Genomic DNA, 59,865 nt, shown 5'->3' with positions numbered 1-59,865 from the left:
TTGGAGTTGATAATAACGTCCAAAACATTGGACTTTCATTGGCTGCAAACTGGCTCCAATAGTCACTTGTTTCTGCCAGTTGAAAGCCTGAAGTTGAAGGATTGATGTGTTTGTTGATATAAATGTATCTGCACCATGAGGGCTCTCCGGAACAGGGACTCGGAAATCCCACTTTTTTGTTGTTGATTTTAAAGTTTGTGTAAACTAGAATCTATCTTTTATTCTTTGGTTTAAACATGTAAACAGAGGCCCCAGAGGAAGTTTATCTTTTTTTTTCTTCGTTCATGGGATGTGGGCGTCGCTGGCGAGGCCAGCATTTATTGCCCATCCCTAATTGCCCCTTGAGAAGGTGGTGGTGAGCCGCCTTGTTGAACCGCTGCAGTCCGTGTGGTGAAGGTTCTCCCACAGTGCTGTTAGGAAGGGAGTTCCAGGATTTTGACCCAGCGACGATGAAGGAACGGCGATATATTTCCAAGTTGGGATGGTGTGTGACTTGGAGGGGAACGTGCAGGTGGTGTTGTTCCTATGTGCCGGCTGCCCTTGTCTTTCTAGGTGGTAGAGGTCGCGGGTTTGGGAGGTGCATTCGAAGAAGCCTTGGCGAGTTGCTGCAGTGCATCCTGTGGATGGTGCACACTGCAGCCACTGTGTGCCGGTGGTGAAGGGAGTGAATGTTTAGGGTGGTGGATGGGGTGCCAATCAAGCGAGCTGCTTTGTCCTGGATGGTGTCGAGCTTCTTGAGTGTTGTTGGAGCTGCACTCATCCAGGCAAGTGGAGAGTATTCCATCACACTCCTGACTTGTGCCTTGTAGATGGTGGAAAGGCTTTGGGGAGTCAGGAGGTGAGTCACTCGCCGCAGAATACCCAGCCTCTGACCTGCTCTCGTAGCCACAGTATTTATATGGCTGGTTCAGTTAAGTTTCTGGTCAATGGTGACCCCCAGGATGTTGATGGTGGGGGATTCGGCGATGGTAATGCCGGTGAATGTCAAGGGGAGGTGGTTAGACTCTTGTTGGAGATGGTCATTGCCTGGCACTTGTCTGGGCGAATGTTACTTGCCACTTATGAGCCCAAGCCTGGATGTTGTCCAGGTCTTGCTGCATGCGGGCTCGGACTGCTTCATTATTTGAGGGGTTGTGAAGGGAACTGAACACTGTTCAATCATCAGCGAACATCCCCATTTCTGACCTTGTGATGGAGGGAAGGTCATTGATGAAGCAGCTGAAGATGGTTGGGCCTAGGACACTGCCCTGAGGAATTCCTGCGGCAATGCCCTGGGGCTGAGATGATTGGCCTCCAACAACCACTACCATCTTCCTTTGTGCTAGGTATGACTCCAGCCACTGGAGAGTTTTCCCCCCGATTCCCATTGACTTCAATTTTACTCGGGCTCCTTGGTGCCACACTCGGTCAAATGCTGCCTTGATGTTAAGGGCAGTCACTCTCACCTCACCTTTGGAATTCAGCTCTTTTGTCCATGTTTGGACCAAGGCTGTAATGAGGTCTGGAGCCGAGTGGTCCTGGCAGAACCCAAACTGAGCATTGGTGAGCAGGTTATTGGTGAGTAAGTGCCGCTTGATAGCACTGTCGACGACACCTTCTATCACTTTGCTGATGATTGAGAGTAGACTGATGGGGCGGTAATTGGCCGGATTGGATTTGTCCTGCTTTTTGTGGACAGGACATACCTGGGCAATTTTCCACATTGTCGGGTAGATGCCAGTGTTGTAGCTGCACTGGAACAGCTTGGAACACTCGCAGTCTCAGGGTATGTTCTGACTTATTCAGGTCTTCCACGAGCGTTATGCCTTTTAACCGTCTGTTTTCATCACGTTCCCCCCATTTTCAAGGTGTAGCTGCTAATTTATTCAAATTAAAAACTGAAGATGATGGAAATCTGAAATTAAAGCAAAATGCTGGAAATAAAGGTTCAGGTTTACAAAATCTGTAAACATTTTGGGTGTAACCCCTGTCAGAACTGAAATGAAAAGGTAACAAGTATTTCTGTTCAGATTGAACAGAGAGAGAAAAGGAGAAGGAAGAAATAACAGTTGGAATTAATGGGTCAAATGACCGACAAACTGTTTAATCGAAAACTAGCGCGACAGCAGAGAGACTTCGACAGGACAAAACAATGTGCATTTATGAACATTTCTTCTTGTGTTTTGCTGATTGATGTTGACCTTTAGAAAGGCCAGCCCTTGTTCATTTGCTGTGTAGTCCAGTCTCTCTGGTATTACCATTAGCAAAACAAAAGGATGAAGATTAGTTGATGTGCACCTAATTGTATCTTTTTTAATTGTAAACAATTTTACAACACCAAGTTATAGTCCAGCAATTTTATTTTAAATTCACAAGCTTTCGGAGGCTTCCTCCTTCCTCAGGTAAACATTTACCTGAGGAAGGAGGAAGCCTCCGAAAGCTTGTGAATTTAAAATAAAATTGCTGGACTATAACTTGGTGTTGTAAAATTGTTTACAATTGTCAACCCCAGTCCATCACCGGCATCTCCACATCATATCTTTTTTAAATTATAGAAAGTGTCAGACCAATGCCTGCAGACTCCGTTCTTGGCCCAGAATTTACTGTCAAAATGATGATGAGACTAATGGCCCTCAGCCGTTATTCATGCATAAATCGTACAGCAACTTCAGGCGAGGGGCCGACACGCAGTTAAACGCGGAAATCCAGAAGCTGCTGTCTGAGTTGCGTCACTTCCCCATTAGCTTCAAGCAAACGGCATCTCGTTGAACGTAAGAAATAGGAGCAGGAGTCGGCCATTCGGCCCCTCGAGCCTGCTCCGCCATTCAATCAGATCATGGCTGATCTTCAACCTCAACTCCACTTTCCCGCCCAATCCCCATATCCTTTCATTCTCTTAGAGTCCAAAATTCTATTGATCTCAGTCTTGAATATATTCAACGACTCAGCATCCACATCCCTCTGAGGTAAAGAATTCCAAAGATTCACAACCCTCTGAAGAAATTCCTCCTCATCTCAGTCCTAAATGTCTGACCCCTTATCCTGAGACTATGCCCCCTAGTTCTAGACTCTCCAGCCAGAGGAAACAGCCTCTCAGCATCTACCCTGTCAAGCCCCCTCAGAATCTTGTGTTTCAATGAGATCACCTCTCATTCTTCTAAACTCCAGAGAGTATTGGCCTATTCTACTCAATCTCTCCTCATAGGACAACCCACTCATCCCAGGAATCAATCTAGTGAACCTTCGTTGCACCACCTCTAAGGCAAGTATATCCTTGCTTAGATAAGGAGACCAAAACTGTACACAGTACTCCAGGTGTGGTCTCACCAGAGCCTACATAATTGCGGCAAGACCTCCTTACTCTTATATTCCAACCCCCTTGCAATAAAGGCCAACGTACCATTTGCCTTCCTAATTGCTTGCTGTACCTGCATGTTAACTTTCTGTGATTCGTGTACAAGGACATCTAAATCCCTCTGAATACCAACATTTACTAGCAAATATTCTTTTCATTAAAAGTTCATCTGATTCTCTTATTTCTCCCTTTAAAAACTATTCACCTTTTCTATTCTTCCTACCAAATTGGATAATTTTATGGCGAGACGTTGCTGTATTTGTGTGGTAGATATGAACTAAACTCGCCACAAAAAGTTCAGTCTTGTCCATTTCAGCCTAATACTCTTCTAACGACATGACAAGTGTTAATTACTGCCCGTCAACCTCTGAGACTGAAAATTAACCATTACAAGTATGGAGTCTCATTCCTTCAGGTTTTAATTGTTGGAGTTTTTTTAAAAATTAAACTTTTTTTTTACTTTTCCTTTCTGTCTCTTTTTTCGCTCTCTCTCTTAATCCAATCTTTCTTTCCCACTCTTTATGTCTCTATCTGATTTGACTCCAATTCAGTCTTCGGAACATAGGAACAGGAGTCGGCCATTCGGCCCCTCATGCCTGCTCCGCCATTTGATAAGATCATGGCTGATCTGTGATCTAACTCCATATACCTGCCTTTGGCCCATATCCCTTAATACCTTTGGTTGCCAAAAAGCTATCTATCTGTGATTTAAATTTAGCAATTGAGCTAGTATCAATTGCCGTTTGCGGAAGAGAGTTCCAAACTTCTACCACCCTTTGTGTGTAGAAATGTTTTCTAATCTCACTCCTGAAAGGTCTGGCTCTAATTTTTAGACTGTGCCCCCTACTCCTAGAATCCCCAACCAGCGGAAATAGTTTCTCTCTATCCACCCTATCTGTTCCCCTTAATATCTTATAAACTTCGATCAGATCACCCCTTAACCTTCGAAACTCTAGAGAATACAACCCCAATTTGTGTAATCACTCCTCGTAACTTAACCCTTGAAGTCCGGGTATCATTCTAGTAAACCTACGCTGCACTCCCTCCAAGGCCAATATGTCCTTCCGAAGGTGCGGTGCCCAGAACTGCTCACAGTATTCCAGGTGCTGTCTAACCAGGGTTTTGTATAGCTGCAGCATAACTTCTGCCCCCTTGTACTCTAGTCCTCTAGATATAAAGGCCAGCATTCCATTAGCCTTATTGATTATTTTCTGCACCGGTTCATGACACTTCAATGATCTATGTACCTGAACCCCTAAGTCCCTTTGGACATCCACTGTTTTTAACTTTTTACCATTTAGAAAGTACCCTGTTCTATCCTTTTTTGGTCCAAAGTGGATGACCTCACATTTGTCTACATTGAATTCTATTTGCCACAGTTTTGCCCATTCACCTAATCTGTCAATATCCCTTTGTAATTTTATGTTTCCATCTACACTGCTTACAATGCCACCAATCTTTGTGTCATCGGCAAACTTAGATATGGGACTTTCTATGCCTTCATCTGAGTCGTTAATAAATATTGTGAATAATTGAGGCCCCTGTGGGACTCCACTAGTCACATCCTGCCAATGTGAGTACCTACCCATTATCCCTACTCTCTGTCACCTTTCGCTCAGCCAACTTCCTAACCAAGTCCGTACTTTTCCCTCGATTCCATGGGCTTCTATCTTAGCTAACAGTCTCTTATGTGGGACTTTATCAAATGCCTTCTGGAAGTCCATATAAATAACATCCATTGACATTCCCCTGTCCACTACTTTAGTCACCTCTTCAAAAAATGCAATCAGGTTTGTCAGGCACGACCTACCTTTCACAAATCCATGCTGGCTCTCCCTGATTAACTGAAAATTCTCAAGGTGTTCAGTCACCCTATCCTTAATTATAGACTCCAGCATTTTCCCCACAACAGATGTTAGGCTAACTGGTCTATAATTCCCGGGTTTCCCTCTCTCTCCTTTCTTAAAAAGCAAAGTGACATGTGCAATTTTCCAGACTCTTCTAACTTACACTTCCTGGTTCAGACTCTGTGCTATCCATTTCTCAATCCTTCAATCTGATTGGTTGAGGAGATACCCAGATGCATACCCTGTTCACACAGGCCCCAGATGCCCTGTAGGGGACGCTTACTCTTTCCAGCTCCCACTTCAAGCAATTTGCAGCACAAAATATCATGGAGATTAAACGGGCAAGGAGCAAATCTAACTCTCTGTGGACACCGACCGTTCACTGGTGGCAGCAAATTCTGGGCCTTTTCTATCCCACGGTCAATAAACCCACTTGTATTGTTCCATTTCATCTAATAATACACCACAGGAGTGTGGAATCTCACAGCACAGATGAGGGCCGTGCTGCCTCTCTGTAAAAGCTCTCCACTTGGTCCCAATCCCCTGCCCTTTTCAATATTTATCCAGGTCCATTTTTTAAAGTTAATATGGATTCTGCTTCCACCCCTTTTTTTCTGGTCGGACATTCCACATGCTAACAATCCTCCGCTTAAACGGGGTTATGGTGGTGCAATAGTTACGGGGTACGGTGATGTCGTGCTTCTGTTACTGGACTAATAATCCAGAGAATGTGAGTTCAAATCCCACCATGGCAGTTTGAGTATTTGAATTCAGTTTTAAAAATAAATCTGGAAATAAAAAGCTGGTCTCAGTAAAAGTGACCGTGAAGCTGTTGGATTGTCGTAAAAAATCCAACTACTCTTTAGGGAAGGAAACCTGCCGTCCTTACCTGGCCTGGGCAGATGTGTCTCCAGTCCCCACACCAACCTGGTGGATTCTTTGAAGTGGCCTCGGAACTAAGACAAGATTCACAAGAAAACCAAAGTCCTCACCCTCCAGGAGCTGCGATGTTTCTCTCTTTGAACATTAAACAATAGCTCTGAGCAAATGAATCTCTGTACGTGCAGTTAAGCAAACGAGCAAAGGGACCTTTTCTGATACGGGAATATAACTGCAGTCTCACACTGTTTAGCATTTGGTATGATTCAGGCTTTAGTCTTTCATATTGAGAAAATTCACAAAAGAACCAGTAATGTCTTGTGATTTTGGGAAACATTTGCTAACAAGGATCTACTGTTGCTGTGGGCGTTTTGTGGCATGTTCGACAATGAGGGCCTTGTGCCAATTCAGGGTGTGTGTGGAATAATTTAAGTAAGAATTTTTGCGGTCAAATTGTGACAATTATAATATCTGTACACACGGATATAATGACTCTACAAATTGGGAGCGGTTAGATTGACAGAAATGTACAAATTGGGTTTAGGAATTTTACTGCTAATCTGCTTTACCCGACCAACTCCGACAATTATAAATTATCACAGCTGTCACTGGTGAAATAAACTCCATTAACTTTACTCCTTCTGTTACTGCAAGGTACTGAAATATTCCCTAATGGCTGCACTGGCAATGAAAAGGTGTCCAGCCCACTATAGATCTTGTCACTTAAACAAAGATCAACACACGAGGAAGGGAACTAAAGATAAACTTCCTGATTGCATGCTCCTGGCTTAACGCCTCACTCACCTGTAGCCCAAATCAGGAAAGTGGGAGCCTGCTGCTCACTTGGAAGGGAAACCCTCAATCTGTGAGCCCAGCTTCACCGTAAGCACTGGCAAAATACGAGGCTCCCCGCTGGCAGCGTGCAATCAGGAAGTTTATCTTTAGTTCCCTTCCTCGTGTGTAACGGGGCGGGTGTATAACGGGGCGGGTTTGTAACGGGGAGGATGTATAACGGGCAGGATTTATAACGGGCGGGTGTATAACGGGTGGGGTTTGTAATGGGGAGGGTGTATAACGGGGAGGGTTTATAACGGGCGGGTTTGTAACGGGGCGGGTGTATAACGGGTGGGGTTTATAACGGGGTGGGTTTGTAATGGGGAGGGTGTGTAACAGGGAGGGTGTATAACGGGCAGGATTTATAACGGGCGTGTTTGTAACGGGGAGGGTGTGTAACGGGGTGTGTAATGGGGAGGATGTATAACGGGCGGGTGTATAACGGGTGGGGTTTGTAATGGGGAGTGTGTATAATGGGGAGGGTTTATAACGGGCGGGTTTGTAACGGGGCGGGTGTATAACGGGTGGGGTTTGTAATGGGGAGTGTGTATAACGGGGAGGGTTTATAACGGGCGGGTTTGTAACGGGGCGGGTGTATAACGGGTGGGGTTTGTAACGGGGCGGGTTTACAACGGGCAGGTTTAGAACACACGGGGTGTAAAATGGGCGTGGGATTTAACAGGCGGGTTATAACGGGGGGGTGTATAATGGGTAGGGTGTATGTTGGGCAGGTTTATAACGGGGTGGGTTTATAACGGGGCGGGTGTGTAACAGGGCGGGTGTGTAACGGGGCGGGTGTGTAACGGGGCGGGTGTGTAACGGGCAGGATTTATAACGGGCGGGTTTGTAACGGGGCGGGTGTATAACGGGTGGGGTTTGTAACGGGGCGGGTTTAGAACACACGGGGTGTGAAATGGGCGTGGAGTTTAACAGGCGGGTGTATAACGGGGGGGTGTATAATGGGTAGGGTGTATGTTGGGCAGGTTTATAACGGGCGGGTGTAAAATGGGCGGGTGTGTGACGAGCAACAGAGTCATTATCACTGGCTGTCTGCCACTGGTAAACGTTATAATCAGCCCCAGATTTATAAAGTGCCATCTCATGGCCTCAGGACATCGTAAAGTGCTTCACATTATTTACTTTATAAGTTCAGTCACTGTCCTGCAGGCAACTTGTGGACAGCAAGGTCCAACAAAGAGTAACCTGGTTTTGGTGTTGTTTGAGGGAAAAATGTTGGCCCCGGTCACTGGGAGAACTCACCGCCCATCTTTTAATTGTGCGTTGGGACCTTTAACAGCCACCGATACAGGACGACCGGATCTCAGTTTATCGTCTGACCTGAGGAGCATGATCTTCGATGACGCAGAGTTGCCTCAGAGTCTCGGTCGAGATTCTGTGCTCAAATCCTGGAGTAAACATTGAATCCACAACCTTCTGACTCAGAAGCGAGAGTGCTGACATTGAACCAAGATGATGTTTAAATGTTTCAAAGCTCTCGCAAGTAACAAAACACTTCACTCAGTTATGAACTTGATAAATTTTATTTCATCAGAAGAGTAACAGCAGATTTATAATTTAGTTTTACCCATATTTACAGTATTGAAACAAATGGTACATCTTGTACTGCAGTCCAGTTTACGCAAACCAATAAAACACGTACTAATGCACACAAAACAAATAGCAAATGCTCCATTTAATCTGTTCTGATGAAGCACATTTCTCTGACACAGTCCTCTTTCACTAAGTTTTAAACTGGAAGGAGGGAAGAATCATAAGCAGCAAATTCCAAGACTAGCAATCGATCCCACTGAACTCGGAAATTACACTCAATATTTCTCTGAGGTTGAAACCGCTGATTAGAGTTAAAAACACAGGCCTGACTCTCTTGTTTTCACTTTAGTCCCGGTGGCACCCTGGCTCAGTGAGACTAGAACAGACTGCATCCGCGACACGTCTTTGGACTGTTTGCTGATCTTGGAGTTCAAATCGCACAGGTGTAACACGCGGCCCCACTCCGAGTCTGAACCCAGCTCCCGATCTTCACTCACATCTGGTTCTTCAGCTGCCCTAAAACAGGATGCAAAAGAACAACAATTTGATTCCTGTTTTGTTCTGTCTTTAAGGATTTCACAACCTATTAAAAAAATATATTTTTAGTGCTGTCTGATTTTTATTCTAATTTATATTAAACTATTTAAATAACATGAGCAGTGATGTCACAGATATTATATAGAATTACATAGAATTTTACAGCACAGAAACAGGCCATTCGGCCCAACAGGTCTGTGCCGGTGTTTATGCTCCACACGAGCCTCCTCCCTCCCTACTTCATCTCACCCTATCAGCATATCCTTCTATTCCTTTCTCCCTCATGTGTTTATCCAGCTTCCCCCTGTGGGAGCGAGTTCCACATTCTCACCACTCTTTGGGTAAAGAAGTTTCTCCTGAATTCCCGATTGGATTTATTAGTGACTATCTTATATTGATAGTCCCTAGTTTTGGACTCCCCCACAAGCAGCATTGCACGGGAAGTAGAGAGTAAAGTTCCTGATTGCACGCTCCCAGCTGGGGGCCTCGTATTTTGCCAGTGCTTACGGTGAAGCTGGGCTCACAGATTGAGGGTTTCCCTTCCAAGTGAGCAGCAGGCTCCCGCTTTCCTGATTTGGGCTACAGGTGAGTGAGGCGTTAAGCCAGGAGCATGCAATCAGGAAGTTTATCTTTAGTTCCCTTCCTCGTGTGTTGATCTTTGTTTAAGTGACAAGATCTATAGTGGGCTGGACACCTTTTCATTGCCAGTGCAGCCATTAGGGAATATTTCAGTACCTTGCAGTAACAGAAGGAGTAAAGTTAATGGAGTTTATTTCACCAGTGACAGCTGTGATAATTGGGGATTGTGGGAGTTGGTCGGGTAAAGCAGATTAACAGTAAAATTCCTAAACCCAATTTGTACATTTCTGTCAATCGAACCGCTCCCAATTTGTAGAGTCATTATATCCGTGTGTACAGATATTATAATTGTCACAATTTGACCTCAGAAAATTTTTGTAGTAAGTTCTATGAAATCCTCTGTAATGAGTTTATTATTAGAAACAACACAGGACATTTACAGTACGGACGGATTCTACAGGGGAAGAAAATGCTTAACCACAATTGACCATCGAGGCAGAGACTATAACAACATACGGGAATTGTGTAACTATTTGAAAAGGAAGAGCAGTAATAAGCAAGCACGGGGATAGGCATGATGGGCTGAATGGCTCATTCTGTAAATTTTATAATCCACAAACTTACAAATTTGCTGTTATTTCTGAACATAATCTATTTATTACACAAAGCAAAATACTGTGGATGCTGGAAATCTGAAATAAAAACAGAAAATGCTGGAACCACTCAGCAGGTCGGAGAGAGAAACAGATACCGTTTCAGGTCAATGACTTTTCATCAGAGATGGTTGTGATGAAATGTCATGACCTGAAATGATAAGCCTGCCATCCATTTATTACACTGATCTACACGAGCACCATTTATATTCTCTGTGTTACAGACAACATCATCAAACGCTGAAAGACATTTCAAACCGTTCAGCAGAGTTCACATTTTTCTTTTAGTAATAATTCTAATACACAGATTTCTGTACACAGGCACATCAACAGAACTACACTCGTGAGGGGTAACTTTGCAAATCTCCGCTCCCCATGCTGCCTCGCCAGACACGAGTGCAACTCAGAGAGGGGTCTATAAGACTAGAGGGTGGATTCTGTGACTTGCTACTGTTCCCTGTGCTAAATGACCCCTGTACAGTTTGTAGCAAGGAAGAGAGAAGAATAGTTTACTTAACTGTTGTAGGTTGTAGCAATGCTGCTTTATGTTTGTACTTCATGACGTGTTGGAAAGAAAAAAGCAAAATAGAAGTTACACAACAGGACTTCGGAAATAACGAGCTGAATTTACAGCAATGACACATTTATATCGGGGTAAATCTCGACTCTGTGACAGTGTAAAACAGGTGATTATTTCCATTGACTTCAGTGGAAATAAAAATGGGGAGAGATTTAAAACATTTGCCGATTCGCTTTTACACTTAAAACATTAACAGCAAAAATTGAGTTATCTAAAGTAGTTTATTTTTAAGCAATAACTGCACACCTCCACTGTCAGAGTGACATTAAAAAATCAACTTTTACACTTTGCAATATCAGGAGATTATATCGCAGAGACTAAGAGGTACCTAAGTCTCAGAGCAATATACAAGATTGTAATCGGATTGAGGCTGTAGATTATATCCTAAACCCTGGGTGAATTGAAAGGAATCATTGGCAGTCTGCTGATTTCTGAGATTAGACTCGAATGTATTCACTGATGTGTTTTGAGTGATGATAATCAGCCTGTCTTATCTGTTTGTGGGATTTCTAGGGGTCTAGTTTGCTGACACCAGCTGTTACTTGGCCCCATGTGTAACATCACAAAAAAAATTAATATCTATTTACATTAGTGAAATCACAAGCTGCTGAAATCAGCATTAATGGAGCGGAAATTGATTTGTGTCAGTCGATGTATTCCCCATTAACCCCGACATTCAGCCCACTGCCACTCTCACAGGGCTCTCCAGTGCCACCAGTTTCAGGCAATGACGCCCTTTTAAAATGTAAATCAGTGCCCTAGGATGTACATAATCGTCAGGAGTGGACTGGCAATCGTGACAGGTAAGACGCACGTTAGTTTTGTGGGGACAGGAGGAACAGGCAGACCTCTACAGGCCCCACAAAAACACTCCAGGGACCGCTGACAGCCTGGGCTCCACCCTCGGGCTATTCCCCCCCTCCCCCTCCAGTGTCCCAGGGCCCACCTGCTGCTATCAGAGGTCCAGTCGGCCGGCACTCGCATGGGACCAAATCAAGCCACCTGCCTCAGGACAATCGTCCGGCCTCCGCAGATCAAAGGTCAGACAGAAAGGAGGGAGTCTCACACTCACCGGGGGAGTCTCACACTCACCGGGGGAGACTCACCATCACCGGGCGAGACTCACACTCACCGGGGGAGACTCACAATCACCGGGGGAGACTCACCATCACCGTGGGAGACTCACCATCACCGGGGGAGTCTCACACTCACCGGGGGAGACTCACCATCACCGGGCGAGACTCACAATCACCGGGGGAGTCTCACCATCACCGGGAGAGACTCACCATCACCGGGCGAGACTCACAATCACCGGGGGAGACTCACTATCACCGGGGGAGACTCACTATCACCGGGGGAGTCTCACACTCACCGGGGGAGACTCACAATCACCGGGGGAGTCTCACCATCACCGGGAGAGACTCACCATCACCGGGCGAGACTCACAATCACCGGAGGAGACTCACAATCACCGGGGGAGTCTCACCATCACCGGGAGAGACTCACCATCACCGGGGGAGACTCACAATCACTGGGGGGAGACTCACAATCACCGGGGGAGTCTCACAATCACTGGGGGAGACTCACAATCACCGGGGGGAGACTCACAATCACCGGGGGAGTCTCACAATCACTGGGGGAGACTCACAATCACCGGGGGGAGACTCACAATCACCGGGGGGAGACTCACAATCACCGGGGGAGTCTCACAATCACCGGGGGGAGACTCACAATCAACGGGGGAGTCTCACAATCACCGGGGGGAGACTCACAATCACCGGGGGGAGTCTCACAATCATTGTGAACTGTGTTCCTGTGAAGCACCTTGGGATGTTTTTACTACATTAAAGGCGCTATATAAATACAAGTAGTTGTTGTTGAAACACAACTTGCATCTTTGATTTTGTAGCGATACCGTTAAATATTCGCTAATACTCGTGGGCTGGTTAAGATTTCTCAGCTGATATTTCGGCAGATCGGGAGGGGGTGGGAACAGAAAATTCAGTTTTTATAAATGTTCAAAATTATGACGGGTTTGGATACAGTAAATAAGGAGAAACTGTTTTCAATGGCAGAAGGATCGGTAACCAGAGGGACACGGATTTAAGGTAATCGGCAAAAGAACCAGAGGGGGAGATGAGGAAACATTTTTTTACGCAGCGAGTTGTTCTGATCTGGAATGCGCTGCCTGAAAGGATGGTGGAAGCAGATTCAATAATAACTTTCAAAAGGAAATTGGATAAATACTTGAAAAGGAAAAATTTGCAGGGCTACAGGAACTAATTGGATAGATCTTTCTAAGAGCCGGCACATGCACGATGGGCCGAATGGCCTCCTCCTATGAAATTTCTTTGGTTTCGCTTCCACCTTCGAAGGGGCCGTCGTGCCCCAACCCTATCTTGAGAAAAAAATAGGCTGACAGCACTTTAAGGGCAGGCGGCGGCTCTTTAGTCGCTGCTGGTCCCTGATATTCTAGCCCTAATCCTAGTGGCAATCCCAATGCAAAGTGCCATAAAAACATCTAACTGAGTGGGCCCTTGCTTTATTGAGCACAAGTGCAGGTCACAGCTGACCCAGGACCACATTTGCAATCTCTTTCCCTTTCAGGTGCTGACTGACTGACTTTGTACTTGCAGTGTTTTCTGGTTTTTGTTTTAGGTGTCAATCATTCCCAATTTTCCTTCAACATCTAAATTGGGAATTCTGTTGAGTGTGCACAGTAAATACAATGACTAATATTTAATTCCATAAGGCCTTGCTACAAGAGGGAAGGAAGGGAGGACTAATTTGCGTTTCCATAGCGTCTGCCATGACCTCAGGATGTCCCAAAGTGCTTTACAGCCAATCAAGTACTTTTGAAGTGTAGTCACTGTTGTAATGTAGGAAACGCAGCAGCCTGTTTACACACAGCAAGATCCCACGAACAGCAATGTGATAATGACCATCTGTTTTTAGTGATTTTGGTTGAGGGATAAACACAGGCCAGGACACTGGGGAGAACTCCCCTGCTCGTCTTCAAAATAGTGCCATGGGATCTTTTACATCCATCTGAGAGGGCAGACGGGGCCTCGGTTTAACATCTCATCCCAAAGACGGCACCTCTGACAGTGCAGCACTCCCTCAGTACTACACTGGGAGTGTCGGCCTGGATTTTGTGCTCCAGTCTCTGGAGTGGGCCTTGAACCCATGACCTTCTGACTCAGAGGCGAGAGAGCTGCCCACTGAGCCCCAGATAACATCCTCTTGTTCAGTCTCTCATCAATAAATTCAATCCAATACTTAAAAATATTGCAATTTAGTTAACAAAGCAGATTATTAACCTGAGTACTATTTACTCCCTATTTACTGAGCACTAAAATTGTATATTAAAAAAGCAGTAGAATGTAGCAGAAAGTTTACAAAACAAGAACACATAATTATCCTAAGAAATTGTAACAATAGAAAGTGGGAAATATTAATAAGGCAACATACACATAGCCAATCACATCGGCAAAGGGTTGTTTGTAGAAAGCCTCATCCAGAATCCTAGGAAGATCAGGATGTTGGTTGTATGTAAAGTCCATGGGACAGCAGCAGGCAGAGAGAGATAATGTGATTAAACATTGCACAAATAAACACATCCCAGAAAGGGCCTGAAATTCCTGCGGCCAGAAAAGGGGGCGAGTGGGAGCGCCGCCCACCGGGGGGGGGAGGGGGACCAGAATTTAGGGCGGGACCCGGTTCCGCTGGGTTCCACGTCAGCTAACATCTGCCCTGGAGGAGGGGGGAAGTGGGCGAGTCCTTCACTCACCACTGTACTTCAGGGGTGCTTGTCTCGGGGAATTCCAGGGCCCCCCGGGAATCGTCACCATTGGGTCCAATGGAACTCTCGCCAGCTGAAAATATTAATGTTCTTCCTGGGCAGCACTTTACTGTAACTGAGGTCCCTCTTTGCCTATTCCTAGGCCCCAGGCCTGCCCCTGGAGTGGCGCATTGCCGCTCTGATTCTTCAGGCTGCTGTCAGGGTGATCTTCATGTTTGGGCCCTTGCAGGCGTGGACTACCCGCCCCGTGTGTGGGACAGAGCCCGTGTGTGGGACAGACCCCGTGTGTGGGACAGAGTCCGTGTGTGGGACAGAGTCCGTGTGTGGGACAGACCCTGTGTGCGGGACAGACCCTGTGTGTGGGACAGAGCCCGTGTGCGGGACAGACCCCGTGTGTGGGACAGACCCTGTGTGTGGGACAGACCCTGTGTGCGGGACAGAGTCCGTGTGTGGGACAGAGTCCGTGTGTGGGACAGACCCTGTGTGTGGGACAGACCCTGTGTGCGGGACAGAGTCCGTGTGTGGGACAGAGTCCGTGTGTGGGACAGAGTCCGTGTGTGGGACAGACCCTGTCTGTGGGACAGAGCCCGTGTGTGGGACAGAGTCCGTGTGTGGGACAGACCCTGTGTGTGGGACAGAGCCCGTGTGCGGGACAGACCCTGTGTGTGGGACAGAGCCCGTGTGCGGGACAGAGCCCGTGTGTGGGACAGACCCTGTGTGTGGGACAGAGCCCGTGTGTGGGACAGACCCTGTGTGTGGGACAGAGCCCGTGTGTGGGACAGACCCTGTGTGTGGGACAGACCCTGTGTGTGGGACAGAGCCCGTGTGTGGGACAGACCCTGTGTGTGGGACAGAGTCCGTGTGTGGGACAGAGCCCGTGTGTGGGACAGAGCCCGTGTGTGGGACAGACCCTGTGTGGGACAGACCCTGTCTGTGGGACAGAGCCCGTGTGTGGGACAGACCCTGTGTGTGGGACAGAGCCCGTGTCCGTGTGCGGGACAGAGTCCGTGTGTGGGACAGACCCTGTGTGTGGGACAGACCCTGTGTGCGGGACAGAGCCCGTGTGTGGGACAGACCCTGTGTGTGGGACAGACCCTGTGTGTGGGACAGACCCTGTGTGTGGGACAGAGTCCGTGTGTGGGACAGACCCTGTGTGTGGGACAGAGCCCGTGTGTGGGACAGAGTCCGTGTGTGGGACAGACCCCGTGTGTGGGACAGACCCTGTGTGTGGGACAGAGTCCGTGTGTGGGACTGAGTCCGTGTGTGGGACAGAGTCCGTGTGTGGGACAGACCCTGTGTGTGGGACAGAGCCCGTGTGTGGGACAGAGCCCGTGTGTGGGACAGAGTCCGTGTGTGGGACAGAGCCCGTGTGTGGGACAGAGTCCGTGTGTGGGACAGACCCTGTGTGTGGGACAGAGTCCGTGTGGGGGACAGAGCCCGTGTGTGTGGGACAGAGTCCGTGTGGGGGACAGAGCCCGTGTGTGTGGGACAGAGCCCGTGTGTGTGGGACAGAGTCCGTGTGTGGGACAGACCCTGTGTGTGGGACAGAGCCCGTGTGCGGGACAGACCCCGTGTGTGGTACAGACCCCGTGTGTGGTACAGACCCTGTGTGTGGGACAGAGTCCGTGTGTGGGACAGACCCCGTGTGTGGGACAGACCCCGTGTGTGGGACAGACCCTGTGTGTGGGACAGAGCCCGTGTGTGGGACAGAGTCCGTGTGTGGGACAGACCCCGTGTGTGGGACAGAGCCCGTGTGTGGGACAGAGCCCGTGTGTGGGACAGAGTTCGTGTGTGGGACAGAGTCCGTGTGTGGGACAGACCCCGTGTGTGGGACAGAGCCCGTGTGTGGGACAGAGCCCGTGTGTGGGACAGAGTTCGTGTGTGGGACAGAGCCCGTGTGTGGGACAGAGTCCGTGTGTGGGACAGAGCCCGTGTGTGGGACAGAGCCCGTGTGTGGGACAGAGTCCGTGTGTGGGACAGAGCCCGTGTGTGGGACAGAGCCCGTGTGTGGGACAGACCCTGTGTGTGGGACAGAGTCCGTGTGTGGGACAGAGCCCGTGTGTGGTACAGACCCTGTGTGTGGGACAGAGTCCGTGTGTGGGACAGACCCCGTGTGTGGGACAGACCCTGTGTGTGGGACAGAGCCCGTGTGTGGGACAGAGCCCGTGTGCGGGACAGAGCCCGTGTGCGGGACAGAGCCCGTGTGCGGGACAGAGCCCGTGTGCGGGACAGAGTCCGTGTGTGGGACAGAGCCCGTGTGTGGGACAGAGCCCGTGTGTGGGACAGAGCCCGTGTGTGGGACAGAGTCCGTGTGTGGGACAGAGCCCGTGTCTCTTGGCAATGGGTGGCCAGGAGTTCTGCTCCACCACTATCAGAAAGAACCTTTCAGTGTTTTACCTGAATTGGCTGCAGGTTTATGAGTAAATACACATAAATACAGTGGGATGAGTACACGAGGGAGAGAGGAATAGAAGGTGAGGCTACGGTCCCGGGGATGCGGGAGTTCGATTATGTGGAGAGACCGGAGAAGCTGGGATTGTTCTCCTCAGAGCAGAGAAGGTTATGGGGAGATTTAATCGAGGTGTTCAAAATCATGAAGGGTTTTGATAGAGTAAATAAGGAGAAACTGTTTCCAGTGGGAGAAGGGTCAGTAACCAAAGGTAATTGGCAAAAGAGCCAGAGGAGAGATGAGGAAACATTTTTTTACGCAGGGAGTTGTTCTGATCTGGAATGCGCTGCCTGAAAGGGCGGTGGAAGCAGATTCAATAATAACTTTCAAAAGGAAATTGGATAAATACTTAAAGGGAAAAATTTGCAGGGCTCTGGGGAAAGAGCAGGGGAGTGGGACTAATTGGACAGCTCTCTCAAAGAGCCAGCACAGGCACGATGGGCTGAATGGACTCATTCTGTGCCGTATCATTCTGTGATTCTATGATAGGCTGAGATGAAGTGGGGAGGGAGGAGGCTCGTGTGGAGCATAAACACCAGCATGGACCAGTTGGGCCGAATGGCCTGTTTCTATGCTGTACATTCGATATAATTGCACGGTTGGGGAGAGGGGAGGATTCACTAAACTGTGTACATGGTCACCCCACGTCTGAATGGTACGATTTAATTCTTCTCCTGTCCTTTTCGTACGTTCATAAAATTTATACCTCAAGGACTGAACAAGTGAAGAAACACAACAACTACTTTCAGCAAGAGCCTGCCGCCGGGAATATCCTCGGGGCTAACTCCTGCTCCCTCGACGTATCTCCGGCTGAAGTTCGGCGCAAACCCCCTTTAAACGGGTAAATGACGTATCTGCTGAAGTTACGACGGCAAAGCAGAAGACGCCCCGAGGAAATTCGCAGCCATATCTGAGACTCCCTTGTTGGCCTACGGACCAATGGCCTGTGTACAAGTCTGTTTTATTAAAACAGCGCAATATTTACTGAGGAATCTTTGTTATTTCGTCCAGAGATGTCCCTGTTCGTTAAAATTCAGCGTTAATGCCTATAATTCCACAGTATATGAAGAAACTGAGAGTATCAGCTCGCACAGTGGAGCATCCCCCTAACGTATTATGGAATGGGATCCGATCCCTTCAATACAGTTCAGAAATGAAATAAAACAAACAAAAAAGTAGGAAAGAAGCCAAGGACCCACAGAGCCCGCGGAAACGGTGAGCTGTGTCCAGAGGCTCGCGGTTCGTGCACAGATATCTTTTCACTGGTGAAAAAAAATGGAAATAAAAAGAAAACCAAATGCAGGTGTTAAATAAATAATCTGGCTCCATTGCCTGACTCCACTTTCCCATAAATGCCCCTCCATTCTGGGAGGGGAGCGATGGATGTACCAGTCAGGAACACTCAGAGGTCTGATAAGCTGCTGCCATCTGTGGAACTGTGATCTGGGGGGGGCGGGTGAGTAATTGCTGGGACCAGAGAACCACATTCTAAGACGCTGGAGAGATTGATGTAATGAGAGGGCGAAGTCGACAATGACTTCATCCCAGGCGGAATCGGAACTGGGAACCGTCGTGAACTTGGCTTGAGTAGATTGTACTTTTAGGAAAATTCCGATTCACAAGTGAGTGATACAATCAATAAAATGCAGAGTTTATTCGGAATGTTTCCCTTCTGGTAACTTGGGACAGAAGGAAACAAACATCGTATTCAAATGCTAACGACTAGGTAGTTTGGTTAAGAAATCGTCACAGAAGTTTCCCTCAACACTTTGTCTAACAAAGAAGGCAAAGAATTGGCCCACCAGGTTGGAAGCATGTATTTTTTTTAATGGCTGACACAAGCAAAATCCCCAGTACTTCCCCATGGGAAAGGAGAAATTTGGACTGGGAGTCACCTGGCCCACTCCTGATCCACTCCTGATCCACTCCTGGTTCACTCCTGGGTACCTTGCAGTACATTGCCTCCATGTAGTACATGGCCCCTAATCCATGCCACTCCTCACTGGAGGGTGTCTGATTGTGGAATCAGCCCTCTGTTGGCAAATAGTTGAAATTTACTGTATTTCAAATTTGGCTGAGTTTATCTTTGAATGGACAAAGTAATATAACGGAAGTTACAAAGGGGAGAGGAAATCTGGAACTCTCTCCCCCAAAAAGCTGTTGGGGCTGGGGGTCAATTGGAAATTTCAAAACTGAGATTGATCGATTTTTGTTGGGTAAGGGGATTAAGGGTTACGGAACCAAGGCAGGTAGATGGAGTTAAGATACAGATCGGCCATGATCTAATTGGATGGCGGAACAGGCTGGAGGGGCTGAATGGCCTCCTCCTGGTCCTATGTTCCTTGCTGAATTATTTGCTTTTTTTTTTAACTGTGGGTTTTGGAATATTATTGGTTTGACATCATTCAAGAAAAGTTGAGCGTAATTCTCATACAAAAAGAAAAGGTTTGGGTAACTGTGACATAATTTGAAAACCGACCTGAAGGCGACAGAAAGGTGCAGGACACTCAATACAACGAGTTTACTGTTTGATTCATCACAACACTGAGCTCTAGGCAACACGTGACTACCTGTTAGTGGTTTTCATTTCTTTGAGGTGCTCCTCTTGTTGGACATGCCAATCCTCCAATTCTTTCTTGGCTTTCTCTCTCCACTTCAGTTCTGCTTCACGAGAGTTGGCATCTGAGGAGTTCAAAGGTGAGAATAACTCCATGTTTCAAACAGAGTTTATTGGGAGAAGGTTTCCCATCATTCCTGCAGAGGTCACCACATGGAGTCTCTGGGTAACACTATCGGCCTGATATTGGGGTCCCAGCACAGTCGCTGTGGGGGGTAACACTGTCGGCCTGATATTGGGGTCCCAGCACAGTCGCTGTGGGGGGTAACACTATCGGCCTGATATTGGGGTCCCAGCACAGTCGCTGTGGGGGGTAACACTATCGGCCTGATATTGGGGTCCCAGCACAGTCGCTGTGGGAACCACAAACAAGCCGACACTAGGAGGGGAAATTGAGAATTCTGGACCTACTAGCTCAAGATTGTGAATGGCCATAGAGACCACCTGAATTCACCCAGTCCCACCAGGCAAAGTGGACCTGAGTCAGAGAAGGACTGATGAGCTATAGTAGAGTTATACTGACCACTTTAACTGCTACATGGGAGGTTCAGCTATACCATTGCTGCTAAACAGCATGGCTCCTGCATGCTAATAAATAGAACATTAATTTTAAAACAAAATATAGTATCATGCATCACTCTCTATATTTTTATGTCATTCTACATCAGTCCTGTGATGTTATGTGACACTTTCAACTCTGATGTCACTACCAGCTGTATCACCCTGTCAACTGTGCCTCTTATAAACCTCACCTCCAGTCCCGGGTAAGCAACTCAAACAAACAAGCTTCACTAACAAACATGGGGGAAGCTGGAAAATTATGGGGAGCTCACCCCCGATTTCCCTACATCCACTCTCGGTGGTGAAGCTCCACAGATGTTAACCCTAGAAATGTTCCCTGGAATATTTGCTAAAGAAAACAATGTCTAGCAATGATGTAAGCAAATAGTTCACCCAATAATGAAGTTACTGCCTGTATCCGATGGTCAGTTATCCATTACACTCTGATTCATTGTCTCATATACACAAAAAACAAACTGACAGTACAGACTACTGAACAAATTATTTAACTGCCTCATTTGCAAAATGTATCAAATTATTGGCACCGGATCTAATTTTCTAAACTCTACTGAGTTATTGGAATGGCCTGAATTAGGGCTTCTCCTGAAACTAATCAGATCTCCAACTCCTTGACCCACCAGTAATGCGATCAGAAATCGATTTGGAAGTTGTGGAATGAACGGAAATGAGATGCATGCCCTTGTTATTGGCTGTTAACAGTAAGGTTTCATATAGGCACTGACTCCATTTTTTTGTACTAGTCAATCACTGTGACGTTTCACAGTGGGCGGCTTCGATAAGCTGCAATTTCCTCCAATTAAATATTGGAAAAGATCGAAGCCATCATCTTCAGCCTCCGCCACAAACTCAATTCCCCATCCACCAACTCCATCCCCCTCCCTGGCCACTGTCTGAGGCTGAACCAGATGTTCGCAATCAGCACCTCCCAAACCCACCACCTCTACCACCTAGAAGGACAAGGGCAGCAGGAGACTGGGAACAACACCACCTCTGTGCTCGCTGACCTACACTGGCTCCTCGTCCCCCACTGCCCATATGGGGAGCTGCAAAGTTCGATGTGTCTAACTATGTAAAGGCTGAGAGGCCCTTTGACGTTTTTGATCTGGGTTGGAGCTGCGACGGTCTGACTCTCTCCACTTCTCCTGCTGTCCCCCCCTCTTCACCACCCCCACCCCCCCCAGCTCTAGTGGGAAACAAAGAAGCTCATGGTGCCTGCTAGTGATACGTAGCTCAGGGAAACCCCCTCCACCCAACTACTGAACATCTGGTGGGGTCAGTGGCAGAGGCTTCCAATTCACCACAATTGGGTTTTCTGCCCTCAAGTCAATGACAGACAGACTACTCTACGCCGCAGACAGACTACTCTACGCCGCAGACAGACTACTCTACGCCGCAGACAGACTACTCTACACCGCAGACAGACTACTCTACGCCGCAGACAGACTACTCTACGCCGCAGACAGACTACTCCAAGCCGCAGACAGACTACTCTACGCCGCAGACAGACTACTCCAAGCCGCAGACAGACTACTCTACGCCGCAGACAGACTACTCTACGCCGCAGACAGACTACTCTACGCCGCAGACAGACTACTCTACGCCGCAGACAGACTACTCCAAGCCGCAGACAGACTACTCTACGCCACAGACAGACTACTCTACGCCGCAGACAGACTACTCGACGCCGCAGACAGACTACTCCAAGCCGCAGACAGACTACTCTACGCCGCAGACAGACTACTCTACGCCGCAGACAGACTACTCTACGCCGCAGACAGACTACTCCAAGCCGCAGACAGACTACTCTACGCCACAGACAGACTACTCCAAGCCGCAGACAGACTACTCTACGCCACAGACAGACTACTCTACGCCACAGACAGACTACTCTACGCCGCAGACAGACTACTCCAAGCCGCAGACAGACTACTCTACGCCGCAGACAGACTACTCCAAGCCGCAGACAGACTACACTACGCCGCAGACAGACTACTCCAAGCCGCAGACAGACTACTCTACGCCGCAGACAGACTACTCCAAGCCGCAGACAGACTACTCTACGCCGCAGACAGACTACTCTACGCCGCAGACAGACTACTCCAAGCCGCAGACAGACTACTCTACGCCGCAGACAGACTACTCTATGCCGCAGACAGACTACTCTACGCCGCAGACAGACTACTCTACGCCGCAGACAGACTACTCCAAGCCGCAGACAGACTACTCTACGCCGCAGACAGACTACTCCAAGCCGCAGACAGACTACTCTACGCCGCAGACAGACTACTCCAAGCCGCAGACAGACTACACTGCGCCGCAGACAGACTACTCCAAGCCGCAGACAGACTACTCTACGCCGCAGACAGACTACTCCAAGCCGCAGACAGACTACTCTACGCCGCAGACAGACTACTCTACGCCGCAGACAGACTACTCCAAGCCGCAGACAGACTACTCTACGCCGCAGACAGACTACTCCACGCCGCAGACAGACTACACTGCAGACAGAGTATACTGCAGACAGACTACTCTACACCACAGACAGAGTACACTGCAGACAGACTACACTGCAGACAGACTACACTGCAGACAGACTACTCTACACCGCAGACAGACTACTCGACGCCGCAGACAGACTACTCTACGCCGCAGACAGACTACTCTACGCCGCAGACAGACTACTCTACGCCGCAGACAGACTACTCCACGCCGCAGACAGACTACTCTACGCCGCAGACAGACTACTCTACGCCGCAGACAGACTACTCTACGCCGCAGACAGACTACTCCAAGCCGCAGACAGACTACTCTACGCCGCAGACAGACTACTCTACACCGCAGACAGAGTACACTGCAGACAGACTACACTGCAGACAGACTACACTGCAGACAGACTACTTTACACTGCAGACAGACTACTCTACAACGTAGACCGCTAACCTAACCATCTCTTGAAAGTAATTTACCAATTGATTATTGATTGCTCACCCAACTCTTCCAAATGCTTTATTTGTTCTTCTCTCCATTTCCGGATACTGTCTGGCTCCTGGTGCAGTCGATCAGCTTGTGAAATAGCTGCGTATGAATCAGCATCGTTCTCCTATCAAAAGAGGAATTAAAATAAACGGAGCAGTTGATCCCACCCGAATTATGTTATGAAGCAAACGGAATGGAATAGACCAACTGAAATTCCCGGGACTGGGAAGCAGGTGCCAGGACTAGATCCTGATGGAAAGGCACTCTGGCACTTTTCCAATGTCGATTGGCCTAAGGCAGCTGTGAGGGATAGCCGCAAATTTGAATTCGAGTCCTTCCAGCACTTGTTCTCACTTCAATTGCTGCCCCTGGTACACGGTGTCAAGGTGCTGCCCCTAGTACACGGTGTCAAGGTGCTGCCCCTGGTACACGGTGTCAAGGTGCTGCCCCTGGTACACGGTGTCAAGGTGCTGCCTCTGGTACACGGTGTCAAGGTGCTGCCCCTGGTACACGGTGTCAAGGTGCTGCCTCTGGTACACGGTGTCAAGGTGCTGCCCCTGGTACACGGTGTCAAGGTGCTGCCTCTGGTACACGGTGTCAAGGTGCTGCCCCTGGTACACGGTGTCAAGGTGCTGCCTCTGGTACACGGTGTCAAGGTGCTGCCCCTGGTACACGGTGTCAAGGTGCTGCCTCTGGTACACGGTGTCAAGGTGCTGCCCCTGGTACACGGTGTCAAGGTGCTGCCCCTAGTACACGGTGTCAAGGTGCTGCCCCTGGTACACGGTGTCAAGGTGCTGCCCCTGGTACACGGTGTCAAGGTGCTGCCCCTGGTACACGGTGTCAAGGTGCTGCCCCTGGTACACGGTGTCAAGGTGCTGCCCCTAGTACACGGTGTCAAGGTGCTGCCCCTAGTACACGGTGTCAAGGTGCTGCCCCTGGTACACGGTGTCAAGGTGCTGCCCCTGGTACACGGTGTCAAGGTGCTGCCCCTGGTACACGGTGTCAAGGTGCTGCCCCTGGTACACGGTGTCAAGGTGCTGCCCCTGGTACACGGTGTCAAGGTGCTGCCCCTGGTACACGGTGTCAAGGTGCTGCCCCTGGTACACGGTGTCAAGGTGCTGCCCTTGGTACACGGTGTCAAGGTGCTGCCTCTAGTACACGGTGTCAAGGTGCTGCCCTTGGTACACGGTGTCAAGCTGCTGCCTCGAGTACACGGTGTCAAGGTGCTGCCTCGAGTACACGGTGTCAAGGTGCTGCCCCTGGTACACGGTGTCAAGGTGCTGCCCCTGGTACACGGTGTCAAGGTGCTGCCTCTAGTACACGGTGTCAAGGTGCTGCCCCTGGTACACGGTGTCAAGGTGCTGCCTCTAGTACACGGTGTCAAGGTGCTGCCCCTGGTGCACGGTGTCAAGGTGCTGCCCCTGGTACACGGTGTCAAGGTGCTGCCCCTGGTACACGGTGTCAAGGTGCTGCCCCTGGTACACGGTGTCAAGGTGCTGCCCCTGGTACACGGTGTCAAGGTGCTGCCCCTGGTACACGGTGTCAAGGTGCTGCCCCTGGTACACGGTGTCAAGGTGCTGCCCCTGGTACACGGTGTCAAGGTGCTGCCCCTGGTACACGGTGTCAAGGTGCTGCCCCTGGTACACGGTGTCAAGGTGCTGCCTCTAGTACACGGTGTCAAGGTGCTGCCCCTGGTACACGGTGTCAAGGTGCTGCCTCTGGTACACAGTGTCAAGGTGCTGCCACTGGTACACGGTGTCAAGGTGCTGCCCCCGGTACACGGTGTCAAGGTGCTGCCCCCGGTACACGGTGTCAAGGTGCTGCCCCTGGTACACGGTGTCAAGGTGCTGCCCCTGGTACACGGTGTCAAGGTGCTGCCCCTGGTACACGGTGTCAAGGTGCTGCCCCTGGTACACGGTGTCAAGGTGCTGCCTCTGGTACACGGTGTCAAGGTGCTGCCCCTGGTACACGGTGACAAGGTGCTGCCCCTGGTACACGGTGTCAAGGTGCTGCCCCTGGTACACGGTGTCAAGGTGCTGCCCCTGGTACACGGTGTCAAGGTGCTGCCTCTGGTACACGGTGTCAAGGTGCTGCCCCTGGTACACGGTGTCAAGGTGCTGCCCCTAGTACACGGTGTCAAGGTGCTGCCTCTGGTACACGGTGTCAAGGTGCTGCCCCTGGTACACGGTGTCAAGGTGCTGCCCCTGGTACACGGTGTCAAGGTGCTGCCCCTGGTACACGGTGTCAAGGTGCTGCCTCTGGTACACGGTGTCAAGGTGCTGCCCCTGGTACACGGTGTCAAGGTGCTGCCTCTGGTACACGGCGTCAAGGTGCTGCCCCTGGTACACGGTGTCAAGGTGCTGCCTCTGGTACACGGTGTCAAGGTGCTGCCCCTAGTACACGGTGTCAAGGTGCTGCCCCTGGTACACGGTGTCAAGGTGCTGCCCCTGGTACACGGTGTCAAGGTGCTGTCCCTAGTATACGGTGTCAAGGTGCTGCCCCTGGTACACGGTGTCAAGGTGCTGTCCCTAGTACACGGTGTCAAGGTGCTGCCCCGAGTACACGGTGTCAAGGTGCTGCCCCTGGTACACGGTGTCAAGGTGCTGCCTCTAGTACACGGTGTCAAGGTGCTGCCCCTGGTACACGGTGTCAAGGTGCTGCCCCTGGTACACGGTGTCAAGGTGCTGCCTCTGGTACACGGTGTCAAGGTGCTGCCCCTGGTACACGGTGTCAAGGTGCTGCCCCTGGTACACGGTGTCAAGGTGCTGCCCCTAGTACACGGTGTCAAGGTGCTGCCCCTGGTACACGGTGTCAAGGTGCTGCCCCTGGTACACGGTGTCAAGGTGCTGCCCCTGGTACACGGTGTCAAGGTGCTGCCCCTGGTACACGGTGTCAAGGTGCTGCCCCTGGTACACGGTGTCAAGGTGCTGCCCCTGGTACACGGTGTCAAGGTGCTGCCCCTGGTACACGGTGTCAAGGTGCTGCCTCTGGTACACGGTGTCAAGGTGCTGCCCCTGGTACACGGTGTCAAGGTGCTGCCCCTAGTACACGGTGTCAAGGTGCTGCCTCTAGTACACGGTGTCAAGGTGCTGCCCCTGGTACACGGTGTCAAGGTGCTGCCCCTGGTACACGGTGTCAAGGTGCTGCCCCTGGTACACGGTGTCAAGGTGCTGCCCCTGGTACACGGCGTCAAGGTGCTGCCCCTGGTACACGGTGTCAAGGTGCTGCCTCTGGTACACGGTGTCAAGGTGCTGCCCCTGGTACACGGTGTCAAGGTGCTGCCCCTGGTACACGGTGTCAAGGTGCTGCCCCTGGTACACGGTGTCAAGGTGCTGCCCCTGGTACACGGTGTCAAGGTGCTGCCCCTGGTACACGGTGTCAAGGTGCTGCCCCTGGTACACGGTGTCAAGGTGCTGCCTCTGGTACACGGTGTCAAGGTGCTGCCCCTGGTACACGGTGTCAAGGTGCTGCCCCTAGTACACGATGTCAAGGTGCTGCCCCTGGTACACGGTGTCAAGGTGCTGTCTCGAGTACACGGTGTCAAGGTGCTGCCCCTGGTACACGGTGTCAAGGTGCTGCCCCTGGTACACGGTGTCAAGGTGCTGCCCCTGGTACACGGTGTCAAGGTGCTGCCTCTTGTACACGGTGTCAAGGTGCTGCCCCTAGTACACGGTGTCAAGGTGCTGCCTCTAGTACACGGTGTCAAGGTGCTGCCCCTGGTACACGGTGTCAAGGTGCTGCCTCTAGTACACGGTGTCAAGGTGCAGCCCCTGGTACACGGTGTCAAGGTGCTGTCTCGAGTACACGGTGTCAAGGTGCTGCCCCTGGTACACGGTGTCAAGGTGCTGCCCCTGGTACACGGTGTCAAGGTGCTGCCCCTAGTACACGGTGTCAAGGTGCTGCCCCTGGTACACGGTGTCAAGGTGCTGCCCCTGGTACACGGTGTCAAGGTGCTGTCCCTAGTACACGGTGTCAAGGTGCTGCCCCTGGTACACGGTGTCAAGGTGCTGCCCCTAGTACACGGTGTCAAGGTGCTGCCCCTGGTACACGGTGTCAAGGTGCTGCCCCTGGTACACGGTGTCAAGGTGCTACCTGTGGTACACGGTGTCAAGGTGCTGCCACTAGTACACGGTGTCAAGGTGCTACCTGTGGTACACGGTGTCAAGGTGCTGCCCCTGGTACACGGTGTCAAGGTGCTGTCCCTGGTACACGGTGTCAAGGTGCTGCCCCTGGTACACGGTGTCAAGGTGCTGCCCCTGGTACACGGTGTCAAGGTGCTGCCCCTGGTACACGGTGTCAAGGTGCTGCCCCTAGTACACGGTGTCAAGGTGCTGTCCCTGGTACACGGTGTCAAGGTGCTGCCCCTGGTACACGGTGTCAAGGTGCTGCCTCTGGTACACGGTGTCAAGGTGCTGCCCCTAGTACACGGTGTCAAGGTGCTGCCTCTGGTACATGGTGTCAAGGTGCTGCCCCTGGTACACGGTGTCAAGGTGCTGCCCCTGGTACACGGTGTCAAGGTGCTGCCCCTGGTACACGGTGTCAAGGTGCTGTCCCTAGTACACGGTGTCAAGGTGCTGCCCCTGGTACACGGTGTCAAGGTGCTGCCCCTGGTACACGGTGTCAAGGTGCTGCCCCTGGTACACGGTGTCAAGGTGCTGCCCCTGGTACACGATGTCAAGGTTCTGCCCCTGGTACACGGTGTCAAGGTGCTGCCCCTGGTACACGGTGTCAAGGTGCTGCCCCTGGTACACGGTGTCAAGTTGCTGTCCCTGGTACACGGTGTCAAGGTGCTGCCTCGAGTACACGGTGTCAAGGTGCTGCCCCTGGTACACGGTGTCAAGATGCTGCCCCTGGTACACGGTGTCAAGGTGCTGTCCCTGGTACACGGTGTCAAGGTGCTGCCTCGAGTACACGGTGTCAAGGTGCTGCCCCTGGTACACGGTGTCAAGGTGCTGTCCCTGGTACACGGTGTCAAGGTGCTGCCTCGAGTACACGGTGTCAAGGTGCTGCCCCTGGTACACGGTGTCAAGATGCTGCCCCTGGTACACGGTGTCAAGGTGCTGTCCCTGGTACACGGTGTCAAGGTGCTGCCTCGAGTACACGGTGTCAAGGTGCTGCCCCTGGTACACGGTGTCAAGGTGCTGCCCCTGGTACACGGTGTCAAGGTGCTGCCCCTGGTACACGGTGTCAAGGTGCTGTCCCTGGTACACGGTGTCAAGGTGCTGTCCCTGGTACACGGTGTCAAGGTGCTGCCCCTAGTACACGGTGTCAAGGTGCTGCCCCTAGTACACGGTGTCAAGGTGCTGCCCCTGGTACACGGTGTCAAGGTGCTGCCCCTGGTACACGGTGTCAAGGTGCTGCCTCTGGTACACGGTGTCAAGGTGCTGCCCCTAGTACACGGTGTCAAGGTGCTGCCCCTGGTACACGGTGTCAAGGTGCTGCCCCTAGTACACGGTGTCAAGGTGCTGCCCCTGGTACACGGTGTCAAGGTGCTGCCACTGGTACACGGTGTCAAGGTGCTGCCCCTGGTACACGGTGTCAAGGTGCTGCCCCTGGTACACGGTGTCAAGGTGCTGCCCCTGGTACACGGTGTCAAGGTGCTGCCCCTGGTACACGGTGTCAAGGTGCTGCCCCTGGTACACGGTGTCAAGGTGCTGCCTCTGGTACACGGTGTCAAGGTGCTGCCTCTGGTACACGGTGTCAAGGTGCTGCCTCTGGTACACGGTGTCAAGGTGCTGCCCCTGGTACACGGTGTCAAGGTGCTGCCCCTGGTACACGGTGTCAAGGTGCTGCCCCTGGTACACGGTGTCAAGGTGCTGCCCCTGGTACACGGTGTCAAGGTGCTGCCTCTGGTACACGGTGTCAAGGTGCTGCCCCTAGTGCACGGTGTCAAGGTGCTGCCCCTGGTACACGGTGTCAAGGTGCTGCCCCTGGTACACGGTGTCAAGGTGCTGCCCCTGGTACACGGTGTCAAGGTGCTGCCCCTGGTACATGGTGTCAAGGTGCTGCCTCTGGTACACGGTGTCAAGGTGCTGCCTCTGGTACACGGTGTCAAGGTGCTGCCCCTGGTACACGGTGTCAAGGTGCTGCCCCTAGTACACGGTGTCAAGGTGCTGCCCCTGGTACACGGTGTCAAGGTGCTGCCCCTGGTACACGGTGTCAAGGTGCTGCCCCTGGTACACGGTGTCAAGGTGCTGCCCCTGGTACACGGTGTCAAGGTGCTGTCCCTGGTACACGGTGTCAAGGTGCTGCCCCTAGTACACGGTGTCAAGGTGCTGCCCCTGGTACACGGTGTCAAGGTGCTGCCCCTGGTACACGGTGTCAAGGTGCTGCCCCTGGTACACGGTGTCAAGGTGCTGCCCCTGGTACACGGTGTCAAGGTGCTGCCCCTGGTACACGGTGTCAAGGTGCTGCCTCTGGTACACGGTGTCAAGGTGCTGCCTCTGGTACACGGTGTCAAGGTGCTGCCCCTGGTACACGGTGTCAAGGTGCTGCCCCTGGTACACGGTGTCAAGGTGCTGCCCCTGGTACACGGTGTCAAGGTGCTGCCTCTGGTACACGGTGTCAAGGTGCTGCCCCTGGTACACGGTGTCAAGGTGCTGCCCCTGGTACACGGTGTCAAGGTGCTGCCTCTGGTACACGGTGTCAAGGTGCTGCCTCTGGTACACGGTGTCAAGGTGCTGCCCCTGGTACACGGTGTCAAGGTGCTGCCTCTGGTACACGGTGTCAAGGTGCTGCCTCTGGTACACGGTGTCAAGGTGCTGCCCCTAGTACACGGTGTCAAGGTGCTGCCTCTGGTACACGGTGTCAAGGTGCTGCCCCTGGTACACGGTGTCAAGGTGCTGCCTCTGGTACACGGTGTCAAGGTGCTGCCCCTGGTACACGGTGTCAAGGTGCTGCCCCTGGTACACGGTGTCAAGGTGCTGCCCCTGGTACACGGTGTCAAGGTGCTGCCCCTAGTACACGGTGTCAAGGTGCTGCCCCTGGTACACGGTGTCAAGGTGCTGCCTCTGGTACACGGTGTCAAGGTGCTGCCCCTGGTACACGGTGTCAAGGTGCTGCCTCTGGTACACGGTGTCAAGGTGCTGCCTCTGGTACACGGTGTCAAGGTGCTGCCCCTAGTACACGGTGTCAAGGTGCTGCCCCTGGTACACGGTGTCAAGGTGCTGCCCCTGGTACACGGTGTCAAGGTGCTGCCTCTGGTACACGGTGTCAAGGTGCTGCCCCTGGTACACGGTGTCAAGGTGCTGCCCCTGGTACACGGTGTCAAGGTGCTGCCCCTGGTACACGGTGTCAAGGTGCTGCCTCTGGTACACGGTGTCAAGGTGCTGCCCCTGGTACACGGTGTCAAGGTGCTGCCCCTGGTACACGGTGTCAAGGTGCTGCCCCTGGTACACGGTGTCAAGGTGCTGCCCCTGGTACACGGTGTCAAGGTGCTGCCTCTGGTACACGGTGTCAAGGTGCTGCCCCTAGTACACGGTGTCAAGGTGCTGCCCCTGGTACACGGTGTCAAGGTGCTGCCCCTGGTACACGGTGTCAAGGTGCTGCCCCTGGTACACGGTGTCAAGGTGCTGCCCCTGGTACACGGTGTCAAGGTGCTGCCCCTGGTACACGGTGTCAAGGTGCTGCCTCTGGTACACGGTGTCAAGGTGCTGCCCCTGGTACACGGTGTCAAGGTGCTGCCCCTCGTACACGGTGTCAAGGTGCTGCCTCTGGTACACGGTGTCAAGGTGCTGCCCCTGGTACATGGTGTCAAGGTGCTGCCTCTGGTACACGGTGTCAAGGTGCTGCCCCTGGTACACGGTGTCAAGGTGCTGCCCCTGGTACATGGTGTCAAGGTGCTGCCCCTGGTACACGGTGTCAAGGTGCTGCCCCTGGTACACGGTGTCAAGGTGCTGCCTCTGGTACACGGTGTCAAGGTGCTGCCCCTGGTACACGGTGTCAAGGTGCTGCCCCTGGTACACGGTGTCAAGGTGCTGCCTCTGGTACACGGTGTCAAGGTGCTGCCCCTGGTACACGGTGTCAAGGTGCTGCCCCTGGTACACGGTGTCAAGGTGCTGCCCCTGGTACACGGTGTCAAGGTGCTGCCCCTAGTACACGGTGTCAAGGTGCTGCCTCTGGTACACGGTGTCAAGGTGCTGCCCCTGGTACACGGTGTCAAGGTGCTGCCCCTAGTACACGGTGTCAAGGTGCTGCCCCTAGTACACGGTGTCAAGGTGCTGCCCCTGGTACACGGTGTCAAGGTGCTGCCCCTGGTACACGGTGTCAAGGTGCTGCCCCTGGTACACGGTGTCAAGGTGCTGCCCCTGGTACACGGTGTCAAGGTGCTGCCCCTAGTACACGGTGTCAAGGTGCTGCCCCTGGTACACGGTGTCAAGGTGCTGCCCCTGGTACACGGTGTCAAGGTGCTCCTTCCACTGGGACATGTGCCCTTGTTGCATCACAAGGTGGAGTCACCTCCCCAAAATACTGGAGGATGAGAAGTCACTCTCGGTGCAGAGGCTGAGGGAGGACAGCAGCGAGGATATCTCGGTGAGAAACCTGGTGTGGGGTTCGGGTGGGCGGTAGAAAGTGAGGATTTTAAAGTGGAGGCGAGAGGGATGGAACAATGGGAGGTGTTTCAAGGAGCAAAAGGTTCCGGAGGAGTAAGGGGACAGACCAAGCTGAGATTTGGTGATAAGGACCACACTTGTTTATTTGTTTCAACCACTAACAGGTTAAATAATCGGTGCTATAAATACTCGTGATCAGGCACTTGGGGTATTGTGTAAGTTAAAACATTCTGGTCGTTGTGCAGATCAGGATAAGAAAAGGTGGAGCAGCCTCACTGCTACTGGCAGGCCCCCAAATCATTCGTGACCGAGCCTCATTTAAATACAGGATGCGAGTTGGTAAATTCCTGCTCTCCTGTGGCCAAACTGCCCTCTGCTCCACGATCATCCTGCAATGCAAAGATAATCCCGGGCTTCTTTTCTGCACTACAAACTGTCTTCTTAAACCCCTCTCCCCTGTCCCCTCAAACCCTCACCTCCAACAAGTGCGAGGAGCTCATGGACTTCTTTGTCATTAAGATTGAGACCATCTGTTGAGTTACCTCTGCCATATCTCACCCTTCCAGGCTTGTCTTCGGAAGGTTCTGGAGATCCTCGTGAATTGCTAAGTTCAGGTTGGCCATGCTTTAATTGTACTCATGAGCTGTATGTGTTTCCCTGGGTTTTTGGAGTGGGTATATGTGCCACAGCGGGAATCTATTAATCTATTGATTTTAATGTTCCAGTTATGATTCTCATTGCGGCATTAAATTGCGGAATGAGAGATTTGGTATGTGAGCTGTCCGCCCGGATAGTGCAAAATATTCAGCGGTTGATTATACCAGTGCGAGAGTGGCTGGGGTAGAAATTCATCAGTGCTTGGTTTCGGGAACAAAGTTGGTGACAGGACTTCAACCGGTGCCCGAACTGGGGCCGAAATTGGGCCTTGGGCCTCATCGAAATAATCATGATTTTGAACACCTCTATTAAATCTCCCCGTAACCTTCTCTGCTCTAAGGAGAACAACCCCAGCTTCTCCAGTCTCTCCACATAACTGAGGTCCCTCATCCCTGGTATAATTCTAGTAAATCTCCTCTGCAGCCTCTCCAATTGCAGCATCAATGTGAGGTAAAACTACCTGAAACCAGACACTGCAATTGTGGTATAGATTTTTTGCAAGGTGCAGATCTGATGAGTGAAATGGCCTTTGTTTGGTCCACATTTTCTTATATTCCTAAAAATCACTGGGGAAATTTCATCTGCTTGCTTTTGAAGCAAAATCATCAATTCATTCTTTATACTCGTGGTTCGGGTTCACTAATAAGCTTCTGCTCATCCTCAGTATGTTAAACTGCAGCACGTGTAATTACAATTAGTCTTTGACCAATCAAGGGCAGCGTGGGCGATTTGCAATCCCAACTGGGAAGCCATGCTCACCGTCAGAGAATTTACAGAGAATGACAGAGAAATACATAGAATTACAGAGAATGACAGTGAATGTACAGAAAATTACAGAGAATTACATAGAATGACAGAGAATTACAGGGAATATACAAAGAATTACAGCGATATACAGAGAATGTACATGGAATTACAGAGAATGGCAGAGAATGTACAGAGAATGACAGAGAATGTACTGAGAATGAACAGAGAATTACAGAAAATTACAGAGAATTACAGAGAATGTACAGAGAATGAACATAGGAACAGGAGTAGGCCATTCAGCCCCTCGTGCCTGCTCCGCCATTTGATAAGATCATGGCTGATCTGTGATCTAACTCCATATACCTGCCTTTGGCCCATAGCCCTTAATACCTTTGGTTGCCAAAAAGCTATCTATCTCCGATTTAAATTTAGCAATTGAGCTAGTATCAATTGCCGTTTGCGGAAGAGAGTTCCAAACTTCTACCACCCTTTGTGTGTAGAAATGTTTTCTAATCTCGCTCCTGAAAGGTCTGGCTCTAATTTTTAGACTGTGCCCCCTACTCCTAGAATCCTCAACCAGAGAATGTACAGAGAATTACAGAGAATGTTAGGAAAATTACAGAGAATTACAGAGAATTTGTAGAGAATGACAGAATGTACAGAGAATATACAGAGAATCACAGAGAATGTACAGAGAATGACAGAATGTACAGAGAATGTACAGAGAATCACGGAGAATTACAGATTTATCTAGCTTCCCCTTAAATGCACCTATGCTATTCACCTCAACTACTCCTTGTAGTAGCGAGTTCCACATTCTCACCACTCTCTGGGTAAAGAACTTTCTCCTGAATTCCCTATTAGATTTATTAAAAACATAAAAACATAAGAAATAGGAGCAAGAGTAGGCCATATGGCTCCTCGAGCCTGCTCCGCCATTCAATAAGATCATGGCTGACCTTCGACCTCAACTCCACTTTCCCGCCCAATCCCCATATCCCACAGGTGTAGAGCATTCCAAAGATTCTCAACCCTCTGAGTGAAGAAATTCCTCCTCATCTCAGTCTTGAATGGCTGACGCCTTATGCTGCGACTATGTCCCCTAGTTCTAAATTCTCCAGCCAGGGGAAACAGCCTCTCAGCATCTACCCTGTCAAGCTCCCTCAGAATCTTATATGTTTCAATGAGATCGCCTCTCATCCTTCTAAACTCCAAAGAGTATAGGTCCATTCTACTCAACCTCTCTTCATTGGACAATCCTCTCATCCGAGGAATTAATCTAGTGAACCTTTGTTGCACTGCCTCTAAGGCAAGTATATCCTTCCTTAGATAAGGTTAGACTGGTCAGAAAGGTAAAAGCCCGTGGGATACAGGGAAATGTGGTGAATTGGATCCAAAATTGGCTCAGTAACAGGAAACAAAGGGTAAAAGTCGATGGATGTCTTTGTGAATGGAAATCCGTTTCCAGTGGTGTGCCACAGGGCTCAGTGTTGGGTCCCTTGCTGTTTGTGGTATATATTAATGATTTGGACTTGAATGTAGGGGGCATGATTGGTAAATTTGCAGACGACACAAAAATTGGCCGTGTAGTTGATAGTGAAGAGGATAGCTGTAGACTCCAAGAAGATATCAATGGGTTAGTGGAGTGGGCGGAAAAGTGGCAAATGGAGTTCAACCCGGAGAAGTGTGAGGTAATGCACTTAGGGAGGGCAAACAGTAAAAGGGAATATGCAGTAAACGGGAATATATTGAGAGGGGTAGAGGAAGTGAGAGACCTTGGAGTGCATGTGCACAGGTCCCTGAAGGAGGCAGTACAGGTAGATAAGGTTGTGAAGAAGGCATACGGAGTGCTCTCCATTATTAGCCGAGGTATAGAATACAAAAGCAGGGATGTAATGACGGAACTGTATAAAACGCTGGTAAGGCCACAGCTGGAGTATTGTGCGCAGTTCTGGTCACCACATTACAGGAAGGACGTAATTGATCTGGAGAGAGTGCAGAGAAGATTTACAAGAATGTTGCCAGGGCTTGAAAATTGCAGCTACGAGGAGAGATTGGATAGGCTGGGGTTGTTTTCCTTGGAGCAGAGGAGGCTGAGGGGTGACTTGATTGAGGTGTACAAAATTATGAGGGACCCAGATAGAGTAGACAGGAAGTACCTGTTTCCCCTAGCGGAGGGTTCAAGAACTAGAGGACATAGATTTAAGCTGATTGGTGGAAGGATCAGAGGGGACATGAGTAAAAACTTTTTTACCCAGAGGGTGGTGGGTGTATAGAATTCGCTGCCCGAATTGGTGGTAGAGGCAGGGACCCTCAACTCTTTTAAAAAGTACCTGGACCTGCACCTAAAGTGCTGTAAGCTGCAGGGCTACGGACCAGGTGCTGGAAGGTGGGATTAGAATGGGCACCTGGTTGTTCTTTGAGCCGGTGTGGACACGATGGGCCGAATGGCCCCCTTCTGTGCTGTATCTTTTCTATGGTTCTATGAGGAAACCAAAACTGTACACAGTACTCCAGGTGAGGTCTCACTAAAGCCCTGTACAATTATAGTAAGACTCCCCTACTCTTGTACTCCAACCCCCTTGCAATAAAGGCCAACGTGCCATTTACTTTCCTAATTGCCTGCTGCTTAGATGGCGATTAGTGATTATCTTGTATTTGTGGCCCTAGTTCTGGTCTCCCCGCAAGTGGAAACATTTTCTCTACGTCTACCCTATCAAACCCTTTCATAATCTTAAAGACCTCTATCAGGTCACCCCTCAGTCTTCTCTTTTCTAGAGAAAAGAGCCCCAGACTGTTTAGTCTTTCCTGATAGATATAACCTCTGAGTTCTGGTATCATCCCAGTAAATCTTTTTTGCACTTTCTCCAGTGTCTCTATATCCTTTTTAGAATGAGGGTTACAATGTTGTAGTCCTACCTCCGACTCCCCCTCCCTGTGAACACAGTTTCCCTGTTGGGAGTGCAGATCATAGAACTACTACCTCGAGGGATAAACAATGCAAGGCACAGCAAACTGTAACTTACCTGACACGAGTCTCCATTAACAGCATCCTCATCACCAGTCATCTCTGAAAAGAACAACAGGGCCATGTGAAAGAAGCAGCAATGGTTAACAACCATAAAACACTGATTGATAAATGATACACAGTAGGCCTGCACTCTGCCTTCAGTGCTTTCTGTTTGTGAAGATGCATGAGAACAATTTCACCAAATCTAATCACCCAGGAGTAGTCCAGCTGGACTGGTGTCACAGACCCATACTGGTGAATCTCACCATTATTATCGCTGTACTAAACATAACTGGAGTCTAACAATTGAAACCAAATGCCATTTTGGTTTGAATGATATATAGTAAACATTTCTTCCTTTTACATAAGAACATAAGAAATAGGAGCAGGAGTAGGCCATTCGGCCCCTCGAGCCTGCTCCGCCATTCAATCAGATCATGGCTGATCTTTGACCTCAAATTCACTTTCTCACCCGATCCCCATATCCCTTGATTCCCCTAGAGTCCAAAAATCTATCGCTTTCAGCCTTGAATATACTCAATGACTCAGCATCCACAGCCCTCTGGGGTAGAGAATTTCAAAGATTCACAACCCTCTGAATGAAGAAATTCCTCCTCATCTCAGTCTTAAATGTCCGACCCCTTATCCTGAGACTATGCCCCCTAGTTATAGACTCTCCAGCCAGGGGAAACAATCTCTCAGCATCTAAACTGTCATAGAAACATAGAAACATAGAAAATAGGAGCAGGAGTAGGCCATTCGAGCCTGCTCCGCCATTCAATATGATCATGGCTGATCCTCTATCTCAATACCATATTCCCGCCCTCTCCCCATACCTCTTGATGCCTTTTGGGACTAGAAATAGGTTAGTAGATTCGATAATTGTCAGATAAAATTTAACACATTGAAATGTGAGGTGATACATTTTAGGAGGAAAGATGAGAGGATATATACACAAAATGGTAAAACTTTAAAAGGAATACAGAAGCAGAGCATTTAGCGGTACAGGTACACAAATCTTTAAAAGTGGGAAGACAAGTTGATAAAGCTGTAAAAGAAAAACAATGGAACCTAGTTTTATAAATGATGAGATTTATTGATGAGGCAACAGAGAGGGTCGATGAGGGCAATGTGGTTGATGTTGTGTATATGGACTTTCAAAAGGCGTTTGATAAAGTGCCACATAATAGGCTTGTCAATAAAATTGAAGCCCACGGAATAAAGGGGGCAGTGGCAACATGGATACAAAATTGGCTAAGTGACAGGAAACAGAGAGTAGTGGTGAACGGTTGTTTTTCAGATTGGAGGGGAGGTATGCAGTGGTGGTCCCCAGGGGTCGGTACTGGGACCACTGCTTTTCTTGATATATATTAATGACTTGGACTCAAATATACAGGGCACATTTTCCAAATTTGCAGATGACACAAAACTTGGAAGTGTAGTAAACAGTGAGGAAAATAGTGGTAGACTTCAAGATGACATAGACTGGTGGAATGGGCGGACACGTGGTATATGAAATTTAACGCTGAGAAATGTGAAGCGATACATTTTGGTAGGAAGAATGAGGAGAGGGAATATAAACTAAATGGTGCAACTCTAAAAGGGGTGCAGGAACAGAGAGACCTGGAGGTATATGTACACAGGTCGTTGAAGGTGACAGGACAGGTTGAGAAAGTGGTTAAGAAAGCACACGGGATCCTGGGCTTTATAAATAGAGGCATAGAGTACAAAAGCGAGAATGTTATGTTGAACCTTTATAAAACACTGGTTCGGCCACAATTGGAGTATTGTGTCCAATTCTGGGCACCGCACTTTAGGAAGGATGTGAAGGCCTTAGAGAGGGTGCAGAAAAGATTTACTAGAATGGTTCCAGGGATGAGGGACCTCAGTAACGTGGATAGACTGGAAAAGCTGGGATTGTTCTCCTTAGAGCAGAGAAGGTTGAGTGGAGATTTGATAGAGGTGTCCAAAATAATGAAGGTTCTAGACAAAATAAATAAAGAAAAACTGTTCCGACTGGCGGAAGAGTCGAGAACCAGAGGACGTGGGTTTAAGGTGATTGGCAAAAGGACCGAAGGTGATGAGGGAAAAATTTTTTACGCAGCGAGTGGTGAGGATCTGGAATGCACTGCCCAAGGGGGTAGTGAAAGCAGGGTCAATTGTAGCTTTCAAAAAGGAATTAGATAGGTACCTGTAGGAGAAAACGTTGTAGGGCTACTGGGAAAGAGGGGGAGAGTGGGACTAGCTGGATTGCTTTTGCAGAGAACAAGCGCAGGCTCGACGGGCCGAGTGGCCTCCTTCTGTGCCATAACCATTCTATGATTCTTTGATTCTAAATCTATCTAGCTCCTTCTTAAATATATTCAGTGACTTGGCCTCCACAGCCTCCTGTGGTAGAGAATTCCACAGGTTCACCACCCTCTGAGTGAAGAAATTTCTCCTCATCTCAGTTCTAAATGTCCTAACCCGTATCCTGAGACTGTGACCCCCTCGTTCTAGACTCCCCAGCCAGGGGAAACATCCTCCCTGCATCCAGTCTGTCTAGCCCTGTCAGAATTTTATACGTTTCAATGAGATCCCCTCTCATTCTTCTAAACTCAAGTGAATACAGGCCTAGTCGACCCAATCTCTCCTCATACAACAGTGCTGCCATCCCAGGAATCAGTCTTGTGAACCTTCGCTGCACTCCCTCTACGGCAAGTATATCCTTTCTTAGGTAAGGAGACCAAAACTGCACACAATACTCCAGGTGTGGTCTCACCAAAGCCCTGTATAACTGCAGTAAGACATCCCTGCTCCTGTACACCATTTGCCTTCCTAACTGCTTGCTGCACCTGTATGTTTGTTTTCAGTGACTGGTGTACAAGGACACCCTGGTCCCTTTGTACATCAACATTCCCCAATCTATCACCATTTAAATAATACTCTGCCTTTCTGTTTTTCCTTCCAAAGTGGATAACTTCACATTTATCCACATTATGCTGCATCTGCCATGTATTTGCCCACTCACTCAACTTGTCTAAATCGCCTTAAAGCCTCTTTGCATCCTCCCCACAACTCACAATCACACCTCGGTTTCTGTCCTCAGCAAACTTGGAAATATTACATTTGGTTCCCTCATCCAAATCATTGATATATATTGTGAATAGCTGGAGCCCAAGCACTGATCCCTGCGGTACCCCACTAGTCACTGCCTGCCACCCCAAAAAAGACCCATTGATTCCTACTCTCTGTTTCCTGTGTTAACCAATTTTCAATCCATGCCAGTATATTCCCCCCAATCCCATGTGCTTTAATTTTGCACACTAACCTCTTATGTGGGCCTTTATCAAAGGCCTTCTGAAAATCCAAATACACCACATCCACTGGTTCTCCCATATCTATTTTACCAGTTACATCCTCAAAAAACTCCAGGTTTATCAAACACGATTTCCCTTTCATAATTCCATGTTGACTTTGCCTAATCCTGTTGATATTTTCTAAGTATCCTGTTATCACATCATTTATAATAGACTCTAGCCCCCTCAGAATCTTATATGCTTCAATGAGATCACCTCTCATTCTTCTAAACTCCAGAGAGTAGAGGCCCATTCTATTCAATCTCTCCTCATAGGACAGCCCTCTCATCGCAGGCATCAATCTACTGAATCTTCGGTCTACCGCCTCTGAGACGAGTATAACCTTCCTTAGATAAGGAGACCAAAGCTGTACACAGTACTCCAGGTGTGGTCTCACCAAGGCCCCATACAATTGTAGTAAGACTTCCTTACTCCTGTACTCTAACCCTCTTGCAATAAAGGCCAACATACCATTTGCCTTCCTAATTGCTTGCTGTACCTGCACTTTCTGTGTTTCTTGTACGAGGACACCCAAATCTCTCTGAACACCAACATTTAATAGTTCCTCATCATTTAAAAAAAAGATTCTGTTTTTCCATTCTTCCTACCAAAGTGAATAACCTCACATTTCCCCACATTATACTCCATCTGCCACCTTCTCACCCACTCACTTAATCTGTCTATATCCCTCTTCAGACTCCTTGTGTCCTCACAGCTTACTTTCCCACCTAGCTTTGTATCGTCAGCAAATTTGGATCATTACACTCGGTCCCTTACATTCTACTTTTGTTTTGAAACACACAGACCTCATAGGAGGGGAGGGATTACAGTGGCAGGGAGCTCACCGAGGCATCGGACACCACTAACAAATGAGGGATTAATGCTGCCTACCTGAAATTTCAAGCTCAACTTTATTGAAATTTCACTGAAAGGAATTGGAAGCTTTTATGATAAAAAAAACCCACTGGAGGCTGTAAATCTGACAAATACATGGGGTTCTGTGAGCAAGGGGCAATGCCTGGAGTTATCAAATTTAACAGGAATATAATTCCAGCTAAAGTCTCTTCAAGGGGCTGTCATCCTTGTGATTGTCTCTGTCCCAACCTGGGCAGGTAACAGTGGTGTATGAAGTATAATGAATAAAGAGGAATAGGCAGATAGTACGACAATACTACTGAGTTTAGGCAAAAGCAGATTTGTTCCCTTTAATTCCAACTCAGATGGATCAGGAAATCATGTAACAAAAACAATGTGGTTATAATGGGAGATTTTAATTTAATAGACTGGGAGAAGCAGAACAGCTCAAATAGCAAAGGCAATGAATTTCTAGAATGTATCAGGGACAGTTTTCTAGAATAATGGGGGTCACTTTAACCCAATCCGTCTGGCAAGAAACTAACGGAATTCTGTCCAATTTTACTCTTCATTGACTTCAACCGTGTAAACCCAGGAATCGACCCCATCCCACCGGGTGGGTTAGGTTAAAATCGCCCCAATATGTTTTAGAACCAACAAGGGAACAACCCATACTAGATTCAACGATGGGTAAACAAAGCAGAATTAGTTAACAATCTGACAGTAAGAGAACATCTTGCAATTAGTGACCATAATATGATTTGATATTAGTGTGGGAGAGAGAAGGGAGAGTCACAAACCAAGGTTTTAAATTCAAGTAAGGCAAACGTCATAAGAATGAGAAATGAACTGATCTCAGTAAACGGGGCTGAACTTTTAATGGATAAACTTACAAACAGTGGGAAGTATTCAAAGAAGCATTTGGCACGATACAAATCCAGTACATACCTCTAAAAGGCAGTGTAGTTAAGCAACCGGGGTCAACAAATGAGATAAGACACAGTATCAAGCTAAATAAAAACCTTACACAAATGCAAGGAAAAGTGTAAATCCAGGAGACTGGGAGGAACACAAAGAAAGTAATTAGAGGTGCAAAAAGGAATATGAAAAAAATACTTGCAAGGGATATCAAAGCTAACAGCAAAAGTTTTTATAAAACTATTAAGATAAAGAGAGTGGTAAATGGGGAATGTGGGCCCACTGACGACGGGTGCAGGTGGAAGTATATCGGCAATAAGGAAATGACATAAAAACAGAAAATGCTGTAAAAGCTCTTCTAGTGAGGCAGAATCTGTGGAGAAAGAAACTGAGTTAACGAGACCTCAGTGGCAGACTGTTAAATGAGGACTTTGTATCCGTTCTCACAGTGGAGGGAGAGGACAAAATACCAGTGGTACAAAGAAGCCTAAATGAGTCAAAGGGAGGAACTTAGTGGGTTTAATATAAGTTTAAAAGATGACAATGAAGGAAATAATGGACTTAAGATAGACAAATCTCCAGGACCTGATGGTTTCCATCCTAGAGTATTAAAAAAATAGATGAGGAAATTGCAGGTGTGTTGGTCATAATTTTCAAAAGCTCTCTACAGGAATTGTGCCTTTGGATTGGAAAATTGCAAATGTCGCTCCATTATTTAAGAAAGGAGGAAGAAACCAGGTAACTACAGGCCTATCAATTTGACATCAGTTGTGGGGAAGTTACTGACATCTATCATCAGGGACACTGACTGAGCACTTGGACAGGTATCAGCTGATCAAAGAGAGACAGCATGGATTTGTCACAGGTTGATCATGTCTGACTAATCTAGTTGAACTTTTTGAGGAAGTCACTAACATGGTGGACAAGGGGGTATTAATAGATATTTGTGTTTATGGACTTCCAGAAGGCATTGGTCTGGGGGAGGGCAGACCGCAGAAGGTGAGTAACTCACTAAAAGTCCCAATCAACTTGTTCCACAAATCCCTCCGTCTATCCAAGCCGTACATCTGTCTATCCGAGGGGGACGTCTGTCTATCCGAGGGGGATGTCTGTCTATCCAAGCTGGACGTCTGTCTATCCAAGCCGTACGTCTGTCTATCCGAGGGGGACGTCTGTCTATCCGAGGGGGACGTCTGTCTATCCGAGCTGGACGTCTGTCTATCCGAGGGGGACGTCTGTCTATCCGAGCTGGACGTCTGTCTATCCGAGGGGGACGTCTGTCTATCCGAGGGGGACGTCTGTCTATCCGAGGGGGACGTCTGTCTATCCGAGCTGGACGTCTGTCTATCCGAGGGGGACGTCTGTCTATCCGAGGGGGACGTCTGTCTATCCGAGGGGGACGTCTGTCTATCCGAGGGGGACGTCTGTCTATCCGAGGGGGACGTCTGTCTATCCGAGGGGGACGTCTGTCTATCCGAGGGGGACGTCTGTCTATCCGAGGGGGACGTCTGTCTATCTGAGGGAGAGTACAGGTTTGAGCCCAGGATTTACATGGCAGCCGATTCAGCTTCCACAAAAGCCAATTTGATTCACTCCACATGATATTAAGTGATGGCTGAGTGCACTGGATACAGCAGAGGCTATGGGCCCCGACAACATCCCAGCTGTAGTGCTGAAGACTTGTGCTCCAGAACTATCTGCGCCTCCAGCCAAGCTGTTCCAGTACAGCTACAACACTGGCATCTACCCGACAATGTGGAAAATTGCACAGGTATGTCCTGTCCACAAAAAGCAGGACAAATAAAAGGATCAGTAAAGAGCACGGAGAGAGAGTGGACCTGAACAGTCAAGAAAAGGAGCGGAGAGAGAGTTGGACCCGAGCGACGAAATAAAAAAAATCAATAAAATCAAAAACGAGACAAAAAGTGAGGTCGCAGAGGAGCGCCGAGAGTAAATCAGTGTATTTAGTTTCTTGGTTAGTGTCTTTAGTGGGGGTTAGTGTCTTTAGTGGGGGTTAGTGTCTTTAGTGGGGGTTAGTGTCTTTAGTGGGGGTTAGTGTCTTTAGTGGGGGTTAGTGTTTTTAGTGAGGGTTAGTGTCTTTAGTGAGGGTTAGTGTCTTTAGTGAGGGTTAGTGTCTTTAGTGGGGGTTAGTGTCTTTAGTGGGGGTTAGTGTTTTTAGTGGGGGTTAGTGTTTTTAGTGGGGGTTAGTGTTTTTAGTGGGGGTTAGTGTTTTTAGTGGGGGTTAGTGTTTTTAGTGGGGGATAGTGTCTTTAGTGGGGGTTAGTGTCTTTAGTGGGGGATAGTGTCTTTAGTGGGGGTTAGTGTCTTTAGTGGGGGTTAGTGTTTTTAGTGGTTAGTCTGTTAGTGTTAGTTAAAAAGCCTAAAAACTAAAGTTAAAAAGAGCGGGAAACTAGATTAAAGTAGATAAATTAATTAGTTTAAAAAAGACTGAAAATAAACCAAGTCCATTAATTACATAAAAATTTATATTAATAAAATATATAAAACGAAGGTTAGATAGGGATGGCAGGGCAGGTGGTGTGTTCTAACTGCAGCATGTGGGAGTTGGTGGAGACCAGCGAGATCCCAAACAACCACATCTGCAGTAAGTGTCGATGCATCAGGGAGGGGGAGAGTTATCAGGACACTTTGATCCAGGAGGCAGTCACACTCCTTAGGTTAGGTAGAGGTTTAGATTTATTCAGTGGTAAGGTACAGGAGGACGCGACTGTGAGTCAGGCAGGTATGGGGATCCAGGATGCTGTGATGGAGGAGGCTCAGCCTTTGCCCATGTTCAGCAGGTACGAGGCATTTGGTGCCTGTGTGGATGAGAGCAAAGACTGCAGGGAGGATGGGCAAACTGACCACGGCACTGTGGTAACGGAGGCCATTCAAGTGGGGGGAGCAAAAAGGAATGTGGTGGTGGTAGGGGATAGTATAGTCAGGGGGATAGATACTGTTCACTGCAGACTCGACCAGGAGTCCCGAAGGCTAGAACTAGGAATGAGGTTCAGCTGAGGGAGTTTGAGGAGCTGGGGTCCAAATTTAAAAGCAGAACCTCAAAGGTAATAATTTCTGGATTACTAACTGAGCCATGGGTAAATTGGCACAGGGACAGACAGATTAGATGGTTAAACACTTGGCTCAAAGAGTGGTGTGGGAGACAGGGGTTTCGATTCATGGGGCACTGGCCCAGTACTGGGGAAAGAGGGAGCTGTTCCGTTGGGACGGGCTCCACTTAAACTGGGCTGGGACCAGTGTCCTGGCGAATCGAATAACTAGGGCAGTAGATAGGGCTTTAAACTAGTAAGAGGGGGGAGGGTTCATGTAAGGATAAATTTACCAGTCTAAAGAGAAAAGTCAAGGCTGTGGAGCAGAGTAGCGATTTGGGTAAAAACAAGCCGAGTGTGTCAGGAAGGGGCAGACAGTTTAACAAAGGTAATAGGGCATCAGTGAATAAAATCACATCAGGGAAAAATAGTAAAAGGTTAAAATTAAAGGGGCTGTATCTGAATGCACGAAGCATTTGTAACAAGATAGATTAATTAATGGCACAAATAGAGATAAATGGGTTTAGAGTCATAGAGTCATAGAGTCATAGAGTTATACAGCACGGATAGAGGCCCTTCGGCCCATCGTGTCCGCGCCGGCCATCAAGCCCTGTCTACTCTAATCCCATATTCCAGCATTTGGTCCGTAGCCTTGTATGCTATGGCATTTCAAGTGCTCATCCAAATGCTTCTTGAATGTTGTGAGGGTTCCTGCCTCCACAACCCTTTCAGGCAGTGAGTTCCAGACTCCAACCACCCTCTGGGTGAAAAAGTTCTTTCTCAAATCCCCTCTAAACCTCCCGCCTTTTACCTTGAATCTATGTCCCCTTGTTATAGAACCCTCAACGAAGGGAAAAAGCTCCTTAGTATCCATCCTATCTGTGCCCCTCATAATTTTGTACACAATCTTTTGATCTAGTGGCTATTACTGAGATGTAGTTGCAGGGTGACCAAGGTTGGGAACTAAATATTCCAGGGTACTTGACTTTCAGAAAAGAAAGGCAAAATGGAAAAGGGGGGGGGGAGTGGGGGAGGGAGGTGGGGTGTAGCCCTGATAATAAAGGATGCGATAAAGACAATAATGAGAAAGGATCTTAGTTGAGAAAATCAGGATGTAGAATCAGTCTGGGTGGAGCTAAGAAATAACAAGGGGCAGAAAACACTGGTGGGAGTAGTTTACAGGCCCCCTAACAATAGTTATAGTGTTGGACAGAATATAAATCAGGAAATTAGACAAGCATGTAACAGGGTAATGCAATAATCATAGGGGACTCTAATCTCCATATAGACTGGGCAAATCAAATTGGCAAAAGTAGTTTGGAGGACGAGTTCCTGGAATGTATTCAAGACAGTTTTCTAGAACAATATGTCGAGGAACTAACTAGGGAACAGGCTATTTTAGATCTAGTATTGTGTAGTGAGACAGGATTAATTATTAATCTTATAATAAAGGATCCTCTGGAGAAGAGTGATCATAATATGATAGAATTTCATATTGAGTTAAATCCGTAGTTAAATCCGAAACTAGAGTCTTAAATTTAAACAAAGCCAATTATGTAGGTATGAGGGGCGAGTTGGCTAAGGTAGATTGGGAAATTAGATTAAAAGATATGATGATAGATAAGCAATGGCGAACATTTAGAGAAATGATTCACAATTCTCAATGAATATACATACCCTTGAGGAATAAAAACTCCACGGGAAAAGTGATCCAACCATGACTAACTAGAGAAATTAAGGATAGTATTAGATTAAAAGAAGAGGCCTATAATGTTGCCAAGAACAGTAGTAAGCCTGATAATTGGGAGGGCTTTAGAAACCAGCAAAGGATGACCAAGAAATTGATAAAGAGGGAGAAAATTGAATATGAGAGTAAACTAGCAAGAAATATAAAAACAGATTGTAAGAGCTTCTACAAGTATATAAAATGGAAGAGAGTAGCAAAAGTAAACGTTGGTCCCTTAGAGGCTGAGACAGGAGAAATTATAATGGGGAATAAGGAAATGGCAAAAATGTTAAATATTTTGTATCTCTCTTCACAGTAGAAGACACAAAAAACATACCAGAAATAGTGGGGAACCAAGGGGCTAATGAGAGGGAGGAACTTAAAGTAATTAATATCAGTAGAGAAAAAGTACTGGAGAAATTAATGGGACTAAAAGCCAACAAATCCCCTGGATCTGATGGCCCACATCCTAAGGTTTTAAAAGAGATGGCTGCAGAGATAGTGGATGCATTGGTTTTGATCTTCTAGAATTCCCTAGATTCTAGAACGGTCCCCGTGGATTGGAAGGTAGCAAATGTAACCCTGCTATTCAAGAAAGGATGGAGAGAGAAAACAGGGAACTACAGGCCAGTTCGCCTGACATCAGTCATTGGGAAAATGCTGGAATCCATTATTAAGGAAGTGGTAAAAGGGCATTTAGAAAATCATAATATGATTAGGCAGAGTCAACACAGTTTTTTCAAAGGGAAATCGTGTTTGACAAATCTATTAGAGTTTTTTGAGGATGTAACTAGCAGGGTAGATAAAGGGGAACCAGCAGATGTAGTATATTTGAATTTTCAAAAGGCATTCGATAAAGTGCCACATTAAAGGTTGTTTTACAAGATTGGGGCTCATGGAATTGGGGGAATATATTAGCATGGATAGAGGATTGGTTAATGGCCAGAAAACAGAGAGTAGGAATAAATCATTTTCAGGTTGGCAGGCTGTAACTAGTGGGGTGCCGCAAGGATCAGTGCTTGGGCCTCAGCTATTTACAATCTATATTAGTGACTTAGATGAAGGGACCGAGTGTAATGTATCCAAGTTTGCTGACGAGACAAAGCTAGGTGGGAAAGTAAGCTGTGAGGAGGACACAAGGAGTCTGCAAAGGGAGAGAGACAGGTTAAGTGAGTGGGCAAGAATGCGGCAGATGGAGTATAATGTGGGGAAATGTGAGGTTATTCACTTTGGTAGGAAAAATAGAAAAACGGAACATTGTTTAAATGGTGAGAAACTATTAAATATTGGTGTTCAGAGAGATTTGGGTGTCCTTGTACACGAAACACAGAAAGTTAGCATGCAGGTACAGCAAGCAATTAGGAAGGCAAATGGTATGTTGGCCTTTATTGCAAGGGGGTTGGAGTACAAGATTAAGGAAGTCTTACTACAATTGTACAGGACTTTGGTGAGACCTCAAGTGGAGTGCAGTGTACAGTTTTGGTCTCCTTACCTAAGGAAGGATATACTTGTCTTAGAGACCGTGCAACGAAGGTTCACCAGGTTGATACCTGGGATGAGAGGCTTGTCCTTTGAGGAAAGATTGAGTAGAATAGGCCTATACTCTCTGGAGTTTAGAAGAATGAGAGGTGATCTCATTGAAACACATAAGATTCTAAGAGGGCTTGACAGGGTAGATGCTGAGAGGAAGTTTCCCCTGGCAAGAGATTCTAGAACTAGGGGACATGGTCTCAGGATAAGTGGTCGGCCATTTAGGACTGAGATGAGGAGGAATTTCTTCACTCAGAGGGTTGTGAATATTTGGAATTCTCTACCCCAGAGGGCTGTGGATGCTGAGTCATTGAGTATATTCAAGACTGAGATCGATAGATTTTTGGACTCTAAGGGAACCAAGGGATATGGGGATCGGGTGGGAAAATGGAGTTGAGGTCGAAGATCAGCCAAGATCTGATTGAACAGTGGAGCAGGCTCGAGGGGCAAATGGCCTATTCCTGCTCCTATTTCTTATGTTCTTATGTTCAAATCCAACCTAGCCAATTACAGCCCCATCAGCCTACTGTCAATAATCAGCAAAATGATGGAAGGTGTCATTGACAGTGCTATCCAGCTGCACTTACTCACCAATAACTGATCCTCAGTTTGGGTTCTGTCAAAACCACTCGGCTCCAGACCTCATTACAGCCTTGGTCCAAACCTGTAGGTCACATTATAACGAGATCCAGGAATCAAAACACCAGTTCTCAGATGCAGTGGCTGGGTTAAAACTCAGCCTCACCACTGACCAATCCAGAACCTGCCCGGAGTTTAAATCAGAGCCCCTATGTTTCAGTCTGCCTGCAGTAATGGAATAAGATATAGTTCAGCCATGATCTAATTGAATGGTGGAATAGGCTTGAGGGGCTGAATGGCCTCCTCCTATTCCTATGTTCCTATGACTGCAGTCAATAGCTTTATCGAGGTTTTGCAATAAGATAGAAAATCACATTGTAAGTACAAATGATATAAATTATTAACATTTATTTTCAGGAGGTTGCAATTCGGAATTAGAAAGGATAATCCTGCTTAACATGTCAAACAATGCAAAAAATAAACCGATTAAACTGAACTCCAACGGCTGTGTCCACAACACACGGGTAATCTTCATTTTATCAATTACTGTCTCTTCACGACAACAGGAAAGAAAAGCACAAACTGCTCATTAAACTCCATGAGAGGTTACTGCAAATGTCAGACTTCCGTCTCGGTTGAACATATGTTAACGATTTACACTAACGGGTCATGGCTTGAGCCCACATTTATTGGCCAGGTTTGTGACACACAGTCACCCTCGTTACTTATTCTCTAAATAATCAGCAAATTCGGGCATGTATCAATTTGGAAAATGAGTTAATAAACTAGCACAAAATGGCTGCTTTTGTCAACACTGTGCTGACAAAATGAAACATCAGATTTTATTACATAAAATGTACAGCACAGAATCAGGCCAATCAGCCCATCTGGTCGGTGCCCGCTCCACATGAGCCTCCTCCCACCCTTCTTCATCTCACCCTATCTGCATATCCTTCTATTCCTTTCTCCCTCATGTGTTTATTTGGCATCCCCTTAAATGCATCGATGCTGTTCGCCTCAACTACTCCTTGTGGGAGCGAGTTCCACATTCTCACCACTCTCTGGGTAAAGAAGTTTCTCCTGAATTCCCGATTGGATTTATTAGTGACTATCTTATATTTATGGCCCCCTAGTTTTGGCCTCCCCCACAAGTGGAAACATCTTCTCTACGTCGACCCTATCAAACCTTTTCATAATCTTTAAGACCTCTATCAGGTCACCCCTCGGTCTTCTCTTTTCTAGAGGAAAGAGCCCCAAACTGTTCAATCTTTCCTGATAAGGATATCCTCTCAGTTCTGGTATCATTCATGTGAATCTTTTTTGCACCTTCTCCAGTGCCTCTATATCCTATTTATAATGTGGAGATCAGAACTGTGCACAGTGCTCCAAGTGTGGTCTAATCAGGGTTCTATACAAGTTTAACGTAATTTCTCTGCTTTTCAATTCTATTCCTCTATTCCCAGTGCTTTGTTTGCTTCTTAATGGCCTTATTAACCTGCGTCGCTACTTTTAGTGACATTACAGGATTTGCGAGGTTGTGCTGCCAGTAAACATATTAACATAAGAAATAGGAGCAGGAGTAGGCCATACGGCCCCTCGAGCCTGCTCCACCATTCAATACAATCATGGCTGATCTTCGACCTCAACTCCACTTACCCGCCCAATCCCCATATCCCTTGATTCCCCTAGAGTCCAAAAATCTATCGGTCTCAGCCTTGGATATATTCAATTACTCAGCATCCACAGCCCTCTGGGGTAGAGAATTCCAAAGATTCACAACCCTCTGAGTGAAGAAATTCCTCCTTATCTCAGTCTTGAATTGCCGGCCCTGTATCCTGCAATTATGCCCCCTAGTTCTAGACTCTCCAGTCAGGTGAAACAATCTCTCAGCATCTACCCTGTCAAGCCCCCTCATAATCTTATATGTTTCAATGAGATCACCTCTCATTCTTCTAAACTCCAGAGAGCATAGGCCCATTCTACTCAATCTCTCCTCATAGGACAACCCTCTCATCCCAGGAAGTAATCTAGTGAACCTTCGTTGCACTGCCTCCAAGGCGAGTATATCCTTCCTTAGATAAGGAGACCAAAACTGTACACAGAACTCAATCTCAGGATTACTCCCAGTGCCACGTGCCAGTGAGAGCAGAAATAGGAGAATGGACCAGATGAATGCGTGGCTTGAGAGACGGTGTAGGAGGGAGGGGTTTAAATTCCTGAGGCATTGGCACCGATTCTGGGAAAGGCGGGACCTGTACAAGCTGGTCGGGTTGCACCCAAGCAGAACTGGGACCAATATCCTCGCGGGGGCATTTGCTGGTTCTGTGGGGAAGGGTTTAAACTAGTATGGCAGGGGGATTGGAACAAAAGGGCAGGTACAGATAGGACAAATTCAGACCAGGAAACGGGAAGTAGAAAAGCAGTTAGTGAAGTAGTTAGCGACTCAGAAAGGCAAAAGAAGCAAAGGTTAAATAGTGTTTAGCACAGGAATTTGACGGGGTTAAAGGGTATATACTGCAATGCAAGGAGTATCACAAACAAAGCAGATGAGCTAAGGGCACAGATAGACACAAGGCAGCATGATATCATTGCTATAACGGAAACCTGGCTTAAAGAGGGGGATAATTGGCAGCTCAATATCCCTGGATATAGAGTTTTCAGGCAGGATAGAGTGGGTGATAAAAAAGGAGGGGGGTAGCATTATTGGTTAAAGAATCAATTACAGTTGGAGAAGGGATGATATGCTAAATGGATCATCAATTGAGGCCATATGAGTTGAGTTAAGAAATAAAAAAGGGGCAGTCACAGGGACTTCAATTACCCGAACATCAACTGGGATTCAAACAGTGGGAGGGGCACAGAGGATGCAAAATTCCTGATTGGGAGAACTTTTTTAGCCAGTACGTGACAAGCCCAGCAAGAGGGGATGTGATTCTAGATTTAGTCCTGGGAAATGAAGATGGGCAAGTGGGTGAAGTGACAGTGGGTGACCATATTGGGGAGAGTGACCACAATTCAGTTAGTTTTAGCATTATTATGGAAAAGGACAGAGTTAAATCAGGAGTAAACGTTTTAAATTGGGGGAAGGCAAATTTTACAGAACTAAGAGGTGATTTGGCAGAAGTGGACTGGACACAACTACTTGAAGAGAAATCAGTGGCAAGCCAGTGGGAGGCACTAAAAAGTGAAATTCTACAGGTACAATGCAGACACGTCCCCTCAAAGAAAAAGGGTGGCACTGCCAAATTTAGAGCCCCCTGCTTGTCTAGAAGTATACGGGGCAAGATAAAGCAGAAAAAGAAAGCTTATGACTGTCACAGAAAACTAAACACTGCAGAAAGCCTCGAGGAGTATAGAAAGTACAGGGATGACGTAAAAAAGGAAATAAAGAAACCAAAGAGAGGGCATGAAAAATATTAGCTAGTAAGATTAAAGAAAACCTAAAGATGTTTTATCAGTACATTAAGAACAAGGGGATAGCTAAGGAAAAGGTGGGACCTATCAGGGATGATAAGGGTAACTTGTGTGTAGAAGCAGAGGAAGTGGGTAGGGTTTTAAATGAATATTTTGTCTCCGTATTCACAAAGGAAAGGGATGATCCGGACGTAGTAGTTAAAGAGGAGAGGTGTGAAATATTGGATAAGGTAAACATAATGAGAGAGGAAGTACTAGAGGGACTGGAATCCTTGAAAGTTGATAAGTCACCAGAGCCTGATGGATTGTTTCCTAGGCTATTGAAGGAAGCCAGGGAGGAAATAGCGGATGCTCTAAGGATCATTTTCCAATCCTCACTAGATACAGGGGAGGTACCAGAGGACTGGAAGACTGCAAACGTAGTACCATTGTTTAAAAAGGGTACGAGGGAAAGGCCGAACAATTATAGGCCGGTCAGTCTTACCTCAGTGGTGGGCAAACTGTTAGAATCAATACTGAGAGATAGGATAAACTGTCACTTGGAAAGGCATGGTTTAATCAGGGATAGTCGGCATGGATTTGTTCAGGGAAGGTCATGCCTTACAAATCTGATTGAATTCTTTGAGGAAGTGACAAGGAGGATTGATGAGGGTAGTGCAGTGGATGTTGTCTACATGGATTTTAGTAAGGCATTTGACAAGGTCCCACAAGGCAGACTGGTCAGAAAGGTAAAAGCCCATGGGATACAGGGAAATGTGGCAAATTGGATCCAAAATTGGCTCAGTAACAGGAAACAAAGGGTAAAAGTCGATGGATGTCTTTGCGAATGGAAATCCGTTTCCAGTGGTGTGCCACAGGGCTCAGTGTTGGGTCCCTTGCTGTTTGTGGTATAATGATTTGGACTTGAATGTAGGGGGCATGATTGGCAAATTTGCAGACGACACAAAAATTGGCCGTGTAGTTGATGGTGAAGAGGATAGCTGTAGACTCCAAGAAGATATCAATGGGTTGGTGGAGTGGGCGGAAAAGTGGCAAATGGAGTTCAACCCGGAGAAGTGTGAGGTAATGCACTTAGGGAGGGCAAACAGTAAAAGGGAATATGCAGTAAACGGGAATATATTGAGAGGGATAGAGGAAGTGAGAGACCTTGGAGTGCATGTGCACAGGTCCCTGAAGGTGGCAGTACAGGTAGATAAGGTTGTGAAGAAGGCATACGGAATGCTCTCCGTTATTAGCCGAGGTATAGAATACAAAAGCAGGGATGTAATGATGGAACTGTATAAAACGCTGGTAAGGCCACAGCTGGAGTATTGTGCGCAGTTCTGGTCACCACATTACAGGAAGGACGTAATTGCTCTGGAGAGAGTGCAGAGAAGATTTACAAGAATGTTGCCAGGGCTTGAAAATTGCAGCTACGAGGAGAGATTGGATAGGCTGGGGTTGTTTTCCTTGGAGCAGAGGAGGCTGAGGGGAGACTTGATTGAAGTGTACAAAATTATGAGGGGCCCAGATGGAGTAGACAGGAAGTACCTGTTTCCCCTAGCGGAGAGTTCAAGAACTAGAGGACATAGATTTAAGCTGATTGGCGGAAGGATTAGAGGGGACATGAGGGAAAACTTTTTTACCCAGAGGGTGGTGGGTGTGTGGAATTCGCTGCCTGAATTGGTGGTAGAGGCAGAGACCCTCAACTCTTTTAAAAAGTACCTGGACCTGCACCTAAAGTGCTGTAAGCTGCAGGGCTACGGACCGGGTGCTGGAAGGTGGGATTAGAATGGGCACCTGGTTGTTCTTTGAGCCGGCGCGGACACGATGGGCCGAATGGCCCCCTTCTGTGCTGTATCTTTTCTATGGTTCTATGGTTGTCGTACTACGGGTGAGGTCTCACTACAGCCCTGTACAATTATTGTACGATTCCCTTACTCTTGTACTCCAACCCCTTTGCAATAAAGGCCAACATGCCATTTGTCTTCCTAATTGCTTGCTGTACCTGCATGCTAACCTTTTGCATTTATATAGCGCCTTTAACATAATAAAACGTCCCAAGGCTCTTCACAGGAGTGCAATCAGACAAAAATTGACACCGAGCCAAAGGAGACATTAGGACAGGTGACCAAAAGCTTGGTCAAAGAGGTAGGTTTTAAGGAGGTTCTTAAAGGAGGAGAATGAGGTAGAGAGGTTTAGGGAGGGAATTCCAGAGCTTAGGGCCCTGTGAGCTGAAGGCACGGCCGCCAATGGTGGAGCAATTAAAATCAAGGATGCGCAAGAGGCCTGAATTGGAGGAGCGCAGAGATCTCGGAGGATTGTAGGGTGGAGGAGGTTACAGAAATAGGGAGGGGTGAGGCCATGGAGGAATTTGAAAACAAGGATGAGAATTTTAAAAACGAGGCGTTTCCAGACCAGCAGCCAATGTTGCTCAGTGAGCACAGGGGGTGATGGGTGAACGGGACTTGGTGCAAGTTAGGGTGTGGGTAGCAGAGTTTTGTTTGAGCTTAAGTTTATTGAGGGTGGAAGGTGGGAGGCCGACCAGGAGAGCATTGAAATAGTCGAGTCCAGAGGTAACAAAGGCATGATTGAGGGTTTCAGCAGCAGATGAGTTCAGCCAGGGGCAGAGACGGGCGATGTTACGGAGCTGGACTAGGCGGTCTTGGTGATAGTGAGGATATGTGGTCAGAAGCACATCTCGGGGTCAAATAGGACGCCAAGGTTGCACACAGTTTTGTTCAGCCTCAGACAGTGGCCGGGGAGGGGGATGGAGTCGGTGGCTCGGGAATGGAGTTTGTGGCGGGAGCCGAACACAATTGCTTTGGTCTTCCCGATGTTTAATTGGAGGCAATTTATGCTCATCCAATACTGGGTGTCGGACAAGCAGCTGAAGACATGGAGACCAATGGTGCAGTTAATGGTGGGAAGGGGGTGCACACGAGGCCAGAGACAGTGGAACAGAGCTTGGGAGGCTTCTAGGGCAGGAGGAGATAGGGAGGGGAGGGGTGAGGCCATGAAAGGATTTAATCATGGGGATAAGAACTTTCAATTTGAGGTGTTAGGACACTAGGAGCCAATTTGGGTTTGTGAGGACACGTGTGTCCAGCTTTCAAATGACATGATAAACCAAGGCCTGTCTGCCCTCTCAGGTGGTTGTAAAAGATCCAATGGCACTATTTTAAAAAGAGCAGGGGAGTTCTACCATTGTACTGGTCAATGAAAGGAAGGGGACGAATGTAGATTGTTGATGGACCCTGCAGGTAACAGAATGAGGGCTGAGAGAGAAGCCCTTGATGGAGATGCTCTGGCTGTGATCAAATAGGTAGGAATGAAATCAAGTGATCTCAGTCCCACTGAGCTGGACAACAGAGGAGAGGCGTTGAAAGAGGAGGGCGTGTACAACCGTGTCGAAGACTGCAGAGAGGATGAGGAGGCTTAATGCACTCTGATCACAATCACAGAAAATTTCATTTTGGTGCTACAGCAGTGACTGGACAGATTCAACAGGGAGTCGTCACGGTGACAACGCCTTCAAGGAGTTTGGAGACGAAAAGGAGGTTGAAGATGGGGCAGTAGTTTGCAAGGACGGAGGGGTCAAGAGTGGGTTTTTTGAGGAGGAGGTGATGATAGGAACAGTGCCTGAGGAGAAGGAACCATTTACAATGTCAGTAGGCATCATGGCCAGGAAGGGGGATTGGGCGATCAGCAATTTAGTGGGAATGGGGTCAAGGGAGAAGGAGGTCTTTCTCATGGATGAGATGAGCTTAGAGAAGATACAGAGGGAGATAGAAATCAGAAATTTAATATAGACAAGAAAAATACAGTTTTGTCACAAGGCAAATGGGGCAACCATTTTTTCACGAGATCCACAAACAGTAAATGAGATGAATGACCAATTAATGGTTTCTGTGATAGTCATAGAGTCATAGAGTTATACAGCACGGATAGAGGCCCTTCGGCCCATCGCGTCCGCGCCGGCCATCAGCCCTGTCTACTCTAATCCCATATTCCAGCATTTGGTCCGTAGCCTTGTATGCTATGGCATTTCAAGTGCTCGTCCAAATGCTTCTTGAATGTTGTGAGGGTTCCTGCCTCCACAACCCTTTCAGACAGTGAGTTCCAGACTCCAACCACACTCTGGGTGAAAAAGTTCTTTCTCAAATCCCCTCTAAACCTCCCACCTTTTACCTTGAATCTATGTCCCCTTGTTATAGAACCCTCAACGAAGGGAAAAAGCTCCTTAGTATCCATCCTATCTGTGCCCCTCATAATTTTGTACACCTCAATCATGTCCCCCCTTAGCCTCCTCTGCTCCAAGGAAAACAAACCCAATCTTCCCAGTCTCTCTTCATAGCTGAAGCGCTCCAGCCCTGGTAACATCCTGGTGAATCTCCTCTGCACCCTCTCCAAAGCGATCACATCCTTCCTGTAGTGTGGCGACCAGAACTGCACACAGTACTCCAGCTGTGGCCTAACCAGTGTTTTATACAGCTCCATCATAACCTCCTTGCTCTTATATTCTATGCCTCGGCTAATAAAGGCAAGTATCCCATATGCCTTCTTTACCACCTTATCTACCTGTTCCGCCGCCTTCAGGGATCTGTGAACTTGCACACCAAGATCCCTCTGACCCTCTGTCTTGCCTAGGGTCCTCCCATTCATTGTGTATTCCCTTGCCTTGTTAGTCCCTCCAAAGTGCATCACCTCGCACTTTTCCGGGTTAAATTCCATTTGCCACTGTTCCGCCCATCTGACCAACCCATCTATATCGTCCTGCAGACTGAGGCTATCCTCCTCGCTATTTACCACCCTACCAATCTTTGTATCATCAGCGAACTTACTGATCATACCTTTTACATTCATATCCAAGTCATTAATGTAGACCACAAACAGCAAGGGACCCAGCACCGATCCCTGTGGTACCCCACTGGCCACAGGCTTCCAGTCACAAAAACAACTGATGTTGGCTGAAGTAAAAATGTTGGCCAGAGCACAGGGGGAGCTCCCTGCTTTTTGTCGAATTTTGCCTGAGGACTATTTACATCCACCAGAATCACTGAAACAAGTAGATAGGGTGTTGGTTTTACACCAAATCCACACAATAACCTCTAGGAATGCAGCACACCCTCAGCACAACCTCAGTACCCCCACAGCACAACCTCAGCACCCCCTCAGTACCCCCTCAGTACCCCCTCAGTACATCCCTCAGCATCCCCTCAGCACCCCCTCAGTTCCCCTTCAGCACACCCTCAGCACACCCTCAGTACTCCCTCAGCACCCCCTCAGTTCCCCTTCAGCACCCCCTCAGTAACCCCTCAGCACCCCCTCAGTACCCCCTCAGCACACCCTCAGCACAACCTCAGTACTCCCTCAGTACCCCCTCAGTACCTCCTCATCACACCCTCAGCACCCCCTCAGTACACCCTCAGTTCCCCCTCAGCACACCCTCAGCACCCCCTCAGTACTCCCTCAGCACACCCTCTGTACACCCTCAGCACACCCTCAGTTCCCCCTCAGTTCCCCCTCAGTACTCCCTCATCACACCCTCAGTACTCCCTCAGCATCCCCTCAGTACACCCTCAGTTCCCCCTCAGTACTCCCTCATCATACCCTCAGTACTCCCTCAGCATCCCCTCAGTTCCCCCTCAGTACCCCCTCAGTTCCCCCTCAGTACTCCCTCATCACACCCTCAGTACTCCCTCAGCACACCCTCAGTTCCCCCTCAGTACCCCCTCAGTTCCCCCTCAGTACTCCCTCATCACACCCTCAGTACTCCCTCAGTACACCCTCAGTTCCCCCTCAGTACCCCCTCAGTTCCCCCTCAGTACTCCCTCATCATCCCCTCAGCACCCCCTCAGTACACCCTCAGTACCCCCTCAGCACCCCCTCAGTACCCCCTCAGTATACCCTCAGTTCCCCCTCAGTACCCCCTCAGTACTCCCTCATCATCCCCTCAGCACCCCCTCAGCACATCCCTCATCACCCCCTCAGCACCCCCTCAGCACATCCCTCATCACCCCCTCAGTACTCCCTCAATGCCCCCTCAGTACTGCACTTAAATGTCATCTTTAATTATGAGCTTAAGGCATTTCGTTTTGAGACTTTAATATGCGGCTTATGGGAGATAATCCGTTATTTCGGAACAGGAGGGGTTGTCTGTGAGACGACAATTGCATCTTTGAAGAGAATGCACCGACACATTAACAACTGCACCATAAAAATTCCAATCCTTTATTTAAAAGCTTCCTATTTGAGGGAGCGGTGCGGCAGAATCTCACGCTGCAAAATCCACCTCTAAAAATGCAGCAGGTTCAGAGAGTGGGCTGTGGGCTGTGGGGGAGAATCCATTGGTGGTGCCGAGGAAGCGAGAGGATCTGCAGCCTCTCCCCCCCCCCGGAGCCTGACCTCGTTCCCTGGGCAGCCTGTGATACAGATAGAGAGCAGATAAACTCATCCTCCATCTGTCACTGTACCTGGAACCGAAACCCCCCACCCCCCGTGCAGGAAACGCTGGCAATAAACAGCTTCTAAAGGGACAAAAATCAAATAACTTTATTTTTCGGCTCGAGACCCCCGGTCAGAATACAAGGTTCCCAATGTTAACCCCCACCCCCCCCTCTCACTCTCTCGGGCTGTGCGTTTACAGTGATTTCTGGTTTCATTGCGGATTTTCAGCATTTCCACTTCTTTGTTCCGCACTGTGTCCACACCTGACCCCGGGGCAATGGGAATCTGTGGGTGGAACGGTCACTCTTCACAGGGAATCTTATGGGGGGGGGGGGGGGGGGGAATAAAAATTATAACATCGCCTTTGGGGAGTTAAAAATTGCAGGTCCCCGTTTTGAAAAATAAAAGCTAATAAACCAAATTATTTTTTCACCGTTTTGCTGAACTTGGGCCAGACCTGTGGAATAAGCAGCGATACCTCCCCTATTGTGCTTTCGGTGAACAGGTTCCCACTGCCCCTCGACAGCTCGGTATTTAATACTTACATTTAATATTTACAGATATTGCATTTAATATTTGCAGATATTGCATTTAATATTTGCAGATATTGCATTTCATATTTGCAGATATTGCATTTAATATTTGCAGATATTGCATTTCATATTTGCAGATATTGCATTTAATATTTGCAGATATTGCATTTAATATTTGCAGATATTGCATTTAATATTTGCAGATATTGCATTTTATATTTGCAGATATTGCATTTAATATTTGCAGATATTGCATTTAATATTTGCAGATATTGCATTTAATATTTGCAGATATTGCATTTAATATTTGCAGATATTGCATTTAATATTTGCAGATATTGCATTTAATATTTGCAGATATTGCATTTTATATTTACAGATATTGCCTCTATCTCCCCTAGCAGCACAATATTCCCCAGATGTGATGTCTGAATATCCAGGTGTTGATCACAGCTGGGGAGTAGCCTTGTATTGAGCTGTTGAGGGAGAGGGAGCCTCACCTCCTGGACTCATGCCTTGGGTCTCTGGGCTGTGCCCCCCGGTGCCCGGGACCGATTCCGCCTCCTGCTCCTTCTCCATGCCTTCGTCCTCACTGTGATGCTGCTCCGGGAAGGCGGCAGCCGGGTCCAGCTCGGCTCCGGGAGCAGTCCCGTTCCCAATATCCATGTCCTCCGCTCTTTGTCAGCCTGAAGGTTGCACAAAAAAAACAAAACAACGAAATAATAACGATTAAAAAAAAAACAGGGCTGCAAAAACAAACGCAGGTTCAGTATTGGGACTGGAGCGGATGCGAGCGAGTCACCGCACACCAGAAACACCAGACACTGCGGCTCGGCTCTCGGCTGACTGGTCGGTCGGGGTTTGAAAGCTGCCCAAGGACCCCCTCCCTGCACTGGCCGGGGAGAGGAGCCCCCAGCTCCAGCCTTAAGCTCAGCATCCCGGGCAGAACATGAACAAATGGCACAGAATGTAAAACCCCCCCCCCCCCCCTGACCCGTCACAAGCAATCGCAAATATTTCATCTTTTCGTTGGCAAAACTTTAATCCTGAGAAGTGTTTATTAATCTGGAATGCGCTGCCTGAAAGGGCGGTGGGAACAGATTCAATAGTAACGGCACGGACACGATGGGCCGAATGGCCTCCTTCTGGTTCTATGAGTAACTTTCACCGGGCGAATTGTAAAGGAAAACAATTGCAGGGCTATGGAGAAAGAGCAGGGGGAATGGGACTAATTGGATAGCTCTTTCCGAGAGCATGCACAGGCACGATGGGCTGAATGGCCTCCTTCTGTGCTGAACGATTCAATG

At 48.3% G+C, this 59,865-nt stretch overlaps 1 protein-coding gene across 2 annotated transcripts; it reads right to left on the bottom strand.

The window, feature by feature from the left end:
- Window positions 1-8,461: 8,461 nt before the first annotated feature.
- On the bottom strand, window positions 8,462-59,395 carry LOC137306629 (clathrin light chain A-like). Of its 2 annotated transcripts, XM_067975978.1 has the most exons (6): window positions 59,059-59,395; window positions 36,203-36,246; window positions 23,233-23,344; window positions 19,616-19,727; window positions 10,733-10,768; window positions 8,462-8,961 (listed from the first exon to the last, which is right to left on the bottom strand). In XM_067975978.1, exons 1-6 carry the CDS (start codon window positions 59,222-59,224, stop codon window positions 8,757-8,759), a joined length of 675 nt encoding a protein of 224 aa, XP_067832079.1. In that variant the 5' UTR covers window positions 59,225-59,395; the 3' UTR covers window positions 8,462-8,756. The 2 variants fall into 2 exon arrangements, with proteins under 2 accessions (XP_067832079.1, XP_067832155.1); XM_067976054.1 differs by lacking the exon at window positions 10,733-10,768.
- Window positions 59,396-59,865: the final 470 nt, after the last annotated feature.

Source organism: Heptranchias perlo, chromosome 1 (assembly GCF_035084215.1).
Source record: "Heptranchias perlo isolate sHepPer1 chromosome 1, sHepPer1.hap1, whole genome shotgun sequence".
Taxonomy (NCBI): domain Eukaryota; kingdom Metazoa; phylum Chordata; class Chondrichthyes; order Hexanchiformes; family Hexanchidae; genus Heptranchias; species Heptranchias perlo.
Note: the sequence above shows the minus strand (reverse complement) of the source record. Positions and strands in the feature narration are given on the sequence as shown.

Excerpts from the sequence above, each read along its gene's own strand:
- LOC137306629 (XM_067975978.1), bottom strand. The coding sequence starts at position 59,224 with ATGGATATTGGGAACGGGACTGCTCCCGGAGCCGAGCTGGACCCGGCT. Across the intron at positions 19,728-23,232 it reads AAAGCATTTGGAAGAGTTGG|ATGCCAACTCTCGTGAAGCA; the intron begins GTGAGCAATCAA and ends TGAACTCCTCAG. Across the intron at positions 10,769-19,615 it reads GAAATGAAAACCACTAACAG|TACAAACATAAAGCAGCATT; the intron begins GTAGTCACGTGT and ends CACGTCATGAAG.